A 60948-nucleotide genomic window follows, 5' to 3' on the forward strand; every position below is an offset into this window, starting at 1 on the left:
CAATTAAAATACACGACTAGGAAAAAAAAGGTCACATAAGCACAGGTTATCCCATTTAATGGGATGGGGATTCAACTGCCACAACTATTGATTCCCTGATGAATCTTCATCCAGTCAATTAGGAATAAGAACAATCATAAAGCATATTGGAGAAAAAAAAAATCAGTCAAGCAAGTTTCCAGATTGACTACATCACGAAAGCATCCCAAGCTGTAAGATCAACAGTGAGTTAGAACCACTGGTCCGACCAAAGTTCCGATTTTCGTAGTGTTGAAGATAGATCATATAATTTCTACATTAGTAACATGCGAAGCTATTTTGGTCAGAGATCCTTCAGAAACCATCTAATGACTTTGCAGTCATCAAATCAAACCAAGCAAAAAGGAAAAAAGAACAATCACCTTGTTCGGCAGCATCAACAGGCGTTCTTGGTGATTTTACAGACAACTGAAAATCGAGAGATTGTGAGCTCATTGAATTCATGATAACTTATATTGCAAGCATGATCAGCTAAGACAATAGAGTAAAACTCTCAGAATCCATTCCTAACAAAGCTTAAAAAAATTTATGCAAAGCATTAAAACCTCCATACATCAATATCAGCCAAAGATGGACCAAGCTTGTCAGCCAATGCTGCAAGATGCTCCTTTGCATCCTGCAATATAAAATAAATGTGATAAGCAGAACATACAGCATCCAGGAGCATTTTATACATGTGACATACAAACGAGAGGCTGTTATCTCTGACAAATTATTTCTAAGCAAGCACTAGAATAGCAACACTCTAACTGCGGCATTTGAGTTAAATCATTATCTTATGTTAGTAATGGCCCCATATGTGACACGCATAAAGTGCACAATAGTCATGAAAAAGCAGGTTTATGAGACACTAACTTACGTTTACCCCTATTATGCACAGAAAACATGCTTAACGGGAAGCTTGCTAATATTTGCATAGACGCCACAAGACCGAATATTTAGCTTTCCATTTGGTAATGAACCTAGAATTTAGCTGGTAAGAAACTATCCAACAAAATCTACTAAAGTCCACAGCCAGGAAGTTTGGATATCTAAAGCCGTCATTTGTCCAGAATGCACTCATGCAGCTCCGGATATTGATTTACACAGGATGTAAGGAGTATGACATAGAATACTGCAGCATTAAATTATTCCAGCTAGAGCACACTACAGTCCACCCAAAATTTTTCATGATTGGTCAAAAGAAAAGCTCCCAGCCACCTCTAAAAAGTTAAAAGCTCCACCCAGTAATCTTAGTGAGCTCAATTAAACCAGCATCAGACGCAAAAGCATAGATGCAATGCATTCTTAGGTAGACTGCCCACATTCAAAAGATATGAAGAGCATGAGAATGCAAAACTCGAAAGAAATCACCTCATCAAGGTAATCAACGTCAAGGTCGCCCGAGTTATCCACATTCCCAAACATAAACCCCAGAAAGCGGTTGCCACTCCCACCCTCTTCATATTCCTCCTCGTCTGTAATGTCATTTGAGGCAAATCATCATCTTACATGCAACAGAATTGCAAATATTCACCGGAAAAAAAAAAAAATCATTTCAAGATTAGCAGATAGTGCGAGCAAAGTTCACTTCTTTCACCAGACTACGGCGTATTTAACTTAGGTATTCGGCAGAAGCACTCGCATAAAACTCTGTCACGCAGTAATTCATATATCATGAAATTCGCATGAGCGGATACCTAATTAACAGTTAGAAACTCATTGTAGAAGTGCAGAATCAGCATACCATCATCTCGACTGTCTTCCGAACCATCGCCAGAATCATAACCCATCTTTACGATACCGAGGCCCTGATATAATGTGCCCGTAGCTCAGAGTTGTTTTCAGTGTTTTCAAGGGCCTGCTTGAATAAATTCTCTTCACCGTTTGTATTCCTCTCCCCGTCTCGATCGCCCACAGCTGATCAGCTGTGATGCAATCGCTGGAGGTTATTTCACATGTTCGCCGGCGACGTCAACGGCGATTCGTCGGAAGTGGCGACTGTGGAGCTCGTTTCTTACCTGGTGGGTGTCGAATCGAAGAGCACACAAGAGCCAGGGGCGTCGATCGCTGGCTTCGGCTGAGGAGGTGAAGAAGAAAGGGAGAGAGAACGGAGAAGATGACATTCGATATATAGAAGAGAAGAAACGGAAACACTATAAATGAAAGGAAGACAGAGGTTATAAACGTAAATTTGACAAAAGTTATTTCGATTTCAGAAATACCGAGTCTTATCTCTAAGATATATAACATTTTATTCATATTATGTATGTCAAATTCCATATCATCCGAAGTGAAAAAATATAATTAATCTAAATTATTCATGTCAAAAGATAATAACATAAACATTTTCACATGATTTTCATCTACTAAGAGTTTTTTCGGTATGAATAGATGAAGAATATGCACACTTTTTTTTATTATTTAAATTGATATTTTTAATAAATGTTGTATAGCTTAGACGTCAAGACTCTATTTATTTCGTGAAAAATAAATTATTTGAAAAAATTTTCTTCAAATAATTATTCGTATCGCTTGTAAAAATGAATTTAATAATGTATTTTCATCATTCGTGAAAATATTTGAAAATAAATTATTGCAGACAAAAAAAAAATTTATTGACTCATTATTTCAAACAATACAAGTGGTCATTTTCTAGAAAATACTTTTCAAATCATCCATTTTTCGGAAACAAACGGAGTCTAAAGTTATCTAAGATGAAAATGTCATCACATCAAGAAAATAAAAAGTAACAATTATTAGAAACAATATAGTATCCAAGCATAATTTCAAATTTTCCATATCTAGTAAGAGTTCTATTTTCACAAGCAAAATATGTTTTTAAGGATGTAGAAAAATGGGAATATTTCATTTTCATTTGCAATTCTGGTTTGGACGATTTGCTTTTTGGGTAGCACTGACTAAGCTTAGGCTTCGTGTGTTTGGGTCTGTAAAAGTAGTAATAGTAAGTGAATTTTTTCAGTTAGATTTAACAGTTGTAGTGCCCATTTAAATCCCCAATCTCTTATCTTGATAGATCATAAGTTCAGACTCATTAATATCTCTAGTTTAATAAACGTGATACCAACGAAAAAACTAGCTTAATAAAAGGCAATTAGGTACATAACGATTGAAAAATAATACCTATAAAATAGGAAAATCATAAATGATTTGAAGGATAACGTGGTAATTGACGCTTCCGACCTATATGACATATGTCGAAGGTAAATGCCAGCTTATTTAGAAACATAACATTTATTAGAAGATGGGCTTGAAGTTGGTATCGGTTCCGCAAAACTTTTCATGAAATATTTTTAGATCAATTGTATCGATAATGTTTTATCACTTTTATTTCTATTATCAATCTTATATGTCAACTGAATTTTGAAAAGCAGCTTTGAACTCCTGAAATCCTTAATTCGAGTGAAAAATTTGATGTTTGTCAAAATTATTAGATTTTCGAATCTAAAGTTTGTCTTTCTAATTCTAAACACAAAATTAGGATCTACATGGTAACCATTCTGATTATCCGACTTTGTTCCCTAGAACAAAAAAAGATGAGAATCATATTTGGTAACGTAAATGATTCTGATTATGTTCTCGGAAATAATTTTGGAGCAAAAATAATAATAAAAAAGTTGGTTCTGAAAAAAGAATTACTTTTGAAAGCCACAAAATAGAATGAAACCTTACATCTTTCACTTTTCCTTTCAATTCTCTCAATTTTTCCTCGACCTAAAATAGAAAGAGGTCTCATTTTCAAAGAAAAATATATATGATAATAAAATATTAAATAAAAAATAAAAACAACGAAAAAATTTGGAAAAATTATAAAAAAATAAGAAAATTTTCAAAAAATCCCAAAAAATTGAAATAGCTTAGATCAGGCTAGTTTAACCTCATTTTCATAAATTCGGACCTAGATTCCTTAGATTTCATAAATTTTGTTCTTTTTTAGAAAAATCATAAACACTTTTTCAATTAAACTCAAACCACATTTCTCTAAGCCCTTGAGGCTTCATTAGGGTTTTATGATGTAATTTATCAATTCCATGATTCCTTGATTGCACACTTGATTTTGTTGGTTGTGATTTGCCTAGGTTTATGTACTTTAGAATTAGTATAGCTTTAAAAATTTTTGGAAAAAGACAAAAATAACTAGCGTGAACACTTAGCAATCTCTTGTTCTTAAGTTTTTAATGAATTAAGACTGAGATTTAATTTCCTAGAATAAAAAATGCACACAATGCAGGATAGTGCAATGGATTTTTTTTGTAGAAACGAAGGTGTCGCACGTGTCGATTATTTGCTCCCTCAAAAGAGTTCAATGAAACCCCACAATAAATAGTGAAAATGACTCGTGATGATTCTTGATATTTATTTTTACATTTCAATATGCAATATGTTATATAAGAGAATTAATATGAATTAATATTCGATTAATTCGAAATGTAGGGTGAAATTTCTTAAAGTAACTACGTATTTATTTGACTTAAATGACAAAAATTAGGAACAACAATTGTTCTCAAGAACAAAAAATTTGTACAGTTATCAATCGCATTTCTGTTCCAATAACAGAAATTTTGGGCCGTTATTAAATACGTTCTGATTCTCTAAAACTCATCTAGGGAACAAAATCAGAAAAAATCATTTTAATCAGAATTACTTTTTCGAACCACAATGGTTGCCATGCAAGCCTAGCAAGCAACCCGTTTTCAGACAGATTTTCTAAATTTTTCCCACGCTCATCCTCAGACCTTTTGCAAACTTAATGATGTGATGATGTCATCATAGATATTTGTACAATGGGCATCCATGCACAAAGTGAGGAAAATTTTTCATGCCGTCCAATTCAATCATAAACCATTTAATTACTCTAATTTAATTGTAGACCTTAAAAATTTAATAATTCAATCATAAATCATTTTCATTATGCTAGGGTCGCTCTTACCAAATCCTGTAAGGGTAGCCATTGGTAGAGGCGGGCGAGGGCAACCCTCGTCGACCCTTGCCTACGGCCTGTTACCGTCGTCGGCGACAGAGGAAGAAAGAAAAAGAAAATATAATATAATATAATATAATAAAATCATATTTTTTACAAATTGAAAAAATTATCCACATCAATACTAAGCATGCCATGTATGATGATTAACGTCTACGTTAGTGATTTTCGGTTAAAATTAGTTAGAAGAACTAAATTGAAAAATCGTTAAAAGTTTTAGGACTGAATTGGTAAATCATCAAAAGATTTAGGAGTAAATTGGCAAATGGTGAAAAGGTAAATTGACATAATTAAATATTTATGATTGAATTGGCCGCCTTGCAATAGTTTTAAGACCTCTTGGATAATTTTTTCCACAAAGTAATTGAGTGCTAAAACATTCAATATAATGGAGTCGAATCACTTAATAGATGAATGAAAAATTAAAAGGGTTAATACCATAAAAAATTTTAAACTGGTGCACTTGTGAAAAATATATCCCAAACTAATTGTTTGATCACAAAAATCTCAAACTACTATACCTAAGATAAATTTACCTGAAATTATTTTTTAACCATAAAAAACCTCAAATTGGTACACTTGTGGCAAATTTACCACCCGTTATCTTTTATTAAATTTGGTTAACACCATGAAAAATCCAAAATTAGTATATCTGTAATAAGCAAATGGTAAAAACCTCAAACCGGTACTACCATGTATCATCCAGTTCGGTAATTTGATAGTAAAATTTAACAAAAGCTAACGGATGGTAAATTTATCATATGTGTACCAATTTAGGAATTTTTGTTGTGTTAACCAAAGATACAAAAATCATCTTCCATTTTACTTCGCAAATTGAATATCTTCCTCACATTTCGAAATCTACGACTATGATTCTCACTTTTTACAATAAATTTCAAGTTGCATCTTTCACCTGCACAAAATTAACCAAATTGTCATTTTGTTCTCCAAGCTATTCCTACCTCTGAAAAATCCAACACCCACCCCCATTCTCTTCCGCATCGGACAGACTTGCAGTCGTTGTCGTCTTCTTCTTCTTATTCTTCTTCTTCTTTGATTTGTTGCAATAGACTTGCAATCTTATGCACCATCGGGCTGTGCCTCTCCCTCTCCGCTCTTGCCCCACCATTGCTCCTTCGAAGGTCGTCATTGATCTTAAATTTGAGGGATAATGACATAAATGATCAATGAACTTTGGTTCAATGTGTAATATGGTCCCTTTTTATTTGACAATATGGTTCTTGGACTTTAGCCTAATATGCAATGTGACCCTTTTCAATTTGTTCAATGTGCTCCCAAAACTTTTGAAATATATTCAACTTAGTCCTTCAATTATAGGAAAATGTTAAAAGGCGTCCCTGAACTTGAATTAATGGAAGGACTATATTAAGCATCTTCTTATAATTTAGAGACTAAGTTGAACATGTTCCTAAAATTCATGGACCATATTGATCAAATTAAAGTTCAAGGATCGCATTGAATATTGGGCTAAAGTCCAAAGACCATATTGGTCATATTAAAAGTTTACGGACAATATTATACATTGGGCTAAAGTCCATGGATCATATGGTTAAATCAAAAGTTTAGGGACTACACTGCATATTAAGCCAATGTTTGGAGATCATTTATATCATTTTCCCTAAATTTGAAATCGGAGAAGGCCGCTATGCCAATTGGCAGCCACGGCAGGGCTTGCATGGCTCTGCCTCGGGACCAGCCCCAGCCATCACTTGGTTGGGGTGGAGAAAGTGGGTGAGACATTCTATGGTTTTTATTTTTGTTAGATCACATCCTTCTCTCTTAGAGGAGTATACTATACCAAAATCAAAACGAAATGGAAGTGTGATCGACCCGGGTTGGCCCAATGCTATACCATGGAAACTCGAACCATTGTTGACACAATAGGTTAAATGTCAGCAAATGTAACTATTGTAGAGCAAAACGGAAATAATATATACGCATATGTTTTCTGAATTATGATTGAACGAATCAATATGAAAGCATAAAAAAAAAGATCCATACTCCAATTCTCTATCTTCTCTTTTTATGCGTGTTGAAGAGAAATGTTGTTTGGTGGAAAATTTTGTGTATCATGCTATGAATGAGGATTGACATATCCTAATTATTGCACAACCGCTAAATGGATAAACGATTGGTTTTTTTCAATGCGACACTAAAATAACCTGTACGAGATACTTGTTATTAAAATGTTAATCTCATCGGTAGGGTTCATACTTGGCTTACTCGTTACAAATGGACGCAAAGGTAAAGTTTATAAACACCGACATGGGTTCATGTGCCCATATCATAATATAAATTTGAATATCTCCTTGAATAAGCATCAAGAATAAGTTTTTGAAAACATTGCATGGAGAATCGAAATAAGGTTTGGTAAATTATGGGGGAACACTATGAAACAATAGAGATCATCAAGAGAAACAACGACTATCTCTAGATGAGAACTAAATAGTACTCACAGAAGCGCATGAAACGGTATAAAACCATACAGAAGTAGCTGAGAAGTACAATAACTGTTAAGATACGCGTATGAGTTGTGTTAGAGAAAAGCTAACGTCAAACATCCTCGCTGGAGCTCCTTCTTTATGAAGATCTTCATCAGATGATGGTAGCCTTAATTATCACAAGTGGTTTTGTACACACGTAAATGGATATGATCACGTATAGTTTTAGATAATTATTATATCATCCTATTCATGGCCTGGCTCTGTGAAGAAAGATGTTTTATATTGCGTCACTTTAAATTTAATTATGTTTCATGTTATACTCTTGCGAACTCGTGCGTCCCTCAATAACGTTCTTTTCCTGCTTGCTATACTCGACCTACTTTTGCAATTTCTTGAATCATTTTTTTCCACCAGGATGAAAATATAAGCATCTTCTTCGAGTCAGTCGTGTCAATGCATGGCACAACGAGGCCAGAGCAGAGGCTTAAAACGCGTACTGTTGAAATGCATGAAGAGCGACGAAACCGACAGTCTCTAATTTTAATGAATTCTTCCTAAGTACAACACTACATAACATCACTGGAAAAACTTTTATTCAATGCAAAAAACTGGCTCCGAACATATATCAATCGTACACACACATAAGAAACTCGCAATCATGCGTACAAAATAGCGACCATAATTTACAACCAATGATGTTCTGCCAACATGGGGCACGCGAATTCGTACACTCGGACTCGCCCAAGGGCTAGCAGTCTAGGTTGACGGTGGTGGGGCGAGGAAGGGAATGGAAGGAATCTTAGGGAATGAAGGGATGCTACTCGGCATCGGCGGCAAGGCCACCTTCGGGATAGTGGGCAAGCTCGGGAGCGGCGGCAGAGCGACCTTGGGAAGGGAAGGCTGGGTTGGCAGTGTAGGTTGAGGCAGAGTCGGGATGGCGGGCATGGGCGGCACCGCTACCTTCGGCAATGCCGGGATCGCCGGCAATGGGGTCGGTTTGGGCAGAGTGGGTATGGTGGGCAAGGTAGGTATCGTCGGGAGACCAGCCTGCAGAAGATGACGAGCTCCCAAGCTCACATTGATGCTCAAGAAGAGAACGGCGATGGAAAGTACTAAAGCGAAGCTTTTGGAGAAAGCCATTGGTGATTGGGATCCAATTAAGGTGATAAAAACGGTGTCGCAAGCAATGGGATTGCTAATTGTTGGGTGAGGAATTAGGGAGATAGGGGTTGGGATTATATAGGAGGAGAATGTGTGATTGTGGGTCGTGAGGTTGGTGACTTGCCATCAATATGGTTAGGAAAAAAATTGCGATCTTGGTTTGGCATTCATGTTAATTAGTTCACCTCCTCATCTCAATTTTGCAAAATTAAAGACAAAATGTCGAATTCTGATAGGCGTCGTCCTTGAAGTCAAGCTTGACCAGGTAATACATTGCTAGTCCAATCTTAAATGGACTTTGTCATGCCTTAATTATCGTTTCCACATGTTTTGGTTCCTGGTAATCCTCCGTTCATTGAGGGCTGCTATTCGTGTTATGATTAGGATTGAGTGCGGGTGTTCACTTCGTACTTCGGTTTCTAGACAACCTTTGACAATTGGTGTCTGATTGGGTTGGAGGAGTTAGGTGTCTAAGCACGAAGTTTATATAAATATAATGCAATCTCTGATTTCCCAACTCCAACAAAAAAATAAAAGGCGATAGAACCCATTATGATCTATCTGACATGGGTTATGCTTTCTTTGCATTTCCATAGAGTTTGTTCACCAGTGTGAGATCATGTACAATTCTCTAGTTTCTCTTTAGATCTTGAAATCCAGGCACATAACCCAACCTCCATATGACAACCAAAAAAAAAAAAAAAAAATTAGGCTTGATTTGATCATTTTGGCATTGTGATGAGTAATCAGTTTTCCATATTGGTAGAATCAGAGGTGTGATGCATGTACATGGAGTTACGTTTGAGGCCCACGAAATAAGAAAATTTCTGTTATCTTACGAAGAAAAGGTCTAATTTTTCCTCCGATCAATAATTAACGACCGTCATATATATGATATTGTTTCACTGTAAAAAGACAAATACTTTTCAAAATATGGATCGATCAATATGAATCAACAAATGTTGTAAATGGTCTTTTGTTGATTCTTGGACATGAATGTAAATGGTGAGAAATGTAAAAGTACAAAGATTTGAAATAATCACTGCCAGCGAAGTAAATGGTATTGAAAAAGTAAAATGAGTTGAAAGTGAAGATGAACGGTATGTGTTCTTGAATTGATTGGGGGACCTTCTTAAAAGTTACAACTCAGATATTTATACTCACTGTCCACAGTTACATACATGGTTTACCCAGAAATCAAACATGCTCTACGTGTCTCTTACTATGTAACGACACTCATCCATAATAGTTACAACATCTGCAATCGCCAATTCGTTATGATTTAACTCTACGTAATGGATGTTTTATTTTCTCTTGCATGGCATTGTGCCTAACAGCTAGTAGCTAGGGATCAAGGTACAATTTTTATAATTCAAAAAAATTTGGTTGGGAAATTGTGATCTAACAATCTACGTGAAGGAAGATTGATGTAAATATATGAAAGGGTCCAGAGTAGATAAAACTTATCTTTTACTTTATTTCCATTAGCAATGGAAGAGCTCAAGTCGATCAAAGACATGACTAGACAAATTTCTCTCCAATCCGTTGATCGGAAATGACCTCCTTTTTTAATTTTTTTTCCATTAAGGTAAATTTCTCTTGCAGTGCATATCATCTTCTTGTGCATTTATCTTTGGTTAAACTGTTTCGGAATATCCATGCACGTGTTATCTTAGTTATCTGATGAAGAAGCCTGTGCCCCGTCTAGAAATATAATGTGATTTGTCTCTTTACATTTGCTGCCTTATTTGATGCATCACATACAATTCCGATATCTCCAAGCTAATCGAAGTCCACGCATAATTTTGGCACGCTTTATTACGTAGGCATTTTTGACTCTCAGTTATGAGTCGCGAAGATATTAAAATGAACGCAATGAGTTACGAATTCATGGTAATTGACTTAGATGAAGATACTACACTCTCATAGAGGCTCAATGGGTCGTCCTAGAAAGCTATACACCCCAATCCCAATATGAAATACTTCCTGGAATATCACCCTCTTGCTAGGAATAGCACATGACAATAACATACGAACCACACCTATCATCCCTACTTCATCAGGTACGACCTTATACTGGAAAATATGAAATTCAGCAGTAACTTATAGGGGCATCTTTAAGGTATGAGATGACCATGATTTCAAGGGCGAGGGGTGGTCACAGAAGGCACTGGTAAGTCCTTCGGGATCGAAGGGAAGTCTGGCAGTTTTGGGAATTCAGGAACTGGGAAGCTTGGTAACTCAGGCTTAGGCAAGGTTGGGATTTCAGGGAAAGGTGGGAGTTCGACCTTGGGCAGTGACGGGATCTCTGGGAAGCCGTCGGGTATTTCGGGCTTGGGGATCTCCGGCAACGATGTGTTGAGGAGATGGCGTGCTCGGACCGAGTTGGCACCGCCGCTTAGGAGAGAGAGCGCAACGACCAGGAGGGCGTATTTGATGAGGGATAACTGGTTAGCCATCGGTTCAAGTTGCTATCCTTTGAGATAGTTGTTTGAGGGTTGTGTGTGTGTGGCTCCGTAGTGCAAAGTGCGCGCTGTTTTATAGACGTGGGACGGGAAGATTCGAGAGGATTTAGAACAGTAGGTAATGTGAAAAGTTGAGATTGTTCGTTCAACTTCCTGTCTGTCTTTCCTTCCACAAGTTCAAAAGATCCTATGAAGCACCTCCAACTCCGAGTCTTGTTGCCAAGTATGGGCTAGATCACTAAACATATCGCTAAGTAGGTGCAAAGCATGATCGTTCTTCTTTTTCTTGGATGGGGCAATCACATCCTCTAGGATGACATGGCTCTCTTTCGATCGGTAAAAGCATACACTAAGGTTAGAATGTGGCTCGCCATGCTAAGTTCGTGGCCACTTCCCAATTTCATTGAGGAGGTTTTCAAAGCAATCGCGGCGGGTTCATGTTCCTAATTAAGGACTTTGGTTGATTAAGCATCAATGCGAGCAATGTCACATTACTTATTGAAATTAATTATTTTGGCGGCTACATGTCAACAAGCAGTATGTTCTCCTTCTTAAATCTTATGTTCCCCGGCCAGCAGGGAATGAAGGTGTTGCGGATTGTAGCTTTGGTCCAGCTGCCTTGGGGCTCATCACTTCTTTTCATCGTTGAAGGATCATGCCGGAACAAGACATCAATATCTAAATTTACCAATTGAGGGGACTATTAACATTCGGAAGAAGGAAGCTAAGGATGGGCATATAGCCAGATTGATAAGATATGTCTTGGGACTGTTGTTGCTACACAATCCAGGTTAATAATACTACTAAAAGTCTCAAATCGGTACACATGTGATAAATTTACCTTAAACTATTTTTTTATCACGAAAAACCTTAAACTGATACACCTATGACAAATTTACCCCGAACTAGTATACTTGTGATAAATTTACTCTCCGTTAGTTTCTGTTAAATTTTCTTGTCAAATTGCTGAGTTGGATGACATATAACAGTTGATGGGTGTATCAATTTGGGATTTTTACTTTTTGTTTGTCAAAAGTGTGTTATTTTGGGAATTTTTATGGTATTAATCCAATTTAACCGAAACTAATAGGGTGATAAATTTGTCGTAGGTATACAATTTGAGGTTTTTTGTGGTAAAAAATAGTTTGGGATAAATTTATTACGGGTATATCGGTTTGGAGTTTTTTGTGATTAAAAAAATAATTTGAGATAAATTTATTATATGTATATCAGTGTGGGGGGTTTTTTGTGATATTAATCCTAAAATCTATACTACTGGATGGAGGGACGCAGATACTGATTAAGAGCTACAACGATCGTTTACCCTTATTTCTTTTTCGTAAATCAGCAGGAACGTTGCGAGATCTTCTTGCTTGATTTCATTTCATAAGGTATATGGCATTTCACAAGTTTTTCGCATGGCTGAAGTTTTCTGAGTTCTTTGCTTCTTACATCTTGTCGTACTACAAGATCGTGGGGAAACTTTGCCATTTCAGATGGCGAAGCAGAGGACCTCGCGATTTCCAGCTCGCAAGTTGGCGCCAAGGTCATCCTTGAATCTGATCCTGACGCTGCTGCTCCTCATGTTCTCCCTCGTCGTGCTGATCCTCCTTGCCCTCGGGATCCTTTCGATGTACTGCAGCTCCTCCTCTGGCAACAGGCCGAAAGCGAACGATCTGGCCTCAATCGTGAGGAATACTGGTGATAGGTGGAACATATTTCTTGGCTGAAAGGAAAGTTTCTTTTTGTAGCACGTCGTATAGGTGAAATATGCATTGGCATAATAATTGTATGGTTTCTCGAATCTCTTGATCACTTTGAGCAATCCTGGATGTATTGAGACAGAATGCTATGCGATTCTTACAATTTTCCCTTTTACCAGTTCAGAGGGGACTGCCTTCCCGGCAAAAAAAACACAATAAGGACAAATATTTAGACTGAACTTAAGAGTTCTTGTTCACAAGTCATTCGACTCGTGATTCATAATGCAGGCTACGACACGGAGGATCCTAACCAATGCCGGAGCGGGACGACCCCCTCCCGATCCCGCCAGCGCAGTTAGCGACGGGACAACACCGGATGTGACGGGATCTACGAAGACCGATCATCACAATTTACACGCATCATCATCGCCATTGTCTAGAGTTCTTCTGCCCGGGCTACCTCCTCACGGAGCTCATGCTCTGTGCCGTGGCCGTTTTGGGTCCACTCACTCGCGTAACACTCAGCCCACGCCCAAACAGAGCCCCGTGTCGTATTGCGGTTCCCATGATCGCGGGATATTCGAAGATTGATCAAATTCTGATAGGCGTCGTCCTTGAAGTCAAGCTTTGACAAAGTAATGCAATGCTAATCTAAACCTTAATTGGAGTTTGTCATGACTTAATTATGGTTTCCACATGTTTTGGTTCCTCGTAATCCTCCGTTCATTAAGGGCCGCTATTCGTGTTATGATTAAGATTGAGGGCGGGTGTTCACTTCGTACTTTGGTTTCTAGACCACCTTTGGTGGCCGGTGTCTGATTGGGTTGGAGGAGTTAGGTGTCTTAGCACAAGACTTAACGAAAGGAAAGGACGATAGAACCCATTATGCTTTTTATTTGGTCTTCCATGTCGTTTGTGAGAAAATTATCAAAAAAAGTCATAATCTATTGTAATTGTGTCAATTCACTACTAAAACATTTTTTTTTTGCTAATTGAATCTCAAACCTTTTATAATTGATGTCAATTCAGTTTATTTTGCCTGTTGGCGTTGACGCGGCAAGTTTTTAATAATATCATAATATTTTTATTTTTAAAATTTTCTATCTTTTTTCTTTTCTTTTCTTTTCTTTTTGTTTAGGGCCGATAGGGGGTCGTTAGCCACCGGGCGAGGGTGGCAAGCCCTCGCTCGTAGCTAGGCCAAGGCCTCGACCCTCGCCAACGGCTTGCAGCCATCTGCCGGCGCTAACCTAAAAGAAGAAGAAGAAAAGACAACAAAAAAGTATTAAAAAAAATAAATATTAGAAAAAATTAGATATTAATAAAAGTTTGCCACGTCTACGTTGGTCATGACATAATTACAAAAGGTTTAGGATGCAATTGAGAAAAAAGTTTAGAACTGAATTGACACAATTGCAATAAGTTTAGGATTTTTTGGTAATTTTCCCGGTCTTTTGTTGATTCTTGGACAATATCGTATATGGCGAGAAATGTAAAAGTACAAACACCGAAAATAATCGTTGCCAGTGATATAAATGTTATTGAAAAGGTAAAATGAGTTGAAAATGAACACGAGCGATATGTGTCCTCGGATTGAGGGGGACCTTTACAAAAGTTACAACCCGGATATTTGTACTTATAATCCTCAATTACATAGATGGATACCAAGAAATTAAACAGCTTCTACGCAGCTCCTACTATGTACAAACAGTTGTAACATTTGCGATCGTTAGCTTCACTACTTGACGGTTACATTGATCCCATTACTTCACCGTTACATCGCGCGCCTCTCTCCAATTGATCGAGTTCATATCCATTCATCCACTCTTCGTTCCATTACTTAGCCTCTTTTCGCCGATACATCGGCTAAAACTGGATTTTCTTATCGACCAACCATACTATGTCGACTAGTTGCTCCCGACATAGGGATTTTCTGCCTCTGTGGCTCTCTTAATCGGCTCACGTCGATCGAGCCGTCGGGTAAACACTTGGGCATTTTTTGGTGAACAGATTTCTATCTCTTGTATTTAACTCTACGTAATGAATCTTTTATTTTCTCTTGCATGGCATTGTGCCTGCCAGCTAGTAGCTGGGGATCAAAGTACAATAATTATAATTCAAAAAATTTTGGTTAGGAAATTGTGATCTAACAATCTACGTGAAGAAAGATTGATGAAAATATATGGAAGGGTCCAGAGCAGAGATAACTTATCTTGTGTACTTCATTTCCATGAGCAATGGAAATTCTTTGCCATGTGCAAGCTCATGTCGATCAAAGACATGACTAGATAAATTTCTCCGATCGGTTGATTGGAATTGACTTCCTTCTTCTTCTTTTTTTTTTGTTCCGTCAATGTAAAATTCTCTTGCAGTGAATCATCTTCTTGTGCATTTATCTATGGTTAAACTGTTTTAGATCATCCATGCATGTGTTACCGCAGTCATATGATGAAAATGTCTGTGCCCCGTCTAGAAATATAACGTGTTTTTTTCTCTTCACCATCGCTGCCTTGATTGATGCATCACATGCGACTCTGGATATCTCCATGCTAATTGACATAATTCTAGCGCGCTCTATCGCATAGACATTTTCGACTCTCAGTTACGAGTTGCGGAGACACTAAAATGAATGCAAGGAGTTACGATTTCATGGTAACTGACTTGGATGAAGATACATAACACTCTCATAGAGGCTCAACAGGTCCTCCTAGAAAGCAATACACCCCAATCGCAATATGAAATTCTTCCCGGAATATCACTCTCTTGCTAGGAATAGCACATGACAATAACATACAAATCACACCCATCATCCCTACTTCATCATATACGACCTTATACTGGAAAATATGAAATTCAGCAGTAACTTATAGGGGCATCATTAAGGTATGTGATGATAATGATTTCAAGGGTGAGGAGTGGTCACAGAAGGCACTGGTAAGTCCTTCGGAATCAAGGGGATCGAAGGGAAGTCTGGAACTTTTGGGAATTCAGGAACTGGGAAGCTTGGCAACTCAGGCTTCGGCAAGGTTGGGATTTCAGGGAAAGGCGGGAGTTCGACCTTGGGCAGCGATGGGATCTCTGGGAAGCCGTCGGGTATTTCGGGCTCGGGGATCTCTAGCAGCGATGTATCGAGGAGATGGCGTGCTCGGGCTGAGCTCGCGCCGCCACTTAGGAGAGAGAGCGCGACGACCAGGAGGGCATATTTCATGAGGGATAACTGGTTTGCCATCGATCGCTTCAAGTTGGTATCCTTTGAGATGGGTATGAGAGTAGTTGTTTGAAGGCAGGTGTGTGTGGCTCCGTAGTGCAAAATGCGCACTGTTTTATAGACGGGGAACGGGGAGATTCGAGAGGATTTAGGACACGGGGTGATGTGAAAAGTTGAGATTGTTTGTTCAACTTCCTATCTGTCTTTCCATCCACAAGTTTAAAAGATCCTGTCAAACACCTCCAACTCCAAGTCTTGTTGCCAAATATGGGTTAGAACACTAAATAAATCGTCGAGTAGGTGCAATGCAGGATCGTTCTACTTTTTCTTGGACGGGGCAATCACGTCCTCTAGGATTACACGGCTCTCATTCAATCAGTAACAGCAGACACTTTAGAGGGTAAATGTGAGATGCATTGGTTCGATCACTAAGGCTGGAATGTGGCTCGCCATGCTAAGTTTGCAGCCACGTCTCAATTTCATTGATGAGGTTTTTAAAGCAGTTGTGGTGGGTTCATGTCCCTAAGTAAGGGCTTTGGTTGGTTAAGCATCAATGCGAGCGATGTCGACTTTACTTACCGAAATGAAATTGGCTGGTTATATGTCGTTAGGCAGTACTTTCTCCTTCTTAACTCTTATGTTCCCCGGCCTGGAGGGAACGAAGCGACTTCCTTGGGGCTCGTCACTTCTTTTCATCATTGAAGGATAATGTCGGAACAAGACACACTAAGATGTAAATTTACCAACCGACTGGAGGATTAACATTTGGAAGAACGAAGCTAAGGATGAGTCGTATAGCCAGATCTCATGAATACAACAGAATTGTTTTGGGTACTTGATTGGTATCATATCATCCCCGATCTACTTCTACGCCTGCCCAACTCACTCGGGAGCTGCTACAGTACTGTCAGTAGAACATGTGAGTTAGAATAAGTTCTCAGCCTTGTTAGAGCATTTTTTTTTTCTTTTTTTATGTTTTAGAGGATTTTGCACTTGTGAAATATCACGAGGTAGCTGTTGTTTGTGTATAACAGTTCGAACCTACTGACCCATTTGTTTCTGTTACCAAGGATTTTTTTTTTCTCTTTTGATATTTGTCTTGAAGTAGATTTTACTATAGCATTCCTTTTTGTCACTTTGCCTCCTTAAATATCTTCTGGACTATATCTAGATTTAAGCTTGAATCATGTTGGGTGATCTTGGGCCTGTCTCATTCCAAAAGCTAGTTCAAAGGTTGAGACTTTCCTTCATACTTATAAACCGACCACCAGCCCCTTCCACAACCGATGTAGGACAACCCCAACAAATCATTTGGCAATTCCTAAATCCAGAGCATGGAGGAGGACTTCAAATTCTGCAACTATGAAGTTGGGCAGAAGTATGAGCCACACTTTTTTTTTTTTTTGGTCGAAATAAGTCACACTTTGATTGCTTCCTTGATGGATATAATACCAGGAATGGTGGTCAGCGCATGGCTACACTTCTCATGTACCTGTAAGTAAATTGTCTGCATGTACTGTATCGTTGATCCCTAGATCTTCCTGGCTGTCTAGGTCAGTATTTCATTATCCTTTACTGTTTGCTCTATGGTACAGTTCAGATGTTGGGGAAGGGGGTGAGACAGTCTTTCCAGCTGCCAACGGGAGCTTTAGTTCTGTCCCTTGGTGGAATGAGCTATCTGATTGTGGGAAGATGGGTTTATCTGATTGGACAAGTGTTGGATCTTGGCTTTTCGAACCGTCGGGCAATTTATTGGTCAGGCCGGGCATGTGAAAAGAAGTCTCCGAGACAGAATGTTCTTTGCTCGATTTCTTTCAAGATGAAGACGACTGAAAACTGATCATTTCGGGAAGCTAACAGCTTTTGGCTCTTTGATCGTTTAACTTGCCTGCAATATATTACCAATTTCATGTTTCTTCATCCACTTCAACTTTGCATTTCCATCTCCACAGCAGAACCTTCGAAGTTTAAGCAGGTATTCAATCTAGGAAAAGTGACCCGCCAAAATTTGCAGAACATCATGCTTTTCCGGTACAATATGGCACGAATCAAGTTTCCGATCCTTTCGAAACTTAATTTCCTCATATATAATCGTGTGGTTACGGTTACAGACAATACATAAGAGCATTTGCCAATGCCATTCCAGCTGAGCTTGGCATTATTAGCAAATGAAAGTTCCTTGATCGACCGTATTAACTTGGGATTCCAGTTTATCACACAGATAAAGAACACATGAAAGTAAGAGTCAGCTCCAAAATGAGCGACCCTTGACAGCAATCATGTCCTTATTTCCTCTCGAAATGGTTTTATAGTAATCCAGCGTCCATTTCTCGAACGTGCAATCGACGAAATCATAGTAGCCGCCATGGAGTGAGAGGTTTCCCCTCATCACCTGTTCTTCTATCCATGGATAAGTGAGCAGATTTAGCAATGAGCGATTCACTGATTCCTGGACTCAGAAGCAATTTCGAGGCATTAGACCAATGCCATTCGTGATTTCAAAGTGTCATCTTATGCAAAACAAATCCAGATATTACTGCCTTGTTTTCTACCTTTTCACAGTGCCTGCACTGCTGGTCAAAACTAAGGTGAGAAGCAGCTTCCTTGGTGCTTAGTCTAGCATTTTTTCCGACTATAACCCAATTTTTGATGAAGCTACTGGAAGGAGATTTATCATATGAAAAAAAAGAATGAACAGTTAAAGCTGACTAGCTGCAACTGAAGAAGAATTAGAATATTCTTTAACACCCCAACCTTGAATTATCTCCATCTGCATTCTCCATGCTCATCAGTGCGCGAATGCCTCCGCAACAACTGTGGCCACTCACTAGTATATTTTTCACCTGTGCAAAGAAACTATTACTTGCCAAATCTAAATTATGAGACCAGAAAAAAAAAAAAAAACCTAAATGCACAAGAAGAGTGTAATTCTTATAATTCCGATTCGATCACAATCTCATCAAACTTTTCACCTAAGATACAGTCATGCAATTTCAACATTTCGCCTGTACCTTCACATCAACAAAAAAGAAACAAATATCATCATTATCCCTACCACCATACATAATTATCCTCCCTGTCTCATAATACTCAAAGTTCTTCTAAGGGAAAATTTTCTTCAATGAAATAAATCTTCCCTAAAATTCCTCAAGTTCTGTCGAGAGCTTCACAAGTAAACAGCACCGAAATTTTAGGTGAAATTTCCCTCTGAACTCTACAACAAGGGACAATGACTTCATGGTACAATTTTTACTATGATCTTTCACAATATGTACCACAATAATGAAGGCAAGCATGCCATGAGGTCAAATTACTTACTTTAAGAGAATTTACAGCAAATTCTAGAGCAGCATTGGTTTCTGATGGTCCGCTCTGCACAAACAATGGAAAAAGAGGAAGGAAGTACAGTTATGATATTCTTACAACTACACAGCAGACCTGATGCCTCCCATTCCACACCAAAATCTCCATATTCAAGTCATCAAACAGTATAACAACTTTAAAAAAAAGGAGAAAACCCAAAACAAAGAAAACCAATGCAAAAGGCCAAGTACGCACCTCAAATGGCGGCACAAGATTTGCCACATTCCGAACCATGAAGGCCTCCCCAGGTTCCAATCCTAGGATGACTGAGGGACAAACCCTGGAATCTGCACAAGCAATCACCATAAACTGTCGCTTGGAAGAGTTAGTTCAAGAGATATATACCTCTTATTCTTAAGCAAGATATTTGAAGCAAAAAGCTGAAGACAATACATCAAATTGTTGAATAAGGGAAAAATACACAAAAAGTGGATGTCTATGTATACATTATAGCTATAGTATACCTCAGGTGCTTGACTCTTGGCAAGACGGCGATAAAACTCTAAATTTCCCCTGCTTGCAGAAAATAAGATATGCCTAAGCGTCACTGCTCATCATAATGCATAAAATTCCAGCTGTCAATACAAGCAAAACATAGTTAAGTAAGAAGCTCTTACAAGTATTTCTTCTCTTTAAAAGTCAGAAACCGTTGCTTCATCTCACTGAACGAGTCATATCCTTCTGTTTGTTCTGCAGTCTTGCATTCATCTTTCCTAATTCCCTGCATCAGTTCTGGAGTCTCCTTTGATGCATTCATTCTTAAACCCTGCTTCTTCCTGCAAACAATCAAGCAAAACATGTGCAGGGCAAAAACATTCGTATCAGCTCATTGCAGCCAAAGATTTGGTCAGGCATGGACACCAACAAAAAAGAAACATTCTTATCTCTTAGGATCAACCCTGACTGTTGCATTGTAGTCGTGCGTAATCATAAGTGCACAACTTCTCCTAAAAATAAACCACCAATTATAATAATTAGAATACTTTCTACTATGTGATATATGTGCTATTCACATGCACACGACAATTTCAGTTACGTTACATGAGTCTTTGGAGTGGGGCAGAAGATTAAGGAACTTCTAGTTAGGGACAGTAAGCTTCTTAGACAGATATGAAATTGATGGTATCACAAAATCAATAAGTACAAAGCTTCAACATGCATGTGAGTGTCGTATTAATTTCACATTTCCAGAAACCAGCAAAAGGCAGGTCATATGAATGTGGCAATCTGAAACGAAGGAGGCTGAGACATTCCCTTGTTGTGTGGCCAGTCAAGAGAGAAAAAAATGCAAGCAACAAGAAGTTGCTGGTTAAGAGCGGTTACCAATTTAATACTTGCTCCTTCCACCAAATCCAGAAATTAAGAGCAGAGTTTCGGAGGAGCTCTAATACAAGCTATGTACCATCATATAGTCTATTTAAAGTCCATAGGGAAAAAAAAGGCGCTTAACCAAATTGCCGATGCCAAATAGTTGTTGCATCAATGACTGGACAAAGGAAGTTCATAGCTAGGCGCAGAAGTAACACCACCGACATATAATAGACCTCAAATCATGGCAATTCGTATTCCACACGAGTGCGGATTTTTCACTCTATAGAGTTGTTTGTGCCTAAATGCTTCTGGCATTCCCAAACGACATTGTCTATGTTACAACAGCTTTTACAACCTACTAATCCAACATGCTCAACTACCTTAACTAACATTGCTTACAAAATTAACAAACAGTAAGAGCTCCAAACTAGAATAGACTATCAATTCATATGGAGATAGCACTAGCAGCAGCCAATTCACCACATAAATAAAGCTTTTAGCAGAAAAACCAAATAAAGCACTAAATTACCTGGAAGAAGATCCTAAATTAAGATGGGTCTGCTCAGTTTCCCTTACTTTGAGCTTAATAGCAGAGATCTGCATCAACAATAACGAACGGGAGATTACAAATCATGCACAGACTAGATATATCTCAGACTCAGAGCGAGTAAGATTGGGAGAGATAACCCACACGGGACGTTCTCAGTGATCCTCTGCAAGAATCAGAGGGGGAAGAAACGAAACTTGGTGCAAGATTTGCCATTTCCTCCGAAGCTGAGCTATGAATAGAAGCTGTGCAGATCTCGACCAGGGGTCAGCAAAAGCAGAGGGTGATCGGCAACAGTTATTGGGACTTCAGATCTGTACGGGCTAATAAAGAAGTTTGAGAAAGTGGGGAAGCTGTTGGTGGGATCGACGGACACCTGTCCCATCTCCAAGAAAGACGGAGAAACCAAAGTCGGGCTGTCCGTAAAGTAGAGTGTCTGATTTTATAACTAGCCGATGCATAGGATTTTGTACTTATGATTTCATTTCTAGCGTTTGAGGTCGCTCTCGCTTTATTCTCCGAGAAAACCAAGTGCGGGCCTTTTTGTCGTTCAATGATCTTCTGTGCTTAACCTTGGGCCCAACCCGGCCATCGGACCTCGCAACCATCACAAAGGCTTGACCCGAATCGCTCATCCATTCACAACCGATATAACAGATTGATCGTAACGTTGGTTGGTTTCTATCTTGAAATCTGAGTTAGCCTACCCCAATATGGAACCAATGATTTCCTTTCGTTTTTTTTTTGGGGGGAGGGGCGGGGTTTCCTTCTATCCTAAGTTTGTCAATATTAAAATAAATAATCTACTAACTCAAAGTTTGCTTGAAAATAGAAAAATAAAAGGAAAAAGTAAAAATATTTGGCGGGTCCATCCGTCCGAACCGATTATTTCCAAAGTGAAATTGAGAATCGGACCCATCACCCGAAGAACCACCTAGAAATCGGCCGGTTTGTCCGATTTTCGAGTTGGATCGGGACTTATGCGCATCCATCACCGCAGCTGACCCGAAATGCCCCGACAAATGAAACCGGGTCAGATGTTTCAAAAAGCTTAAAGCGAACGCTGAAAAGGGGGGACGCTGGCAAAGTCGCACGATACACGAGCGAGGGCGCGAGGAATCAGGGTTTTACGAACAACCTCGGCCTCCCTCCGTGCGCTAAAACCCCGTCACTGTCTCCTCTTTCAGCTCTCTCTTTTAGCTCCCCCATCGATCCCAATCATCCCCGTCATCTCTCCCTGCTTCTTGCCGTATCTTCTCAACTTTCCTTCTCTCTCTTCCTGCATTTTTTGAACGTGCCCGGGGGGTTGTTTGGCTTCGAGTTGTCGATCCGAAGTTATGGCTACGAGGGCTTCAAGGAAGTTGATTTCTGATTATATCACCAAGAGGGCGATTTCGAGTTCCGTTGGGAGCTGCCGGCATTGCTCTTCCGCTGCAGCATCTTCTCCAAAAATCCCGCATTTCTCCATGAAAGTAAGCTCAACGTTTCCTTTTCTTTTTCCCAAGGTCAAATTTATGACAAAAAGCTTGATTTCAGCATAACTTGATCAAAGATTCATTTGGCCGATTTAGTGAAGTGCTTGCTTTAGGATTCCTGTGTATTATTTTGTTGGCCTTCAGGGCAAAAGTGGCAATTACGACTTACTTAGTGCTAATTTAAATTATTACCTCCCTTTCTATCATATGAGACGCAAGTGCTCGTTGTGATACTTAGAAGTTGAAACTTAGTTGCTGAATCTGGGTTTCATAGTTCAAAATTTGGTCGCGGATTGTGGGGTTAGACCTGTTTATGACTTTATCAGCAGTGGAAGAACTAGTTACTACTCAGAAGGTAAGAATTGGCCAAAATAGATGGATTTAGGACCAGAGAAAAGAGATATATAGAAGGTATTACACGGAAGTCGTGCTAACCCAAATATAGCGATTCTGGCGCAAATGCAAGTTGAGTTCTGTTAGCATGAGTTACAGCTTAACATAAGTTGTTGTGATAGAATCTGCCAACCTGTAATTTTGACATCATTTGGTTTTTCGAATGCTGGTTTTCAAATGTTCTTTTGCCGCTATCTGTACATGATGTGTTAAGGAATGTCAGATGTCAATGGCCATTGGACTATTATTACCAAACTAGGTTTGGCTAGGGATAGTTTAATCTCGTCACACTTCCATTTTCTTGAAATTATGTTCAAATTTTTTCTCGGAGGAAAGTAATTCTGTGTTTGGCCTCGTCTGGAATCTTGAGATAGGTTACCCTAATTTTGGATTTTCTGTGCTTAATTTTCTCTGTTGAATAGTTTTCTCAACTTTTTATTGCCTGTTGGAGATGAGAAGCTAATTATTATCTCATGACGCCAATGCCATACAAATACCGATCAAAATGCTTCTCTCAACAAATCACTTAATATATTTTTTTTAAAAAGTGCAAATTGCCTGTTTGATTCAGCATGTTCAAATGTCGGAAGTTATTCAGTTCCCGTTGATTATTAATTTTCCAAAGATTCTGCTCAAGCTTTCATTTATCAGCCCATACATTATTCTCATTGCAACTTTAAATACATTTCTGACTTCAACATGTAAAATTGGTGTCAAAACAATTGTAGCGGAGATTGCTGACAGGAGCCACTATAGGCCTGGTTATAGCTGGTGGTGCTTATGTGAGTACTGTAGATGAAGCAACTTTCTGGTACCTGTCGTTCTTTAGATATAATTTGAACATCTCTTTATTTTTGGTAACGAGATTTACCTTTTCATCATTTCGATTTCCAGTGGATGGCTGTTCTCAGCAACCAAACTAGTGAATCCGTTCTTTGCTCTTCTAGATGCTGAGGTTGCCCATAGACTAGCTGTTACAGCTGCTTCTCGTGGCTGGGTTCCTAGGGAGAAGCGGCCTGATCCGGCAAATTTAGGACTGGAAGTTTGGGGAAGGAAGTTCTCCAATCCCATAGGCCTTGCTGCTGGTTTTGATAAAAATGCTGAGGCTGTTGAGGGTTTCCTAGGGATGGGCTTTGGATTTGTAGAGGTGGGCTCCGTCACACCAGTACCACAGGAGGGTAATCCAAAGTCGCGCATCTTCAGATTGCGTAAAGAAGGGTGAGAGTTAATTCATTTTCTCATTGTCAATTTGATATTGATGTTGCTGTGCTAATTTAGGCTACTAAGTTATCTTCTGGGGGCGAATGCCTTTTAACTAACATGGAGGTTCTCAATATGATTGTGTAATCATTTCAGCCTTGCCTTTGCTTCTTTGAGGATATTCATACTTTCTTTTTTCATTTTTGAACAGTGCCATCATAAACCGCTGTGGCTTCAACAGTGAAGGCATAGTTGCTGTTGCTAAGCGACTGGGTGCTCAGCATGGTAAAAGAAAGTTGGATGAAACCTCAAGCACGTCCCCTTCATCCAGTGAGGAAGTAAAACATGGAGGAAAAGCTGGTCCTGGCATTCTTGGTGTAAATCTTGGGAAGAATAAGACAAGTGAGGATGCTGCTGCAGATTACGTACAGGGGGTCCATACATTATCGCAGTTTGCTGATTACTTGGTAGATTATTTGTTATGCTTCCTGAGAATTTCATTTGTGCAAGTTGCATTAGTTCCAACCTGCAATACTACTAGCTGGCCTTGCTTGATGTGGTGATTAATAGGAAACTCTTAATTATACTGAGAAAGCTTCTGTAAATCATGGTGACCTCTATTCTCAGTTACTTGAGGATTTTTGGAATTTGAGTCAACCTCATCTTCTAGGACCCATTGTTTTGACCATTCACATGCTGTTTGTTTCCAGGTTATTAATGTTTCATCTCCAAATACTCCGGGATTGCGTATGCTTCAAGGAAGAAAGCAGTTAAAAGACCTTGTTAAGAAGGTACAAGTAGTCTGAGTTCACTCTAAAATAGCATTATTAGATGCAGGTCTTGTTAATATCATATTTCTTAAGATTCAAGCTGCTCGCGATGAAATGCAATGGGGTGAGGAGGGTCCACCTCCATTACTTGTTAAAATAGCTCCTGACTTGTCTCGAGAAGACCTTGAGGACATTGCAGCGGTATGCAGTTTTGTCCTACTGTTTAAAATGCCTTTTCTTATTTCTTCCGTTTAATGTTCTTACTGTCCTTTTGCTCTTCATTACAGGTGGCTCTTGCTCTTTGCCTGGATGGATTGGTAAAATTTCCTTTCTGGGCTTTCCAATAGTCTTTTCTCAGTAAGATGTAGGTTGGTTGAATGAACTAACCGTCCACATGAATATAATCTTTGGAAGTTTCTTTATAGTTGTTGACTGTCAATTGCTTCATGCACTGCTGAAAGTTAGCAGAAATATGGAATCAATTGAATAGAAACAATCGAATCGTAAAAGTATGCTTCACTCTACCATAAACTTAGATTGGAAAACCACTAATGACCCAGAAACAGTTAGAAGTTTCTAACACAATTTTTTTTTTTTTTTGTGCTTCCCATGTGACACACTGAGGGGTTGGAGTTAACATTCCTTTCCAATAGCAATGTTCTTTATCGATAGAACTGCCAGCTACCAAATGGCGATCATGTCATGACTTCTTAAATCTGTCACACTTTAAAGGAGGGCAATAGTGGATGCCTGATAGATTCTGTAGTGCTTAGCCAGGAAAGATATGTTGGGGACCTTTCTGTTCCAACTATAACACCTTGTAACAAGTTTAAGTCCTCAACTATTCATCAATCTGGGCATTGCTTTTCCATACTAGTCTTCACATTTAGAAAGTAAAAACTGTCCTGAAAATTTTCATTGATGCTATACTTGAAACCCTTATTTTAACTACACATTGTTATCGTACACGTCTACAAAATGTTCTCCTGTAGTACTTTCTTATCAATATAGTATTCATTGAGGAACTGCTGTCGGACAGTGTTATTTTTTGTAGTTGCTATGCCATGTTTAAAGCCCTTTTGTAATTTGTCGAGATTAAACTACACATCTATTTTCTTCTCTAGATCATATCAAATACGACCATCTCTCGACCAGATCCTGTGAACAAAAATCCAGTGTCTGAGGAGGCAGGTGGTTTGAGTGGCAAACCTCTCTTTAACTTGTCTACTAGAATCTTGAAGGAGATGTACATTTTAACACGGGTATGTTGGACTCTCATCTCGTGTGGCTTATTTTAACTATCTTGCTTGATTGTTTGAGAATATGGACTTTTTCAAGGTTATAATGATTGGAATGGATGGTTTTGGCTCGCATAGGGATTATTTGTATGCCCACACTGTTGTTGTAGTAAAGGATAAAAAATTACTTTTTGGTTGGGTTTGGGCTCTAGGTATTGTTAAGAATGCAAAAGTGATCTATTGAGATACGTGCCTTTAAAACACTCACATATGGCAAGAAGGACGCCAATTTCCAGTGTACCATGCAACGGCCCTTTGTATGCATCGGATTGTGTGTGGACAACTAGCTGTGGTCTTCCGAAAAAAAAAAAAAAAACACACACTATCTGTGGTCTTATTTCTTGCAAATTTGCTTGAACTGGTATTTGTATTTTTCCAGGGAAAAATACCTCTGATAGGCTGTGGGGGCATAAGCAGGTAAAAAGCTCTTCTTTTTGGCATCACGTTTTCAGAACTATTTCCGGCATTCTCATTTCTTTCCTAATCTTGTTTTTCCCTAATCAGTGGTGAAGATGCATACGAGAAAATAAGAGCTGGTGCTTCTCTTCTTCAGCTTTACACAGCATTTGCTTATGGGGGTCCTGCCTTAATTCCACAAATGAAGGTGTGTTTTTGGGCTATTTTATTGACATCTTATCTATTCAGTTTCATCATTTTTCTAATTTCAACCCATTTTTGCTGTCCACCTTTGGAAAATGCATATGTTGCCTGTCGTATGATATGCTTGTATTTTCTCCCAGGCTGAACTGTCGGAGTGCTTGGAAAGGGATGGTTTCAAGTCTGTACTTGAAGCAGTAGGTGCAGATTGCAGATGATTAATTCGAGGCTTGTATCATCAGGCTTTAGGCAAATCTCGTCAGAAAGAGTTCGACCTTTTTTCCTCTCATGGGTTGATCATTTAATCTTTGTGTTTTATATAAATCTGGAGCTTTTTCCAATTATTCGCTCCATATTACCCCTTTAATTCCTCTGAAGATTTGTATGGTGATTGGGACTCTGGGACTTGTGTGTATTGATACCATCCCATGTATCCGACATTGTCGAAATTCTTGGAGGTATTTCTATTTCATCGAGGGAAGGGCAAAAAATGCTTCTTTTCTTGGTTTTATGGGGCTTGCCCGGATTATAGCTGCATGTGTAGTTTTGTGCGATTTTCACAATTTCGGGGGCACTGTGCTAAGTGACCATGCTATTCCTTTTGGGCATTGCGACTGCGAAGGTCATTATGTACCGGCTGGCAGCAACATGCGAAGAGTATACTTGACGGACTCGCATTAACCAGCAATTTCTCGCCAATTGATACGACAATCACTCATCAAGAAATAAAGGGACACAGTTTTGAAAGAAAGCACCATGGAATTATCGGTTCCTCTCATCTCATATGGAATGAATACTGCACCAAATAATGCCAGAATTACTATGATTTTTACTAAGATCGAGGGATTTGTGCAAGATCTTATTATTGTAAGTTTATGCAAGTGAAACCCGGGAACAAAGTGATTGGTTCATTTGCATACACCATATGACGTTGCCAAATCACTTGTTAATGGAGCTACCAGTAAGTACAAGAATTTCTCTACTGTCTTTACAATGGAATTGACTTGCTTGAACAACGGTTTTTTTTTCCCTGCTCTATCTAAATCTTTTTCTTTTTTTGGTTGAAAACTCTATCTAAATCTATGGACTTGGAAAAATCAATTAATGTAATTGAATTTGATAAAGTCATCCAATTCATAAAAGGAAAAAGGCCAAAGTTTTAGTTTATGTTAGGTTATATCCTGTCTAAGACAATTGATTTGCCCTTGTTCTTTTTCATCTCAGATTTATTCCATGAGTCAAATTAAAAACCACCACAAACGGTCTTGTAATTCTCCACTTGCCTCAAGAAGCGGAAACATAGCAGCTTTTCCCGCTAAAGACCAGGTCTTTTATGTAGCAAGAACCATATTAATCATCACCCACATCACCAATCTCTGCTCTGCCAAGGCCAACAATAGTCACTCACCATTTCCATTCGCAATCTCCGTTGCCTCGAAGCCGCAACCGGCCGCCATGGATGAGGAGTATGATGTGATCGTTCTCGGGACAGGTCTCAAGGAATGCATTCTCAGTGGCCTCCTCTCAGTTGATGGTCTCAAGGTTTGTAATGTCAAGTTGAGATCTTTACCTGGTTTGGCATTGATCTTATGGTATCTGATATGTGGTTCCCTGAGTTTTGTTGATCAAAACAGGTCCTACACATGGACAAGAATGACTACTATGGAGGCGAATCAACCTCACTCAATCTTAACCAGGTGAAGCTTTTAGCCTTGTGTGAAAACAAAAATTGAGACTGCTTCGGCAATTTCATAAATTGATGATAAGTCTTTTTCTGCTGCAAATAGCTCTGGAAGCGTTTCAGGGGAAATGACAAGCCTCCCGAAAGTTTGGGACCAAGCAAAGAATACAATGTTGATATGATTCCTAAGGTAGTGACAATATACAATCTCGTATCTACACTATGCATTATGCAAAGATTTTAAGCTTGTTTGCATCTCTGCTCAAATGCAAGTTGTCCGTTGTTAGAAACGTTGGAATCACATCATCAAAGCACACTCTTTCACTTATTCTTGACATTTATAACATATATTTCGCCCATTGGTTTGAAGGTTTTTTGAATGCATGCATTGTTGCAATGATATTTTTTTTTTTCCTTACGTGCTTTTTCCAGTTCACAATGGCTAATGGTGCTCTGGTGCGCGTTCTCATTCACACGGATGTCACAAAGTATCTGAACTTCAAGGTTGTGGACGGTAGCTTTGTCTATAACAAAGGAAAGGTACGTAACACGCCTTCATGTTGCGATTTTCATTCTTTCTAGTGAAAAATCTCTCAAATTTGTGAAGTCATAAGTCGAAATTTTTCATGGTCTGAAGTGAGACTAATACAAGGCCATCTTGACTCTAGATTTATAAAGTTCCAGCCACTGATGTTGAAGCGCTGAAATCGCCTTTAATGGGGCTTTTCGAGAAGCGACGAGCACGAAAGTTCTTCATTTATGTCCAAGACTTTGAAGAAAGTGATCCGAAATCTCATGAAGGTTTGGACCTGAACAAAGTTACAGCAAGGGAAGTTATCTCGTATGTTCCTCACGCCTTTCTGTTGCATAAGAATTTGTAATTTTCATACATCCACAGGTATAATTGTATAATATCTCTATCACTCTCAGTCCCTCTCTCCTTTGCTTTTGGCAGCAAGTACGGGCTAGAAGATGACACGATTGATTTTATCGGTCATGCCTTGGCACTTCATATTGACGACAGTTATTTGGATAAGCCTGCTATGGATTTTGTGAAGAGAATGAAGGTTCCAATTTTCTCCACCATCTTCCTAATGATTCCCTATATAAAGGACTGTTCTGATTTTTATCTATGCTTGATTGAGTTGCGAATAGGACTCCCATCTGCAAAATGAAGCATATCTCTTAGGCATTTTCAGTTAACATCGGGGCGATAGACACATCTGGAATATTACCATATAGTTCGACTGATGACGTGAAGAGTGATGCATTGAAACTATCCAAATATGCCGACAAACACCAGAGGATTGGGGGACTGAACAAACATTGTATTATGGCCGAGGATTTCGGGAAACTTCATCAGAAGATGAGAGCTTCATGTGTGCAAAGAAAATAGTGCACTTTGCCACTTGTAGATATTATTGCTATCTCTTCGTATCACGAATGGGACTGCCTTCAGCGAAATGAAGCATATCCCTTAGGCATTTTCGGTTAATAATGATAGAGCGATAGATGCAAATCTGGTACATTGACATATAGTTTGACAGATGATGTGAAGATTGATGCATTGAAAATTTCAAATATGCCGACAAACACCAGATTATTGAGGGACTGAACAAACATTGTATTATGGCTGAGCATCTCGGGAAACTTCATCAGAAGATAAGAGCTTCATCTGTACAAAGAGCATAATTAGTGCCCTTAGCCACCTGTAGATATTCTTGCTATCTCTTCTTAAATGCTGCTGATTAATAAATACTCTTGGCCAAAGCCATATGATGGTAATCAGTTCCATTTGCTTTTTGTCATCTAAAGCTCTATGCAGAGTCTTTGGCACGTTTTCAAGGAGGTTCTCCTTATATCTATCCTATGTATGGACTTGGAGAATTACCTCAGGTTTGTCCTCAACCTTATTGCTCTTTCATGCATCAAAACGAAGTATGGTGTGCTTTGCAGTGACTTAAATGCTCTATTGCCAGGCATTCGCACGTCTTAGTGCGGTTTATGGTGGAACTTACATGCTTAACAAGCCACAGTGTAAGGTCAGTAAGGGGATATATGTTCATATGAAGAAAGTTTGAACTTTTCTGAGTGATGTGAATTGTCAGAGTAAAAGTGAGATCCAATTTGTTTAATGTGAGAACGCAGTTGCCGGAGAAAGAATTAATCTCTGTGGTTTGCCAATCCAAATGACAGGTAGAGTTTGATGCGAGCGGGAAAGTCATCGGTGTCAGTTCTGAAGGGGAAACTGCTAAGTGCAAGAAAGTTGTTTGTGATCCATCATATTTGCCTGATAAGGTGAGCTCTCACATTATGTCAAGAAGAATGAAAAGGCACAATTTTGGCATGGAAGGTCACCTGATAAGAAGCCATCATTGCAGCTCTGGCATCATATTGATCATGTGTCTTTTGCCTTTGGCTTGACTTCATAGGTCAGGAAGGTTGCAAAAGTCGCTCGTGCTATATGCATAATGAGCCATCCAATCCCGGATACCAATGATTCTCACTCAGCACAAGTCATTTTGCCGCAGAAGCAACTCGGCCGTAAATCAGATATGTACGTCTTCTTCACTTGTAGTTGAAAAAAAAAAAAATTGCCTGTGCGTCCCTCGGGATATGGATTGAAGTTATAGAAGAACTCCCTATCTTGCTTAAAGTTGTATGGGACCTCTCTATCTTGCTTTGCATGTTTGTCTGCAGACTCACGGTTCACAGCAGATACATTCTAGCCTAGGCAGAAAGCATACTATACATGTCTGACAGAATTATGATCTTAGGAAATATGAAAAGGCCTACAGCATCTGAAGATATAACTGGATTGGTCTGAGAAGGCCTCTCCCGTAATGGCATCCTTCATGTGGAGGCCGTAAAACTTTCGGCAGGAAAAGCTCGGTGTAGGGAACCAGCACCCTGTTTATGTGCTCCTAGTTTGATTCGATCAAACATTTAATACATGAGAATCGACTTCCAAATAGATATATAGAAGTTTAAGATGTGTGTTGAACTTGTAACTTTCTTTCAGGTACCTGTTCTGCTGCTCCTATGCTCACAATGTAGCTCCAAAAGGGAAATACATAGCTTTTGTGACTGCTGAAGCAGAAACCGATAACCCTCAACAAGAACTAAAACCTGGTATCGAGTTACTTGGTCCCGTTGATGAAGTATTCTTTGATATATACGATCGATATGTGCCCACGAACAACCATGAAGTTGACAACTGCTTCATATCAACTGTGAGTTGATGTCCCTCTCTCCTTCTCTAGGCATGTTTACTTTGGGTGAAATTTCATGCTGCCGATTATGTACTTTCTTAAGAAAGCACAAATTTAACTTCAGAATGAATCGCATTTTGGCCCTACCCATGCCGGGTCTTTCATTTATTCTAGTCACAAGGAGGTGATAGTATTTTGAGTTTCAATGGCTCTAACAAGTAGTTGCGTTCTTTTGCCAGGGATGCTGTTTTTCAAACTGGTCATTTTAGTAGTAGAATGGGTACGCCTTCCGAGTATAAAATAGCTTGGAACTGAAACTTGTTATATGTTCCATATAGCTAATAATTCAATGGGTAGAAGTAAATAGCTCAATTGGAAGGACAGTTTTTACTGACATTGACTGCTTCGAAATGTCCTGCTTTGGCTTTGTGTTATGCAGTTGCTAGATATATTACTGACCAGCCGAAATTTTGCAGAGTTATGATGCATCTACACATTTTGAGGACACAGTGACAGATGTGCTTGCGATGTACAGTAGAATAACTGGAAAGGTAACTTGACTTTATACTTTTCTCATTTATTTGGAAAAAGCTGTAAGAATGAGGATAATATAGAGTAGTACAACATTTGAACAAACGCAACAGGAAGCAGCACAGGTTTCTCTTTTTTTGGCAAATTTGCACAGATATGGTGATTATGCATATCCTAGCAAGCGTATGTAATTAACAAGTCACTAATGACAACAAATGCTGTCAAGAGAGGATTAATCATCTTGTACTTGGATAATAACAGTGTTTCGACTTTACAGGTTCTCAATCTTTCCGTTGACCTGAATGCTGCAAGTGCTGCCACAGGGCAATGAGTTTCTTGAAATGCTGCCTTTGCTATGGCTACCCTGCACGGTGACCTGAACTTTTGCTGCACATGGCAATTTTTTTGTTCCTCTTTTCGTTCATCTTATAATTCAGTAAAATGTGACATTCAGAAGCACATTTATCTCAGATTGTTGTTTCACTACAATTTTTCTTCACAACCACTCAGAAATAGCGACATCATTAGCCGATATACGACACTTTGATCCTGAAGTAGCAGCCCTTTATGTTCACGAGTAAAAGCACAGAAAACATGGGAGATCCTTCCAATGCACATCTTACTAAGGTGCTTATGCCAAAATTTCACATGGCGTGGGAGCTCACAATATCCAAGGTGAATATGCAAAGGCATCTCAGAAATCTAAAGGAACGCAAAGAGGGAACAATTTGATATTCAAGATTCAACGTCGATTTAATCATCTTCACATGTGATCACTCAAGATGATGAGACAAAAATGTGCAGCCCCAGGACGGGCTCCGAAAAATCGAATACATGCATTGAGGCATGAAGATTTCTTATTCCGCAACAATGAGAGCCCTTTTCACCTTTTTATATACACTAGGGCATTTCATCTTGAAAAGACCATCTATTCTGGTGGATTCGAATCCACAGCCGTGGAAAAGTAAAAGAGGGACATTTTTAAGGTACAACAGTGATACACTACAACCTTCTTAATTTTTACAGCACTTGTGCACTTAATAGGACAAACGACTGACGATGTCTTAAAAGGATTTTAAGACTAATTGCGAAAATTTGGATACTTAATTACGATGGCGCGTTGTATTGTTGTACGATAGAAGAGTAATGCTAAAACTGGGTCAGCCGATGTAAGAGAAGAAACAAATTCCCAATCCGCATTTGCCAAAGCCCCAAGTCAAATAGAAGAGTAGTGCCATATATTCAAAGTCTTGACAAAGACTATGATTAAACGTTGGTGTGAAAGAATCACCTCGTCATGAGTTTAGGCTGAAAACCAACCTTACCATTGGCTATCAAGCTGCAGATACAAATGTAATTCGCCTTCCAGGCTCTCAGTCCTGAACATGGAAGGCCATCGGGCAAAAATGACGGCAGAAATGTCTGCCAGCTCTCATACTTGATTCCAAAAACACAAATTTGAAACATTTCATTTTTTGATGGAAAGAAAGTAACACATCTCCCAAATAAACAAAGAAGCAATGAGGGGCTACAATTTCTTAATACAAATTTTAAGCTCTCTCTCTCTCAGGCTGTGTCTTCCATCTCTTTGTCGCTCAAATCAAGATCCGCCAACAACTCTTCCAAGGGAACAGAGGGAAGATCCCCATCCGTTACAGATGCCACCTCGGATGGCTGGTAATCTCTATTTCGGTATAGTGACATGTTGAACCTGATATCAGGATTTTCCTCGAGATCTCTCAAGAATTCTTCATACTCAGTGTTCACCTTCTCCTCATCGGCCCTGTTTCTAGTCTCGTCAACCTCCATATTGAGAGATTTAAGCTTCCATGAACGAGGCTTGCCGCGTTTCCGCTGCTGCTTCTCCTCATAGCTCTTCTTTATGAGAATTGCCTCAGGAAGTGCGAGGCCTTTGTGTTTCTCCAGCTCCATGTCATTTGTATTTGTACCATAAAGGTCATAACCGAGAGCATAGTCACCAGGGCTCAAAAGATGACCCAGATGTGTCCTAATGGAGAAAGTCCGGTCATTCTTCCCGAAATCTGATACACGAGCCACCTGCGCATCAGCTAATGCATACCTTGTGCCACCAATATTAACCTCAGACGATACCAACTCCACATCTAAAACAATATACTCGACAAGCTGTCGACTAGTAAGCAGGGACTTAAATGATGTCCTCCAATATTGGTCAGCATATAAGAAACATTGCCTCAGAGTAAATGGATCGAGTAAAGCAATGCTGTTGGTAACTTTTGAGCATATAACAAGAGGACCAAAATTTCCCATACTCAATGCAACTTTAGGAGGCAGGCAGATAAGGTCCTCACGACAGATTGGACTTATCTCAACTGAGAAAGTGTGCTTGTAGTTGTAGTTGTTGCTCTTCGAATCATGAGACACAAGTTGCTTGTCGCTGCGACTCTTTACTGGAGCAACTTTACCAATAAATTCAACAAACTTAACACCATGACTGCGATTGGCAAAGAAAAAGTCAATTCCCTGATCCATCTGCTTGATTTTTATGGCATGAGCCGCAGCGTCGTGCTTGAGTATCAATTGCTCCAGGTAAAAGAATGTCCTTCTGTGAGAAACATGCTGCCTTAGTTGAACAGCAGCAACCCACTGATCAGGGTTAGCCTGAACTCTGGAACAGGACTCACACATGTGCTCTTGCTGAACATACTCAACCACATAGGCTTGCTCAAGTATTGCACCATTTAGAACCTCCTTCTGAACTCTTAGCCCCACCTTAATTCTCTTGGAGTGAGGTTCAGTCCAGACAAATTCCGCATGGACTAACCTGACTCTATTCATATTCTTCAGTCTCTTGACACAAAAAGTCAAAAGCTCCTTCGACTCTAACTGTGCTTTAATCCATGTTCTTGGAGGCTGCAAGTAGCATTCACATTCAGGACAATGAGTAATTATAACATGCTTCTGTAGACCTTCTGTGATGTCAACCTCAGACCGCAAACATTTGACGCACATATTGGCTGCATTAGGCACCATTGGAATGCCACATTTGCAGCACAAAACGCTGCCCACAGTTTGCTGAACCGTAAACATGCCTGCTTCTTCAGCCATGCTGACTATCTGCACTATACTGAAAATTCACGGATAAAAAAAATCAGAAAACCAGAAAATCCAGAGAAGAAATCAAAGCAACAGGCATACCAGCTAAGCCAGAAGAGAAGCAAACAAGACCATACAATTTACTCATTAAACTTTCAGCTCCGGACAATTAACAACAGTCGAGCTTTTGCTTGTTCCCGTGAGAACAAGACCGTTGAGCGCGGATTCCTAAAACTGAATCAAGTTTTGATTTCCGAGTCTAATTATCGCAATAACTTCGTAAACTTGAATCGGATTGGCTGAAAACCGTTCTCCGCAGTCCAAAATTCAGAACTTTTTTCATTAAAAGTGATCAGTCTAAAGTCCAATCACAGCAAATAAACAAAATTCGTAACAATGATCTCACAATCCTCAACTATTCAGGGGACATGAGAATCAATCTCATCGATGCTCCTCATCGCCAACGAAATGTAGCGACACACGAACAAGCTGAATTCGACAACAACCAACTGAACAAGAGCAAAGCACTGACCACGGATTCCGATCGGAAGAGACAAAAATGAAGAACCCAGGAACGGAGACATGTAAAGACACATCCCAAGAAGATGAGGGGAAAAACAAACCTTCCTTGAATTTGGCGGCGCGATGCGCAAGAGTACGGTGGAGCTTGGATTGAGGATTGTTGAAGAAGAACAGGAGGAGGAGGAAGAAGTTGAGTTGATCTCCCTCTAGGGTTTTAAGTCGGTCTTACATCTTGGAAGGGGACACGTCACTGGCTAAAAGAACACCCAACAAAAAATAAAGGAAAAAAAAAAGAAAAAAATTATAAAAGGAACTGATAATTAGGCAATTTGTACATTATAAAAAGAACTGAAAATTAGGTAATTTTTACAATATGACCAATATCATAATCTATGTATATTATCTATATTCCAATCCTTCTTTGAATATCATCAATCCGGTAGATTAAGTGACTTGACTTGAAATCTTTTGCCTTAACGAATTCTTTTGACTAGAGATTAGAGTTTTATACTTTTGTAAAGGTAGATTACTAAGTGTAATTTACTTGGAACTTTAGAGGTGATTCACAATTATTGTGGTCAATTACTCATTTGTGGTTATAGGTCCTACGGCTTACGGTTATTTAAGATTAAGTTACTATGATAATGGTCAATTACCAAATGACATCATTTTAATTTTACGAACTTTATAGATAAGTCACTACTCGAAAAGGGAATATTATTAACAAATTTTAGTTATTGGAGGTGTTATATTAACAACAATAGTCGTAAGTGATGACCTATTGAGGAAAATTACAATGTTACTGGATAGTTATTAGGTGATAGCATTGACATGTTATATAGCACAAAAGAAATTTACTATTAATAATGGAAAATCACTAACCGGTATAAACTATCAGTTACGACAACTTGAGGAAAATTACAGTATTGTAATCCTCAAAACGAGTAACTTACACAGTAACATCTCTTAAGCAAAGCAATTTATCTTACAAGAAGTAAATCAAAGCAGTAATTTACCTAGTAAGATTTAATTAATCTTAAATGTAGTAATTACTCTTGCACTTGGTAGATTGAGTGAACGTTCATCGTTGATGAGCGTAATTATACTTATTTATAGTAAAATGCTAAAAAAAATCAAATGGTTGTAACATATCTTATTCTATCGTAAATGCAAAATGATGCACGTAATTTATATTTTGTGTTTGTAAAATAACTTCCCGAACCGTAAAATATCCAGTCCTAAATATTTCCGCTTCCTCTCATTTGCGCCGCGAAATGCAAAAATTATCTTATGAGTCGTAAGTTGCTTTTTACATCGCTAAATTGTCCACAAATAGCCAGTCACTTTTGCATACGAGATGGGGTGGCCATAATTTCTACACGGGACCCAGAAGTGCCCTCAAATGAGAACTAAAAGTATGGCACAAGATCGGCACAAGATCAAGACTAAAAACATAAGCACAACATGTTTTATTGAGCGTCCACTTATTGCTCCAAGCTTCTATCGGACATGAAAAGCGTGGAATCTGCACTAAATTTGTCTCTATCATTCCTGTTTTATCATATGTCTCCGAGAAATTCAACCGGACATGGAATGAGCTGGGGGCATTGTGTACACACGTGAGCTATGTAGTATTGTGTGGCATCGCCATATTCGTATTTCTACATAGCTGTGATGGGCTTATGGCTCCTCCTTTCCACCCAGAGACACTTGATCAACTATCTTGGCTCCCCTTTCCTTAGCCATGTACAGGCCTACATGATGCATCATTTCCTGCCAATGACAATTCAATCAAGCGTAAGACGTTTACCCGATGCTTTGCTTGGAAAGTACGTCGAAAGTATGTTAGGATGGCATGCAGAGGCATAGTGCGAGATGGTACTTGCGGATGAGCCATGGCTCCTTTTGTGTTTCGAGCAATATGGAGAGGAACGTCGAAGGTGGCACAACCCCGCGAATACACGATTACATCCTTCAGTGGTTTGAGGAAGCCGAGGTTTCTAGCTGATAAGGTTGAGCAAACAAAGTCCAGCACGCATATGTCTGTACATATCCCAACCACCAGCATCTTCACAAGGCACAGAAATGGCTACTTTAGTCGAAGTAATGGTATGGTGAACTCCTCCTTCGGTTAGGGAGGCTATTTAAGTTGGATGTAATGGGAACAGGGGAAAAGTAGATCATGGATACTCACAGTTTTGATCTGATTCTTCTTGACCCAATCCACAAACACGTTGGAGCCGTCACTCTCAAATGAACCTAAATACCCATCATAGCAATCTTTGCGCCTAATCGTCACATTCGGTTCTTTCTCTATCCATCTCAGCGCTGCAATTTGACAAAACCAATCAACATGTGCTTGCGTGCATTCGTGTGAGCGATTAGTAATTACTACCACATCTCATTCATTCTCAGAACAATGATCACTGAACGAGATGACACCACCACACGATCAAAGTTTTCACTTCTACTACACAAACATGCACATAGATCAAAATAGCTAACTCCAGATTACTCCATAAGATACTGGAGAGCTTACCGGGGACCAGATTCGATTCATCAGTGCCAGTGATACAATGAGGAGGATAAGGGTCCTCAGGCTTGTCGGGTTGGTGAGAATCAAGAAATGCGAGAACAGGCCATTTCTTGTCGCAGAACAACCTGGCCAGCCTCGAAGACTCTTCTACCATGCTCGAGATCTGCTCGTTGGGCTCTCTGGGAGCCTGAATTACAAACACCAAACCCATAATGATAAGCTCTCAAGATCTCCAAATCCCACATCGAAGATAAAAACTTCGGGCAGATATCGACTATTTTTTTTTTTTATGGAAGTCCCATACCCATGAGCAAATAAACCCAGTAAAGATGCGCAATCAGCCAGCATATATAACATAGACATCAACACAAACACTTGCCATGCGTCCTTTAAATAAACGGGTGCAAACGCCCTATAGATACGTATTTATTGACAAGTCTTGATGAGACTCACTCATTGATCGACACTTGCCGCCATAAGTCCCCTACTACATCAATCGTCGAGCTATGATGGCTATCTTGGCACAAAACATCAATCCAAAAGCATAGTTCAATGATGCAAAAGGAGCTGACAAGATACAGATCTTTAAGCTTCACTCACAAGATTCCCAGCACCGACGGTGCAAAAGCCATTGATGATGTCCACAAGAACAAGCCCCGTCTCTCCATCTTCACCCAGGACCACACTTCCTTGCTCAAGTGGAAGCTCGCTCCTGAGTAGATCAACCGTCTGAGACACCATGATTCTCTTTCCTTGCTCTTCTTTTACCCAAGAGGGATGTAGAGAGAGCTACAGAGTATGGGTCACATGAATTACAAAAGATCAAGATCAAGCAGAGACACAGAAAAATTTTGCAACTTTTTCTGGCAAAGTCAAAAGCGGGGGTGTGTGTCATGGGGAAACGTCATAGGATAAAGCTAAACTCGGACAAAAATGAAAGCGTGAGGGTCCCTGCAGCCGAACCTTGTCGCCTTGTTCGTGCGGTCATCATCTTCTAACCGTTAGATTAAAGCAAAGCGGCGTGTATGACCGTTTGATCGAGTTGGACGGATTCTATTGTTGCATCATCCAATTTTCAATTTTTGCTGTCACATTTGTATTGCCATATTTCTTGATGTTATCATAAAAGCAGCCTCTTAACTTTCTTTTTTACATTCGGCCAAAAAAAAAAAAAACTTTCTTTTTTACAAACAAAAAGTCCACATTCGTGGATAATGATTATTATAAACGAAGGAATTATTTTCAACCGAATATTTTCTAAAACATTCATTATTCGTTAAACGAATCCATTGTCAATGTTCTAAAATTGGTCTCACCTTTTTTATCGGCTTAAGAAATTTGCACAACAAAAAAAAAAGTACTTCTTATTCGATAGAAGTCATTAATTCAAAGTTGAGATGATAAATGATTACTTTTTGCTTTATTGAGTTTTTTGTTTTTTCGGGTCTTTATTGAGTTGAATGACTACTTTATGAGATCGTGCATTCAATCATCCTCTACCTCGTCCCTATGTTTTTGAATTCCTCTATCTTTAAATAAAAAAAATCCTTTTATTAAGAAAACCCTTTTGGGTAAGACTTTTTTTGTAGACACGGGTGTTAATCAAAATTATTGAATAATAATAACATACATTCTGTTAATACAAATTAAGAAGACAGAGAGAGAGAGAGAGAAACATGAAAAGAACAAAAATAAGAAAAATTTGGACCCATAGTGGTCTTCTGCTACCCAATGCCGCCAAGATAATCTCTCCACTTACTTGCTACTGCTGACCGTCGCCTGGCCATGAATCATCTGCGGATAGAATCATCTCCATCTCAACTTCAATCAAGTAAAATCGTCTTCTTCTTCTGTCAAAACTTCGATGGGAAGGTCTTCTTTTACTTCCCATGGAGCTACCACATCCGCGATTTTGATTTGACCTTCACTGAATCTCAGTTCTCGGAACTATTACTATGCAATTATCCACGACCCTCGAATACCCACTTCCGTCGACCTCTCCAAAGTCCCTCCTTTTCAATCCCAAGACCCAGAATTTTGGTACACTACCGAACTTTCCTGTAAGAAACAGGGTTTGCACCCCGAAAATGGCTTCTCTTCCTGGGTTCTCAGTGAGGTGCCGTGTGGCCGGCGGTGCAACGGAGAGCCAAAGTGAATACCGCACATTGGTAGAGTTCGTGGGTACGGCCGGGATTGGTGTGGGAGATGATTTGGTCCTGCTGTTTGATCACATACAGTATGCTTGCAAGAGGATTGCTTCTCTTGTGGCTTCTCCTTTCAATTCCAGCTTAGGAAAGCAAGCAAGTCTTGTTGGTGGGGTGGATGGTGAATCAGGCAGAGATGCCCCAAAGCCTCTGGACATTGTCTCTGTGGGTGAAGTTGTTCAGTTCGACCTGTGTCTTTTTTGTTGTTTTGCTCCGTTGGGTACAGCATATGTCTGCTATCATGATTCCTGTCAATGTCACTTGTTGGAGTCCAGTGCTCTTTTTGCAGATTTCTGGAGGTTTTTATGTGATTATGGTACTTCTGAATGGGACTCTGTCACATCGCCTAAACGTGTCGCTCAAAAGCTTGAAGATTTATGTGGCAGAAGTTAGCTTCTTAGAAAAATTTCAGGAAGCATATTTTCAGGACTTTTGTGTGACATGAAGGGCCAATACTTTTCTCTATCACAGTTCGAAATTGTAGCAACTTTCAGCGAGGCAAAGTTGAACTCAAGCTACAGAATTTGGCTCGTAACTACTGATTATATTGTAGCAGGGGCAAATTCCACCACTGGTTTTTGGTTGCGTTGGCAAATGGGCACTCTGTAAATAAATGTTTGCTGCATGCATGGCATGATCGAATTTCATTGTGATTGACAGCTAGAAAATAAGTTCTGAAGTGATTGCCGATATTTTTGGGGTCAATAAAGTCTCCCTAATTTAGTAGTTGGGGGCTGGTTGGCTTGGTATCTACCCCATATTGACATGGGGTTGAGTGGTAGCCCTTATATACTCCGAAAGAGCTTGCTTAGACTTGGTATAGAACAGATGTTTGATTCCACTAGTTGAAAAGCAATCTGACTTCAGCCTTCTAGCTCCTACTGCTTGCAATTGTAAGAAGCTGGTCTAGATTGCAGATCTTCATGATGATGATGATGATGTTTGAGTATAGTTGTATTGTTAACTGATAGCAGTTATTTCAAGACCATATAGTTGCTAAGAAGAGAAACAAAATATGTCTGATGGCTATGTCTTCATTGCGCAGAATGAAATTATCTTGTCATCTTTAAGGAATTCTGGAAAAGTTGCTGTCATGGCTTCAGAAGAAGATGATGCTCCAGTTTGGATAACTGATGATGGCCCATTTGTTGTGGTAACGGATCCCTTAGATGGTTCTAGGAACATTGACGCCTCCATTCCCACAGGAACCATTTTCGGCATATATAATCGGCTCGTGGAACTTGATCATTTACCTATGGATGAGAAGGCTCAGCTGAACTCACTGCAGAGTGGAACCAGGCTTGTAGCTTCTGCTTATGTTCTCTATTCTTCAGCCACGATTCTTTGTGCTACCTTTGGTTCCGGAACACATGCTTTTACTCTGGATCAGTCTACAGGAGACTTCATTCTAACTCATCCAAACATCAAAATTCCTCCTAGAGGTAATTTTATCTTATGATCAATCTGATAGAGCTGAAGTTCAAAAGTTGAAAAATTCATATTAGCAGCAGTCCAGATGTATGGTTCCTGGGAAATTTCTACACGATTTTGCATTTTTCAGTTAAGGGTGAAATATGCTGACTGAACTTGATCCTCGTTCCAACCATAGCCCCTGAATTTTCCAATAATATGTTGCACTGATGATTGAGACATTCTTGAACAGGAAAATTTATGGAGCCAAAATGGAAGCTTTTCTAACTTTTTTCCCTTCTGGTGTCAGGGCAAATTTATTCTGTAAATGATGCGAGATATTTTGATTGGCCGAATGGTTTAAGGCGGTATATTGACACTGTTCGGCAAGGGAAAGGAAGATACCCCAAGAAATATTCAGCACGCTATATATGCTCTCTGGTGGCTGATTTTCATCGCACTCTGCTTTATGGTGGCGTGGCAATGAATCCTAGAGACCACCTGCGTTTGGTTTACGAGGCAAATCCTTTAAGCTTTCTTGTAGAGCAGGCGGGTGGCAAGGGCTCTGACGGCAAAAGTAGGATTCTTTCTATCCAACCCGTGAAGTTGCATCAAAGGTTGCCACTGTTTTTGGGCAGTCCGGAGGACATTGAAGAATTGGAGAGCTACGGAGATGTTCAGCAAAAAGTAAATCCTGGATATGAAGTATAGGTACCCACTTGTGTTGGTCTGATGAGTCTCGTTGCTATGGTACTCTACCTGATACTGTTTTGGGATCGAGTCACTCAATGCGTACTTTACTAAATGTAAAATCAGCAATTCCTAGTTCAAGCATGTCAAACTAGGACCGACTTTTTGTGCATTGTTAAACGACAGGGCAATGAAATCAACTTTCCTCTTGAGCTTTATCAGATGATACGTGATCAAGGATTGGCATTTTGCTTTGTCTAAGTCACTGAAGTGTGATAACAACTGTCATTGCCTTGTACTCATTTAGATCCCTCTCCCATAACTAGAGCAAGAATACCACACACACCTAATAACTGAAAATGGCATGCTCCTAATTACATGAACTAGAACTCTTCATTCCTCAATGATAATGCAGACAGTAATGCCTCTCTGCCAAGATACGACAACTTTTTACCTATCGTGGGTATGTGATGGTACTTTTCTGCGGCTGTACAGGAACTCTACAAAATTGTTGATGTAACTGTCGTGAAGATCCTGGTCGGCGAAAATTTTCTGTGTATGAGCTGCCTTCACTCTCAATCCTTCTCCCTGATCTTCCAGCATCACAAGTCTGATGGACTTGGCAACTGCATCTCTGTGAAATGATCCATCTTCATTTCTGGGTACCTCAAACCCGACCCCTTTTTCCACTAACAGCTTCGCGTTAAGGCCCTGGTCATCTACCATGGGCATCAAAATCTGTGGATGACCAAATCCAAGTGACTCGATGATAGAACTCCACCCAGAATGGTACAGACACCCTCCGATAGCAGGATGACCAAGAATTGCCAATTGTGGCACCCACCCTATCGAAACCATACTCCGCTTGGAAGTTCTCACCAGGAACCCATCAGGAAGCAGTTCAGAGCTATCAAACTCTAGTCCACCGGGCATCCTGAGGATCCAGAAGAAAGGCATCTCGGAGAGCTCGAGCCCGTATGCCAACTCGCGGATTTCCTCCGGAGGCATTTTGTATTCTGTTCCAAATCCCACAAACACGACGGACTTTCTAGCTTGTTTGTCCAACCATTTGGAGATATGTGACCAATTTGAGCTAGTTGCCTGATCAGATATTTTGTGCTTGGGTATTGGTGGCAATAAACCTACTGACACTACTGGTTTCTGGTAGAGTCCTCTAATGAGGTTTAGATATTCACCTTCAAGCTCCGAGCAGCTTCTCACAGCAACAAATTCACAACCATGTAGAGTCGCTGCCCACCTTTGGCCGCCTGACAGGCTGGATTTATCAGGAAAGTATAAGTTCCTGAACATCTTTTGTGCCTGGTGAGGACCTCGAGACACCAATGAAGTTAAAGGAAACCAGTCTGGAGTTGCTGCAAAATCTTCCGGCTTCTTTCTCCGGCCAAATGACTCGAGCTCTGCTGGTGGCCCTAAAAATGCAAGCGTACAAGCAGCTTATGCACTAAAATATCCGGAAGGCACGCGGAATTTGGCGGCGATTTTTGGGATCCAGCACTGAACAAAATCAAATAGGATTAAGTCCGGCGAAATCTCGCACAAGAGCTGCTCTAGTGCCTCGTGTAACCCGTCGCAGGCCTTCCTGAGATACTCAGTGCACTCCAATTGCAAGTCTATAGTAGCCTCGGAATTCTCCGGCAGACCATCGACTGATGTCAGTGGGATCTGGACAAGGTTTATGTTTTCAATTAAGTAATCGGGAATTGGAGGCAGTCTCTGTATATTTCTGGGAGTAGAGATGAAGGAAATATGGATCCCCTTGGAAGCCAATCTCTTGGCCAATTCGAAAAATGGCAGGATGTGGCCAAATGCCAACCATGGGAACATCATTATCTCATATTGTTTGGAAGCCATTTGTGTCTTCTCTGCAAATGCATAGACGTTAATCCTGTTTTTATGAAACTTGTTTCGTGTTGATCATTTAAATATTACTGTTCTTGGCATATTCTTGGCATGAGATTCGCGCCTCCAGAAAATCAACTGAAGCAGAGTATCTTGCCCCGTCACTTACTCAACAGTCCTCTTATGCATATATGCTTTGTTCTTCCAGTTGAAGATTATGCTCTGTTCAACTCCTTTATGCTGCTGCTGATGGGAGGAATGTTGCCCAACATTCCTCCCATCAGTACCTTGCAACTACTTCAGATATCATGAGAATTCGAATATTACATGAAAGCTTCTACCCAAGTAGTTGGAATAAATCACCTACTGTTTTCTTCATGAGCTTTTTTATAATCACTTTGAGTATGTAAGATGGTAATTGGTGTATTAATAACATCCTGACATGGAAGAAGAACTTTATTTTCCGCTAAAATAGGTGGTTAAATTCATTCTTAAGTTGGAACTAATCACCGGCTAAAGCCATTCCGTACTTCTCAGTGAAGAGGCAACAATTTTAGAATCACCCAAGCAAGAAAAACCTCTGCTACTTCACCAACAAATATGAATATTCAAAACATAGGTTCCTTATATAGTAGGACGAAATGCCCATCAGATAGCATTTGGTTTTACTGAGCTCAAATTCATGGAGCAACGAGCACAGATGAAATTTTCTGGCACAATGTGGAATTCCCAGAAAATGTATATTATCCGAGATAAGATACAAGACAATACATTACAGAAAACACAGTAGTCATTATTTTCGAGACTGAGCCAGGTGGACCAATCAACATCAGCTTGTTGCCACTGCCGCAGCTGCTGGCAGGGGTTTAAGAGTGATTTCGACATTGTCATGGACACCCTGTAGCAGGAGCTCTCCATCATAAGTAACAACCTTACGCTTCTTTGCTGCTCTTAGCGTCCCAACCAGTGCTTCAAATATGTTTGCACACTTATCATCATGGAATAGCACGCCGAATGTTACCTTGAGACAGGAGAAGAATGTCAATTTGGCCACTGGATTCATTTTCATTAGAATCTCATACTAGGTCGGTGCTGTGCGGAAGAGTTGCATAAGTAAAATCGCAGTCTTGACATGGCAAAATAGCAGGACAAAAATCAGCAATTTTTAGCTTTACATGTCAACTGAGATCTCATCAGGCCTAACTTTCACACATCATCACTAGCATAAAGTGGTTGAAGACATGTATCAGGTCTCTTACCAAATTCCATATGCATATTTGAGTAGATTTGCAAGCCGTAGCTCATTGCAGCAGGACTACCTAAACTCATTAAGGACATTTCTATGTCTTATAGCTTCTCGTTTTCCATTTCCAATGTCATTGATAAAATGCGGAAAAGGGAAGGTCTGGGACTTTGCTGCTGAAGTTGGGTTAACAAGGTATAAACTGCTTAACCAAAAAGAATAAAAGGATCAATCAAGGGCTTTTCAGTTTCTGCATGACATTGATACATCCTCGGGAGGAGGACATACTGCATCTGTATATGAGCTTGAGCTTGATTCCCAATTACACCTATTTCCATTTCTCTGCTTATTTTCTAGTTTTCCTTAGCTAAAGGTTGTCCATAGAAAGCTTATTCAGAGAGAAAATGAAGAAAAATGATTTGGATTCTGTTGGATAGGAGTAGTAAAGAACCTAACGCCAGGTGAGCAAACTTAAGCGTGCATCAATTACTAACCGAAGGATACAAGATGGACACGATTGTCTTATTAAGGACACAGATTGTTGTTTGAACTTCCTGTGTTTCTACAGGAGGGAATAGTAACAAATAGATGCCAAGACGATGCATACGAGATAGGAAACCGGATAAATCAAAAGCCTACTTTGCTTCACTCTAAGGATTACTAGTCATATGGTAATGGAAATACATTACAGAAAATGAGATTGGTCGACACTGATGTGTTCCATGTCAAATTGCAAATTAGACAGAGAAAATCAACCTGCAACTAAGTTCAAATGAGGTACTGGAACATCCAACGAATCATCCAACGGCCCATCATAGATCTAAGTCAATTGGAAGGAATCGCTGGAATCCTTACCGAGTACGCGTCAATTGGAAAAAGTTACAGCAGATCAAGGTTTAAAGGCCAAACTTTTACGGAGATAAACGCATAAAAAGCCGGTTTGTTGATGTAGGAAGAACAGCAAGATGAGCAATACAAGGCGATACTTGTAATGTGGCTCAAGCCCAAATTTACGCAAGCTTCAACATGCCATCAATTCAATCAAACAGAACAAAAGGGCATGTTTCCATTTGGTATTGGCACCCGAGAGTTTCGACGACTACACCAAAACGACCACATGAAGTATTTTCAAGATTTTCTTGAATTCCCGAAGAATCAAAGATGATCTATCTTGATTTCTCTTTCCAAATCAGGCTTCCAGCCACGCACCTAATCTGTGTAATTGCAAAAAATTGAAATCGATCCCACATCAAATTGTTTCAGAGAGATCTGAATTCTTGAAATGGAAACGGAAATAGGAGGTGGGCTGGCAGCAGCAGCGGCAAAGGACATGGATTTGACGGTTGGTGAGACATCAGGTTCGAGTTAGAAAGGTCAAAGGAAAGAATGTACCTTGTAAGAGCCATCAGCTTGGATCTTGCCCAATCTTTTGATTTCTTCCTTGAGTCGCTCGACTTCTTCTTCTACGTTCATGGTTCCTTTTTCCTTTTTTTCCCCTGCAATGTTGATCTTCCCCAGTTTGAAAACTATATACAGGAGATGCTACTTGTGAATGGCCAGCAGGAAGATATTTTCTGAGTCACCTTTTTCCATCACAGGTACATAAAAAAAAAAGGCATAAAAAAACCAAAATTTTCTTTTTATTCAGCTCTGCTATGAGTGCTAAACGAGAAAAAAGTTACAATTTTTATGGTCAATTTAAACATAATCCGAATCGAAAAAATTCCAAATAACCCCCGAACACGAATCTTGTTTATTCTCGGAAAACAACAGTGTCTGTCAAGTACGGAAATGACTATGTAGCTAGAGTGATGATGGAGCAGGTGGTGATGCAGCTGGTCCTGGCTCTGGTGCATCAACCTTGTAGGACGACCTGTACTCAGACCACAGTTCATAAACATTTTTCCCGAGCAATCGCTCGAAGAAATCGTTGCTGTAGTAATCCTTCATCATGGCATTGAGATCGGCGACGAATCCTTCTCTGAGGTTGTCGCAATACTCTAGGAAGTAGGCCGTGATAGCATAGCCTTCGTCCCACCTCGAACCGGAACCGGAACCTCTTTCGGGCCAGCTTTGGGACGGCCACCCCGCCTTCAGCCTCACGTAATCCGCGACGCCGGTGACGAGCCCGCTCGGGGCCATACCGTTGCCATTCCATTGCCAAACCCGCGTGCTTTCATGGTACAGGATCCCGTCATATTCAGCGCGCACGTCGCCAATGTAGTGTTCGATGTAGTAGGAGTTCAAGCGGATGTCGTTGTTTGTAGTGCTGGCCACAGCAGAAGGATAGCTTCCAATCCCAGCATTGACGAAGTTTTCGACAATTAATGTTACTTTCCCGTATGGTTTCGCTTTGCCTATGCTTAGTTCGAGGGTTTTCATGACGTACTCAGAAGCGAGCTGCAGGATCGTGACGGCATAACCCACGCCGATGTCGGTCTCAAACTTGGTGTTACCAGGGCTAGTTGAGTTGTCAACTAGCTGATAGTGAAGTGACTTGGCGAGGGTAAGGTAGGATGACTTGTAGTCATCCCACAATTCGTCAACAGTCTTGCCTAGCAACTGCTCAAAGAAGGCATCAGTATAGTGATCTTTCATCAGAGCATTAAGATCAGTGACGAACCCTGCTCTGATGCTATCGCAATACTCGAGAAAATATGCGGTGACGGCAAATCCCTCGTCCCATCTTGTGCCGGACCCTCTCTTCGGCCAGTACTTAGATGGCCACCCGGCCTTCAGCCTCACATAGTCAGCGATTCCGTTGATTAGGCTAATTGGAGCCATGCCATTTCCATTCCATTGCCACACGTGCGTGCTCTCATGGTACAGGATCCCAGTAAATTCAGGCCGTGCTGCACCGTCGTAATTCTGAATGTAGTCCGAGTTTACGTAAATGTTGTCCCCGGCGGTGCTGGCTACTGCATCAGGATAGCTCCCAATGCCATATGTTGCAAAGCTCTCAACAACCAAGCTTACTCCCGTATAGCCCCGTCCCTCAGCCAGTTTTTGGTCGAAAACTTGCAATACGAAGTCGGAGGCAAGCTTGAGCATTTGGAGAGCATAAGTGGAACCAATTTCGATCTGGAACCTGCTGGTCCCAGGCCCTTGAACTGTGACTTCAAATCCCTGTACTGGAATTGGTGCTGCAGGACTTATGGAGTCCTCAACTCCGGTCTCATTGGTGCGAATAGTGTCTCCATTCTTGAAGGGCTCGTACCGGATCGATTGTATTGGTTCGAGAGAAACCACCAAGAGGAGGATGAGGAAAAGTTGTATCGAAGACATGTTGGCCTAGGAAGTTGAAAAATTTGTGGCTTTCTATGGTTTGATCTCACACATCTTTCTGCATGGTTACTTATATAGATGAGTCTGCACTAAAATTGGTTGTAGAATTCGCAAATGTGGATCATCGGGTTTGCAGAAAATTTCGATGCCTGCAAAGTTTGGCAAACCAATTGTCTTACAAACTGTTTGTTTTCCTTTCCATGTTCGGTAGCTAGAGGCCACAACCTTGGTAACAAATAGGAAAGGATCAATCATTAGCCGTCTATTTTGAGATCTATTCTGATCTATGACTTTCAGGGAGTATGGTGTTCGATATAAACATGTGAGTGAAGCCAAGAAACATTCTTTTACATTGTATTGTCAACAGTTTCATGACCAGAATATCCGCTATCACCTTGTTTTTGTCAGCCGAACAAGGCGCCAAGGAATTTCCATGTGGAGTGCAGGAGCAGAAGACTGCCGGGTGGGCTTTTGAAAATTCAAAGGGATCCTCCAAAACTCGAGATAAATTTTTGAGAGAAAAAATTGGGAAGTGGTCAACATCTTATTAGTTTCAGATGGAATGATCAATATTGTAATTCAGGCTCCATTGTCAGAACAAATGGACAGGAAATAGGTTGTAGGCCATGAAAAAGATGAACTTTCCAAAGTTAATTTTGTTAGATCCTGTTGCGCGTCGAAATCCTTCGACGGGGCTTTTTTGGTTATGGGTTCTAGGTCCAAAATGACTATAGCCCAAAAAGGGTTACTAACGCAAGAATCTTTTATCGAACTTAATCCGTTCGTTTTCCGAAAAGAAGTTCGGGTCGGTTTTGGACAGAGAGTGTAAAATGCAGTAGATTGACGCAAAAGGCGCGTTACAAACAAATTTTCAACAACTTCGACGGCCCAATATGTGCAATAGTAGAAGTATGTAACAAATTTCGACACGATCCTGGAATTAAATCGACGGGATCGGGAGATGATGTAGGACACAATGCTGGAATTTAATCAACAGCACTGGACGGGGGATTATAGGACACAATACCGGAATTGAATCGACGATCTTGGACAAGATGGGTGAAGGGTGCAACACCGGAATTTAATCGATGGTGCTGAACCTAGTGAGTAGACGTCGAAATCTAATCGACGACACCTAATTCTGGATATGATACTCGCCGGAATTGAATCGACGACGAGGATCTAAAAACTATAGCTAGGCTAGGCTAAAGGCTAAGAGCTAGTTGAAAATGCAAGTGTTTTGGGTTTGTTGTGTGTGTCTTGTATCTTGCCACTGCGAGGTATTTATAGGCGGGTTCTTTGGTAACCACCGAGCGGTTTCTTCCTTTGGCCCTACGCTTTGCCCCTTTCCATAAGCCACGTGGATGACCGTTTCCCGGTCTTCGCGCCTTTTCTTTTTACCTCGTGGGGATTACCGCCAACCGCTTCGATCGTGGCCCTCTTCCGCGCGCTTTTCTTGCTCGGGAAGGAAGTAGCGCCAGAATTTACCCCGATACATGGCACCTTTTTGATTGGCACGTACCTTGCTTCGGTGTTCCTTCCTGTAGCCGATTATCGCTCCCTCACATGCTTGTCACGAGCTTTCTTGGATTGTTTTAGGTGTCAACACATGCCCCCTTTAAAAGATGTAAATCGAAGATTTACCTCTTTTAAAACATTTTCCTCCGATTTAATGGTCTCCAACTGTAAAAATGATGATTACGTTTTTCCCTTGATCCCTTTTTCCAAAACGCAACCCTTTCGACTTCGTGCCGTGCATCAACCCTTTTCGTCTTGCTTTTAAGGATCTTGAAAAAGCTTCCAATTATCGTCTTTCTTCATCCAAGGTTTTTCCTAAACCCCAAATCTCTCTTCCGAGCATTCCAAACTTTCATGGCGACCGAAACCCCGAGTTCCTTCCTCACCGAGTTCATCGCCCGCTTTGATGAGATCATCAATAGTGATGATGATGATCATTGTTTCCTCAAATTGTTAAACATTCAACGAGAGTATGGCGGTTTCATTCTTGGGCCTAGTTTCCACGATCATCATCATGTTTCAACGTCCCTTCAATCTTGCTTTCCAATGCGAGCAGATGAATAACTTCCTATTCAAGCCTCTTCGCTAAAGGATATTTGGTCCATATCGGCTCAACGATTCAGGAGCTTTCCACTATTTGACGACGGGGCTTACACTTGGTTCCAAAGGCTTCAAGAGGATACTCCAACGGTTACTTCCTAGGAGACAGCGATTGAGGTTAGCATGTTGTCCCATGACTTGAATAAGGGCATGCTGGGGTCCGTCATAAGCCTCTGGTCTTCCTCTATCAATTGCCTTTTCTTTCCATGGGGTCCCATGTCCATAACCCTTCTAGATACCTTCGCCATTGCTGGCCTCTCCCCTTATGGGGCCTCGGTCAAGAATCTAGGAAAAACCAAGGATTGCCCCATTTCTGATGATATTTTTGCGTATGGGAAGTTCATCGATGCCCATTGTAAAACATCCGGGGATGTTTCCCTCGAAGAGCAGACGGCTTTTCTTCTTTTTTGGTCGTCGAAGTATCTATTCTTTAGTCCAACCTTCAAAGTGTCCAAGGACTATTATGACCTTGCCTTACTTCTAGCAAAAGGGAATCTTGTTGCTCTTGGCCCTCTTGCTCTGGCGTCTCTGTACAGGAGTATTTCTTATGCCGCTCAATTAATGTCGAATTCTCAAGAGGACGGTGTCTTGTCAGGCCCGCTCTGGATTCTTCAAGCCCGGGTAGTATTTTATTTTCCTTTCATGTTCGAGAGCGTTCCCTCCTTCGATCCTAACGGAGTTCCTTTAAAACTTGGTATACGATTGCTCCAAGCTACCCCTTTAAAGGCTCCTGGTGATGTTCAGCCTTTTCGATTCTTTCTTCGACAGCTCCTATCTTACGAAGCCGACCGGGTAGATTTCTTCCTTTATCGCTCGGGTGAATTCGACTTTTGCTTTAGCTCTCGAACCTTGAAACGGCTCAACCATCGTGACTTTTGGACCTTTGTCCTATTCTCTCGGGATCTTCCAATCCGACTATGTCTTAAGGGAAGGTTCTATCCTGGTTTTGAACCATATTCCCCTCATTACTACGCCGAGCGGTTTGGTCTTCGACGGGCGGTGCCTATGCCTATTCCTTACCTTATGGATTTCCCATCGATGGACAAGAAGATCTATAACATCAAGATCAATGGACCGTTCGCTCACTTTGCCGAAATTACGACCATGATGTATCGGCGGTTTTCGGGGGACATCCCAACAAGATTACGTTCTAGTCCCCGACGTGACTTCCGAGTTTACGACCTGGTGGACGTCTTTTGCCTTCGAAAGCCCTTTCGAAGATGTCATCTCATCCATCCTCAAGAGTAGCCGGATATAGCCCTTTGGTCATGCCTTGAAGAAAACTAGGAAAAAGGGTGCAACCAGAGCTCTCTCAATTGGTGGTCGCAAACATCCGACGACTGTTTTTGGTAAGTCTCTTTCTTCCTAATTTTCTCGGTGTTACTGGCCCGGAGTGACTTTACTTTACTTTCGCTGTTAGGTGACGCTCACTTCTCTTAAACGGCGAAAGATGGGGGCAAAGAAGAACAAATCTCTGATGGAATCTCCGAAGGTTTCTCAGCATGTCGAAGTTCCTCCAATCGCTTGTCTTGAGGATCCTTTGGGGAGTCTTGATCCATTTGTTGGGAGGCCCGGTAGTATTGCCATTGCTGGATGTTCGTCCGATCCTACCGTTTCGGTCGCGGCTTCCTTGCCTATAGAGCCTCAAGGGGAGTCTTCTTCGTTAGCCCTTGCCATTGTCCCGGCTCCGATGGTCGAAACTCCTTCGATGGCTGAAGGTCCCTTATTAGCCGAAGAACCTTCATCCACGGACATCATCTGGGATCTTCCTGCTGCCTCTCTTTTGTTGTTGCCCGTTGAAGACGTCCAAACCCCTCTTGCTGGGTCTTCTCGATCTTCAAATTGTCCGAGCATGTCTCAATCAAGCAGCTCCCCCGACTCGAAGATTTTCAGCAAGTTGGGAATCATGCTGTCTTGCTCCTTGGACCTTGTTCATTTAGGGGTGGCCTCCTTTGTCGACAACCCATCGAATATTCAAAATATCCAATCTGTGATGGAATGGTCAGTCAAAGAGGAAGTCGGCGCAAAACTTCATGTGGGTCTAGTTCGCCGGCTGAAAGCATTCTTGGAACACTTTCCTACTCCCTTTGTGCATTTTCGACACTATCGGGACAAGATGCTTGCTCTGTCGAATTTTCCTTATCAGCTCTTTTCTCCTAACTCCGAGACCCAAGAGGCGGGACAACTTGTGACTCAGGGGGAGCAGTCCCTTCGATCCGCCATTGACGAGCTTGCTGCCTTGGACGAGAAAGAAGTCGCTCGGGAGCAACAGAGGCTGGCGATAGAGATGGAACTAGAGGAAACTCGAAGGCGATGATCGGATGTACTCTCTCGTCGATCTTCCATAGAAGATCAATCGAAGACGTCCGTAGCTTCCTTAGAGGAGAGGAAACGAGCCGATTGCGCTCGAGTAGTGCGGGCAGAGATAGATCGAAGTCGCACTAGGAAATGTACATAGATAAAAATAGGAAGTTTGAGCGTTTACTCTGTGAGCTGCTTGAGGGGATCAAGACGGCCTTGTATCCCGATAATTATTAATGAAATTTCCCCCTTCTTTCCTCCTTTTTTCTTGTGTCACATTCTGCCACGATCTATGTAATTGCCCACATCCGGGTAACTGCCATTATCATCCCAAGTCGGTTACTTTAAAATCCCTTATAAATAATGATTGCCCCCAAATGCCAATCCACACGAACTTTGCCATAGAGTTCTCATGAGTACTCACGCTGACTTCCGCTTGTCGCGCTTCGATGCTTTTTCTCACAATGAAGCCAAAAGGGAACTTTTATTATTCTTCATGGATCACTAACCCAGCAATGGTCATATCATTTTGGGTCCGCATCTCACAAGTTTGCCACCTCATTCTTTCTTGATTAATTGCTTTCCCCCTTGTTCCGAAGAAATCTTACCCTTTGAGCAATCTATCATTTGTACCTCTGCTTGGTTGTCGGATAATTATAGATTTTCTTCATATCCATCCTTCGACCATCAATTTTATAACTGGTACAAACGATTGGAAGGAGAGGCAGCTACCATCCGGGCACAGGCCAGGATAGATGTCATGTTATCCTTTTGCGGTACATCTATTGATCCCTCCGAGTATGGTCTCATTGGCGGTTTGTGTTGCTTTTGGTCATCATCATCGAATTGTTTCTTTTTGCCTATTGGTCCGGTGACCCCTACCCTTCTTGATATTTGGTTCCTGGCCGGTCTTTCTCCATTTATCGATGGTGACTCTCGACCTCCGAACGACCAATTTTTTCCCGATATGTCCCGTTGCCTTGACTTGTCATATGGCAAATTCATGGATCGCTATGCTAAATCTTCATGACTCATTCTTCTCGGGGAATATATAGCCTTCCTTTTGTGTTGGCTTTGCAAATATGTCTTTTGTATCCCCACATGTCGAATTTCTTAAGAATTCCTTGAGGTGTTGATATTGAACTAGGCCGGATGATCCCGGGCTGCATTGTATCGGGGTTATCGGATGCTCAATCTTCGCCGATGGACAAACATCTTGCTCCCTTCTCCGGTCCTTTATGGATTCTGCATTATTGGCTCGGAGTGTACTTTCCTCATATGTTTTTTGATCAAGCGCTCACTTCGATAGCCGAGTCATCAAAAATTAAAGGAAATGATGTACCCATGGCGTTCAATCGGACCCTTCACCGTGCTCCCGATAACCTTAACCCTTTCGACGACTTCCTTATTGAACTGTTGTCTCTCACCAATTTTGATTTTTTCAGGCTGCCTGTCAATGATGATGTCTATAGCTCCTCCAACGCAGGTCCCGATTCTCATCTTTTACGGATGAGCATGTTAGTCCCAAGTGATTTAGCCATGAATTTGTGCGGCGAAGGCGAATTCTCATCGGGATTCGAGATTTATAACCCTCATTATTGTGTTCGCCAATTCGGGCTTACTCAGGGAATTCCAATGTTGGTGGTGTATTCCATGAATTTCTCCTTTTCTGGTTGCAAGGAGGATGTAACCGACATGGTGGGCCATATCGAAGTTGCACATGTTGTTCTCGGGCGCTTTGTATTTGTCGGCTTCTCTAGCTATCCTTGTAGTTCCTCATTTTTCGACAAGTGGTGGCTCTCCTACCGCTCCTCTTTGTTTTCAACCGGTGCAAGGGACGTTCTTTCGAAAGTCCGTCGAAACTCATTGGGCTTCTTGCTTCCTCTAAAAAAACCCGCTCCTTTCCTTATACCGAGTATTATACTTGAGCAACCAATCGATGAAGGTAAACCCTTTGTTGATATAGGTATATGAACAACCTAACAATGAAAGTGGGTACTTCTTTGCATTCTTGCTTGATGTAAGTATTGATCTAACTTCCTCTATAGATGATTCATCGGCTTCTGACGGCCGTACGGATAACCTGCCTAATAAATCGTGAGTTGTTCATATGAACATAGCGAGTGCCTCAGCTGGCCCATCGAATGCTCTTCGCTGCGACTATCCATATCTTCGCGGCAAGTGGTTATGCCTGCATAATTTCTTGGGAAGAGAATATGCCAATATATGTAACAAAGCATACGTTGAGGACAAGATCAAAGCTCTCCTTACTTTTTTGGCTCATTTACCTTATCCGATCCAATGTCGTGCCCTTGGATTTGCCATTAATGAACTCTTCCTCACATTTAGCTCGACTTTAAGGTTCTTCGAGACAAGGCGGCGTGAACTAGCGATCATTGACAAATTGGAAACAGATTCTCTCCTTGCTGACAATGAGCTGGCTTATTAACGTAATATTCTTGATATCCTGGAAAGTGACGGTTGTACCACCCTACAAGTACTATCTGCACAATTGAAGGCAATCAAACAGCAAGAGGCAATTTGCGAATCATTGCACCTTGATATGATGCATGCCAATCATCAAAAGGAAGCAATTGTTGACGCCAATTGCAACGGTGAAATGCAATTTCATAGTTTTGTCTTGAGTCTTGAACGACACGTGTTGTAGTCCGTTGTTGCTAGTCCCACATTAATGCCACCTGTCTTTATCATCTTAATCTATCATTGAACCGCCGGTCTTAGTGTCAATTCTCCAAAGTTCATCATGACATGATTTTCTCAAGATCACCCTTTTTCCATGCGGCATTTAATGAAAGACGTCGTTTCCGATTCTTCTTCCGAATTCGAATCGTCATGACGATTTGACGTGGTCAATAACCAGCGGGAAATCCGCCACTTGCGTCATTATGGTTACTTATGTACTTCACCAATCGCGATACACCTCATCGCCTTGATAACCGTCCACTAACTTTACCGCCTCAATCATCGGAAGGTCGTGGGAGGATACTTAGCATTGTGGGACGAACCGTTCCTTGGCCTTTATCTATAAATAGGATCACTTGCCTGGAGTAGGTCATCGTCCAAACCCTTTGCCTTTCATCCTTAAAGTAAACTTCTCAAAGCCCTAATGGAGCGTGCGTCTTCATCTTCGGCTTCATCTCCCCCTACACACTTTAGCCGTGAGTTCTCGGCTATTTGGAGAGAGATTATCTCCCTTCCGAGTTACACCTACACCATGCTGGTGGTGAAACCACGGGCTCTTGAGAAACCGAACGCCCCGCTCAACCGCTTCGCGCCCCAAAATCTTCCCTTCGACCACCCGTTCCGGTCGGACTACGAAGAGTTCATTACACTCTTCAACTATGGGCTGGAGAAGTTTCGCCGGAATCCGGCGACCATGCCCAAAGACGATCTCACCGAACATAAAGTTTGGTGTAAGATCGAAAAGATTGAGAACGGCGAGGTGGTGCACAATGAGCTTTGCAACGTCCGGGAAGCCCTTCATGCCTCTCACGCTAGTGTCCTCCAACTTCGGAACATTGTTTCCGACCGCCCGACTATCAACCAGCGACACCTGCGCAGGCCTCTGAAGGATTCCGAGCAACGGGAATACGAACGGGCTGAAGCTTGTGAAACCCGGTCCTTAGCTTTCATTAAAGCCCCTTTGGAGGGTCCGAAGACCATGCTGGATTCCACCAATGGTCTTATGCGAGCTCGTAAAGAGCACCTTCAGCGGCCGGAGAGCGAGAAGGACAAGCTGGAGGCGGCAATGGAGGAGTTGGTTGAAGCTCACCACCGTGCGAGGGAGGAGAACGCCAAGTTAGAGTGCCGGTTGCGGGGCTTCGTTGTTCGTTTCGGAGAGCACTTCCAGTGAAGGTTTGCTAGGACGAGCAAGAGAAAGAGAGAGAGAGAGAGAGAGAGAGAGAGAGAGAGAAGGAGAGAGAAAGAGAAAAAGAGAGAGAGAGAGAGAAAGAGAGAGAGAAAGAATGTAAGAAGGTTTCTTAATGAATGAAACTGAACTTTCTTACTCCTTGCCCTCCGACTCTTCTCGCATTTCCCACATCGATGGGTAGAACTTTTTCAAATACTTCCCGTTAATCGAACGTTGTAGTTCCCTTCCATCGATTTCCATTACTCGATACGCATTCCCTAGGAGGGCGTCTATTATCAAATATGGTCCTTCCCACTTTGATGACCACTTGCCAAATTTCTCGCTATCGAGGTTCATAGGCAAAATAGTTTTCCACACCAAGTCTCCCACGTCGAAACGCTTATCTTTCACGTGTTTGTTGTAAGCCTTGGCAACCCTTCGCTTCTGAGCCATTAATTTTTCCAGAGTTGTGGCTCGATTCTCTCCCAATTCATCAATGTTGGCGTACATCATCTCATCATCTTGTTCTTTAGCCATGTCATCTTGGAGCTTTACTGTTAATGATTGCACAAGAATCTCCAGGGGTAACATGACTTCTTGTCCATATGTTAGCATATAAGGAGTGACTCCAGTGCTTGATCTTTTGGACATTCGATAAGCCCATAACACCGTCGACAGCAATGAGTCATATTCCCTTGGGTTGTCCTCCAAATGCTTTTTAATCAATCCGATGATTATTTTATTAGAAGCCCTCGCTTAGCCATTAGCTTGGTCATAATAGGGCGTCGAATGAATCATTTTGATACCCCTCGACTTAGTAAAATCCAGTATTTCTTGCCCTGTGAAGACCGTCTCTTGGTCAGCAGTGATAGTCTCTGGAATCCCAAATCGATGAATAATACGCTCTTTGATGAACTCCCTGACTGTTTTTTGTGTCACGCTTTTGTACGACGCCGCTTCGACCCATTTTGTGAAGTAAATCGTGGCCACTAAAATGAAACTATGCTTCTTCGACGAGGGAGGATAAAATTTTCCTATTATGTCCATCGCCCATCCTCGAAAAGGCCACGGCTTGATAATTGGGTTCATCGGTGCGGCCAGAACTTGCTGGATTGGTCCATGCCTTTGGCATGATTGACACCCTTTCGCATAGTCAATGCAGTCTTGGGTGATTGTTGGCCAAAAATATCCATGTCGCCTTGATAACCACTTCGTTTTCAATCCAGACTGATGCCCACCACAAATCCATTCATGGACTTCTGTCATGACTAGCATTGCTTCTTCCCGCCCCAAGCACTTAAGAAGCAATTCGTCGATTGTCTTTCGATACAACTCGTTGTCGATCAACGGATATTTTAGGGCTTTTCTTTTGAAGTCCTTATTGCTAGAACCCGGGTTTTTGAAGTAGTTTACCAAAGGGGTTCTCCAATCCGGTTGGTCGTTGGTTTGTTCTGAGCTTTCAATCATCATTACCCGAGCATCTATCGACGGTAAGGTCCTTACCTAGGTAATGATGTGGTCCGCTAGTTCCTTCGATATACGATATCCCGACGCCATTTGAGCCAATTCATTGGCTTCTGAATTTTCACTCCTCTTGACATGGATTAGTTCGTACTCGACGAACTTCGACAACAATTCTTTTGCCAGGTGGTGATGTCTAATAATGTTTTCATTCAAACATTGATACTCACAATTTAGTTGTTTGATCACCAACTGAGAATCGCCCTTCACTTTAATTGACCTGACCCCCATGTCAATTAAAACATTCAATCCCACGATCAGAGCTTCATATTCGGTATGGTTATTTGAGCATTCAAAGTCAAGCCCGAATATGAGTTTTGTTTTTCGTCGAAAGGGTGATATAACCATGATTCCCGCACCACCTGAACCGGATGCTACTGACCCATCGAAATATAATAACCAAGGTGCAATACCAAGATAATTTTCATTATCCTCGGCTTTTAAGCCTAACGGGTATTCGGTAATGAAATCGGATATTGCCTGCCCTTTTATCGCTTTGAGCGGCACATAAATCGGATCGATTTCTATCGGAGTAAACGCTCATTTTGCAATCCGATCCCTAATGATCGGCCCGGACAACATGTACTTAATCACGTCTTTTTTGCAAATTACATGTACCGTAGTCGGCAACATATAATGTCGTAATTTTGTGCGGGCGTAGTACGTTGATAAATATAGTTTTTCGATGGATGTGTATCTCGTCTCGGCATCGTTGAGCATCCTACTTAGGTAGTACACGGCCTGCTCTTTTCCTTCATCGTTTTCTTGAGCCAAGATACTCCCTATCGTTGTATCGGCGGCCGAAAAGTACAACTTCAATGGCCGTCCAGCCTTTGGTGGCATCAACATTGGTGGTTTGATGAGATACTCTTTTAACCCGTCGAAAGCCTCTTGATGCTTCTCCTCCCACACAAACTCTTGTTCATTCTTCAATTTGAGCAACGGGGAGAAAATTTCAATTTTTCCTAACATGTTAGCTATAAAACGCCGCAAGAAATTTAATTTCCCGATTAACATTTGCAGCTGTTTTTTATTATCGGGAGATGGCAATTCTAAAATAGCCTTAGCTTTATTCATGTCTACTTCTATACCTCTTTGATGGACCAAAAAATCAAGGAAATTGCCAGCTTTTATCCCGAAAGCACATTTCAAAGGATTCATCTTTAACTTAAATTTCCACATTCTCTCAAAAGCTTGCTCTAGGTGGTCCAGATGACTTACTTGGTCTATCTTGACGATGACGTCGTCAATGTAGACCTCAATGAATTCCCCAATCATGTCGTGGAAAATGTAATTCATTGCTCTTTGATATGTAGCACCGGCATTCCTCAATCCGAAAGGCATGACGACCCATTAGAACGTACCAATGGCCCCGGGACATCCGAAGGTTGTCTTGTGAACGTCCTCTCTTGCTATAAATATCTGATTGTACCCGGAATGTTCGTCCATCAAGGACATCATTTCATTATTGGAGGCCGAATTGATCAACATATCGGCCATGGGCATCTGATACTCATCTTTCGGGGTGGCCGTATTGAGGTCGCAGAAATCAACATACATTCGAAGCTTACCATTCTTCTTCTTGACAGGCACGATATTCGACAATCATTCGACATATCTTGCTGATCTTATGATTCCGGCCGAAAAGAGGCGCTCAATTTCCTCCTTAATTTTAAGGATTACTTCGGGAGCGAATCTTCTAGCACTGTTGTTGTGTGGTCGAAATCCCTTCTTAATTGGCAATCGATGCTCAACTATGCTTCTCGAAAGGCCGGGCATCTCATGGTAATTCCAGGCAAAACAATCCTTATATTTCCTCAATAGATTTACCATTTGAACCTTGTATCGCTGATCGAGTAGTTGGCTTACATAAGTAGGTTGAGGGCATGCCTCATCTCCGAGATTGACTTCTTCC

The 60948-nt window shown here is 40.8% G+C and overlaps 11 protein-coding genes across 18 annotated transcripts in view; 4 read left to right on the top strand and 7 right to left on the bottom strand.

Annotated features, from left to right (window-relative positions):
- The window catches only part of LOC115747318 (transcription initiation factor TFIID subunit 1), a 16840-nt gene extending 14933 nt beyond the window's left edge, over window positions 1-1907 (bottom strand). For 2 of the 4 annotated variants that reach the window (XM_030683436.2, XM_048271996.1), the window contains exons 1-4: window positions 1766-1907; window positions 1393-1496; window positions 593-655; window positions 402-447 (exon numbers count right to left, since the gene is read on the bottom strand). In XM_030683436.2, the coding sequence (XP_030539296.1) occupies window positions 402-447; window positions 593-655; window positions 1393-1496; window positions 1766-1811 (259 nt within the window). In that variant the 5' untranslated portion in view covers window positions 1812-1907. Of the gene's footprint in view, window positions 1-401; window positions 448-592; window positions 656-1392; window positions 1501-1765 lie in introns of those variants that run through there. The other 2 variants (XM_048271997.1, XM_048271998.1) reach the window with 2 other exon arrangements.
- Window positions 1908-12607: 10700 nt separating this feature from the next.
- On the top strand, window positions 12608-17792 carry LOC125312963 (probable prolyl 4-hydroxylase 10). The gene is made up of 4 exons (XM_048273061.1): window positions 12608-12812; window positions 15737-16031; window positions 17475-17513; window positions 17615-17792. Exons 1-4 carry the CDS (start codon window positions 12608-12610, stop codon window positions 17790-17792), a joined length of 717 nt encoding a protein of 238 aa, XP_048129018.1.
- A 234-nt stretch (window positions 17793-18026) lies between these two features.
- On the bottom strand, window positions 18027-21655 carry LOC115747362 (beta carbonic anhydrase 5, chloroplastic). Of its 2 annotated transcripts, none has more exons than XM_030683500.2 (9): window positions 21385-21655; window positions 21223-21290; window positions 20000-20158; window positions 19847-19895; window positions 19578-19691; window positions 19338-19391; window positions 18774-18862; window positions 18572-18674; window positions 18027-18468 (listed from the first exon to the last, which is right to left on the bottom strand). In XM_030683500.2, the coding sequence occupies exons 1-9, from the start codon at window positions 21454-21456 to the stop codon at window positions 18265-18267; spliced, it is 912 nt and encodes a 303-aa protein (XP_030539360.1). In that variant the 5' UTR covers window positions 21457-21655; the 3' UTR covers window positions 18027-18264. The 2 variants fall into 2 exon arrangements, with proteins under 2 accessions (XP_030539360.1, XP_030539359.1); XM_030683499.2 differs by having other exon boundaries at window positions 18572-18677; window positions 21385-21653.
- A 637-nt stretch (window positions 21656-22292) lies between these two features.
- LOC115747361 (dihydroorotate dehydrogenase (quinone), mitochondrial) lies at window positions 22293-27482 on the top strand. The gene is made up of 11 exons (XM_030683498.2): window positions 22293-22712; window positions 23837-23919; window positions 24003-24326; window positions 24520-24775; window positions 25019-25099; window positions 25172-25279; window positions 25366-25395; window positions 26203-26340; window positions 26756-26793; window positions 26881-26980; window positions 27117-27482. The coding sequence occupies exons 1-11, from the start codon at window positions 22578-22580 to the stop codon at window positions 27189-27191; spliced, it is 1368 nt and encodes a 455-aa protein (XP_030539358.1). The 5' UTR covers window positions 22293-22577; the 3' UTR covers window positions 27192-27482.
- A 756-nt stretch (window positions 27483-28238) lies between these two features.
- On the top strand, window positions 28239-32854 carry LOC115747311 (guanosine nucleotide diphosphate dissociation inhibitor At5g09550). Its single transcript, XM_030683424.2, has 13 exons — window positions 28239-28515; window positions 28608-28670; window positions 28761-28844; window positions 29087-29194; window positions 29323-29495; window positions 29610-29721; window positions 30470-30550; window positions 30634-30696; window positions 30851-30952; window positions 31087-31211; window positions 31677-31887; window positions 32343-32417; window positions 32675-32854. The coding sequence occupies exons 1-13, from the start codon at window positions 28429-28431 to the stop codon at window positions 32726-32728; spliced, it is 1338 nt and encodes a 445-aa protein (XP_030539284.1). The 5' UTR covers window positions 28239-28428; the 3' UTR covers window positions 32729-32854.
- A 782-nt stretch (window positions 32855-33636) lies between these two features.
- Window positions 33637-36242, bottom strand: LOC115747310 (60S ribosomal export protein NMD3). 2 transcript variants are annotated; one of them, XM_030683421.2, is made up of 2 exons: window positions 36096-36242; window positions 33637-35503 (listed from the first exon to the last, which is right to left on the bottom strand). In XM_030683421.2, the coding sequence occupies exon 2, from the start codon at window positions 35482-35484 to the stop codon at window positions 33964-33966; it is 1521 nt and encodes a 506-aa protein (XP_030539281.1). In that variant the 5' UTR covers window positions 35485-35503; window positions 36096-36242; the 3' UTR covers window positions 33637-33963. The 2 variants fall into 2 exon arrangements, with proteins under 2 accessions (XP_030539281.1, XP_030539283.1); XM_030683423.2 differs by having other exon boundaries at window positions 33637-35493; window positions 36096-36218.
- Window positions 36243-37440: 1198 nt separating this feature from the next.
- On the bottom strand, window positions 37441-39406 carry LOC115747312 (nicotinamidase 1-like). Its single transcript, XM_030683425.2, has 5 exons — window positions 39131-39406; window positions 38534-38717; window positions 38189-38322; window positions 37877-38062; window positions 37441-37767 (listed from the first exon to the last, which is right to left on the bottom strand). The coding sequence occupies exons 1-5, from the start codon at window positions 39269-39271 to the stop codon at window positions 37675-37677; spliced, it is 738 nt and encodes a 245-aa protein (XP_030539285.1). The 5' UTR covers window positions 39272-39406; the 3' UTR covers window positions 37441-37674.
- Window positions 39407-40226: 820 nt separating this feature from the next.
- On the top strand, window positions 40227-43955 carry LOC115747351 (fructose-1,6-bisphosphatase, chloroplastic). 2 transcript variants are annotated; one of them, XM_048272343.1, is made up of 4 exons: window positions 40227-40899; window positions 41780-42176; window positions 42455-42855; window positions 43330-43955. In XM_048272343.1, the coding sequence occupies exons 1-3, from the start codon at window positions 40486-40488 to the stop codon at window positions 42853-42855; spliced, it is 1212 nt and encodes a 403-aa protein (XP_048128300.1). In that variant the 5' UTR covers window positions 40227-40485; the 3' UTR covers window positions 43330-43955. The 2 variants fall into 2 exon arrangements, with proteins under 2 accessions (XP_048128300.1, XP_048128301.1); XM_048272344.1 differs by lacking the exon at window positions 43330-43955 and adding an exon at window positions 43021-43092.
- LOC115747352 (putative UDP-rhamnose:rhamnosyltransferase 1) lies at window positions 43169-45161 on the bottom strand. The gene is made up of 2 exons (XM_048273062.1): window positions 44292-45161; window positions 43169-44255 (listed from the first exon to the last, which is right to left on the bottom strand). Exons 1-2 carry the CDS (start codon window positions 44704-44706, stop codon window positions 43285-43287), a joined length of 1386 nt encoding a protein of 461 aa, XP_048129019.1. The 5' UTR covers window positions 44707-45161; the 3' UTR covers window positions 43169-43284.
- Window positions 45162-45295: 134 nt separating this feature from the next.
- LOC115747267 (costars family protein) lies at window positions 45296-57922 on the bottom strand. Of its 2 annotated transcripts, XM_048272345.1 has the most exons (4): window positions 57911-57922; window positions 52744-52747; window positions 47330-47433; window positions 45296-45715 (listed from the first exon to the last, which is right to left on the bottom strand). In XM_048272345.1, exons 3-4 carry the CDS (start codon window positions 47408-47410, stop codon window positions 45524-45526), a joined length of 273 nt encoding a protein of 90 aa, XP_048128302.1. In that variant the 5' UTR covers window positions 47411-47433; window positions 52744-52747; window positions 57911-57922; the 3' UTR covers window positions 45296-45523. The 2 variants fall into 2 exon arrangements, with proteins under 2 accessions (XP_048128302.1, XP_030539207.1); XM_030683347.2 differs by lacking the exons at window positions 52744-52747; window positions 57911-57922 and having other exon boundaries at window positions 47330-47487.
- Window positions 47741-49550, bottom strand: LOC125312964. The gene has a single exon (XM_048273063.1). The coding sequence runs from the start codon at window positions 49220-49222 to the stop codon at window positions 47741-47743; it is 1482 nt and encodes a 493-aa protein (XP_048129020.1). The 5' UTR covers window positions 49223-49550.
- Window positions 57923-60948: the final 3026 nt, after the last annotated feature.

This window comes from Rhodamnia argentea, chromosome 11, assembly GCF_020921035.1.
Source record: "Rhodamnia argentea isolate NSW1041297 chromosome 11, ASM2092103v1, whole genome shotgun sequence".
In the NCBI taxonomy this organism is placed as follows: domain Eukaryota; kingdom Viridiplantae; phylum Streptophyta; class Magnoliopsida; order Myrtales; family Myrtaceae; genus Rhodamnia; species Rhodamnia argentea.

Bases quoted from the DNA above. Each gene is read 5' to 3' on its own strand.
- LOC115747312 (XM_030683425.2), bottom strand. From the start codon at position 39,271: ATGGTGTCTCAGACGGTTGATCTACTCAGGAGCGAGCTTCCACTTGAG. The intron at 38,063-38,188 runs GTGAGTATCCAT...TGCCTTGTGAAG, and splicing joins AGAAGAATCAGATCAAAACT to ATGCTGGTGGTTGGGATATG. The intron at 37,768-37,876 runs GTACCATCTCGC...TGTCATTGGCAG, and splicing joins GAGCCATGGCTCATCCGCAA to GAAATGATGCATCATGTAGG.
- LOC115747267 (XM_048272345.1), bottom strand. From the start codon at position 47,410: ATGAACGTAGAAGAAGAAGTCGAGCGACTCAAGGAAGAAATCAAAAGA. The intron at 45,716-47,329 runs GTACATTCTTTC...TCCTGTCTCAAG, and splicing joins AAGCTGATGGCTCTTACAAG to GTAACATTCGGCGTGCTATT.
- LOC125312964 (XM_048273063.1), bottom strand. From the start codon at position 49,222: ATGTCTTCGATACAACTTTTCCTCATCCTCCTCTTGGTGGTTTCTCTC.
- LOC115747311 (XM_030683424.2), top strand. From the start codon at position 28,429: ATGGATGAGGAGTATGATGTGATCGTTCTCGGGACAGGTCTCAAGGAA. The intron at 29,195-29,322 runs GTACGTAACACG...TCTTGACTCTAG, and splicing joins TTGTCTATAACAAAGGAAAG to ATTTATAAAGTTCCAGCCAC. The intron at 29,722-30,469 runs GTTCCAATTTTC...TGTCATCTAAAG, and splicing joins ATTTTGTGAAGAGAATGAAG to CTCTATGCAGAGTCTTTGGC.
- LOC115747352 (XM_048273062.1), bottom strand. From the start codon at position 44,706: ATGGCTTCCAAACAATATGAGATAATGATGTTCCCATGGTTGGCATTT. The intron at 44,256-44,291 runs AAGCTGCTTGTA...TAGGGCCACCAG, and splicing joins TTCCGGATATTTTAGTGCAT to CAGAGCTCGAGTCATTTGGC.
- LOC115747361 (XM_030683498.2), top strand. From the start codon at position 22,578: ATGGCTACGAGGGCTTCAAGGAAGTTGATTTCTGATTATATCACCAAG. The intron at 24,776-25,018 runs GTAGATTATTTG...GTTTGTTTCCAG, and splicing joins CGCAGTTTGCTGATTACTTG to GTTATTAATGTTTCATCTCC. The intron at 26,981-27,116 runs GTGTGTTTTTGG...ATTTTCTCCCAG, and splicing joins CCTTAATTCCACAAATGAAG to GCTGAACTGTCGGAGTGCTT.
- LOC115747310 (XM_030683421.2), bottom strand. From the start codon at position 35,484: ATGGCTGAAGAAGCAGGCATGTTTACGGTTCAGCAAACTGTGGGCAGC.
- LOC115747351 (XM_048272343.1), top strand. From the start codon at position 40,486: ATGCAATTATCCACGACCCTCGAATACCCACTTCCGTCGACCTCTCCA. The intron at 40,900-41,779 runs GTGGGTGAAGTT...TTCATTGCGCAG, and splicing joins AGCCTCTGGACATTGTCTCT to AATGAAATTATCTTGTCATC. The intron at 42,177-42,454 runs GTAATTTTATCT...TTCTGGTGTCAG, and splicing joins CATCAAAATTCCTCCTAGAG to GGCAAATTTATTCTGTAAAT.
- LOC125312963 (XM_048273061.1), top strand. From the start codon at position 12,608: ATGGCGAAGCAGAGGACCTCGCGATTTCCAGCTCGCAAGTTGGCGCCA. The intron at 12,813-15,736 runs GTGATAGGTGGA...GAGTGGTCACAG, and splicing joins CTCAATCGTGAGGAATACTG to AAGGCACTGGTAAGTCCTTC. The intron at 17,514-17,614 runs GTAAGTAAATTG...TCTATGGTACAG, and splicing joins GCTACACTTCTCATGTACCT to TTCAGATGTTGGGGAAGGGG.
- LOC115747362 (XM_030683499.2), bottom strand. From the start codon at position 21,456: ATGGCAAATCTTGCACCAAGTTTCGTTTCTTCCCCCTCTGATTCTTGC. The intron at 19,896-19,999 runs GTAAGAGCTTCT...TTCTGCAAGCAG, and splicing joins TTTAAAGAGAAGAAATACTT to GGGAAATTTAGAGTTTTATC. The intron at 19,392-19,577 runs GTGCGTACTTGG...TTGTTTGTGCAG, and splicing joins ATCTTGTGCCGCCATTTGAG to AGCGGACCATCAGAAACCAA.